At 35.8% G+C, this 70435-nt stretch overlaps 9 protein-coding genes and 4 pseudogenes across 11 annotated transcripts; 10 read left to right on the forward strand and 3 right to left on the reverse strand.

The window, feature by feature from the left end:
- Window positions 1–1357: 1357 nt before the first annotated feature.
- Window positions 1358–2269, forward strand: LOC141842688 (uncharacterized). The gene is made up of 2 exons (XM_074730723.1): window positions 1358–1996; window positions 2086–2269. Exons 1-2 carry the CDS (start codon window positions 1358–1360, stop codon window positions 2155–2157), a joined length of 711 nt encoding a protein of 236 aa, XP_074586824.1. The 3' UTR covers window positions 2158–2269.
- A 7604-nt stretch (window positions 2270–9873) lies between these two features.
- LOC141843456 (putative CCR4-associated factor 1 homolog 11) lies at window positions 9874–10881 on the forward strand. The gene has a single exon (XM_074731514.1). It carries the CDS (start codon window positions 9874–9876, stop codon window positions 10879–10881), a length of 1008 nt encoding a protein of 335 aa, XP_074587615.1.
- A 6450-nt stretch (window positions 10882–17331) lies between these two features.
- Window positions 17332–18932, reverse strand: LOC141843458 (EID1-like F-box protein 3; annotated as a pseudogene).
- LOC141842753 (glutamine synthetase leaf isozyme, chloroplastic-like) lies at window positions 18917–23463 on the forward strand. Its single transcript, XM_074730767.1, has 14 exons — window positions 18917–18981; window positions 19785–20067; window positions 20408–20447; window positions 20557–20660; window positions 20762–20810; window positions 20926–21032; window positions 21163–21250; window positions 21461–21589; window positions 21891–21965; window positions 22490–22543; window positions 22623–22660; window positions 22793–22952; window positions 23029–23089; window positions 23192–23463. Exons 2-14 carry the CDS (start codon window positions 19811–19813, stop codon window positions 23329–23331), a joined length of 1302 nt encoding a protein of 433 aa, XP_074586868.1. The 5' UTR covers window positions 18917–18981; window positions 19785–19810; the 3' UTR covers window positions 23332–23463.
- Window positions 23464–24880: 1417 nt separating this feature from the next.
- Window positions 24881–25885, forward strand: LOC141843459 (putative CCR4-associated factor 1 homolog 8). The gene has a single exon (XM_074731515.1). The coding sequence runs from the start codon at window positions 24881–24883 to the stop codon at window positions 25883–25885; it is 1005 nt and encodes a 334-aa protein (XP_074587616.1).
- A 2208-nt stretch (window positions 25886–28093) lies between these two features.
- Window positions 28094–33999, reverse strand: LOC141843529 (E3 ubiquitin protein ligase RIE1-like). The gene is made up of 4 exons (XM_074731584.1): window positions 33488–33999; window positions 31563–31682; window positions 29993–30284; window positions 28094–28255 (listed from the first exon to the last, which is right to left on the reverse strand). Exons 1-4 carry the CDS (start codon window positions 33997–33999, stop codon window positions 28103–28105), a joined length of 1077 nt encoding a protein of 358 aa, XP_074587685.1. The 3' UTR covers window positions 28094–28102.
- Window positions 34000–35203: 1204 nt separating this feature from the next.
- On the reverse strand, window positions 35204–38489 carry LOC141843667 (octanoyltransferase LIP2, mitochondrial-like; annotated as a pseudogene).
- Window positions 38490–38667: 178 nt separating this feature from the next.
- LOC141843262 (mediator of RNA polymerase II transcription subunit 4) lies at window positions 38668–41852 on the forward strand. The gene is made up of 2 exons (XM_074731320.1): window positions 38668–39968; window positions 41315–41852. Exon 1 carries the CDS (start codon window positions 38731–38733, stop codon window positions 39958–39960), a length of 1230 nt encoding a protein of 409 aa, XP_074587421.1. The 5' UTR covers window positions 38668–38730; the 3' UTR covers window positions 39961–39968; window positions 41315–41852.
- A 1613-nt stretch (window positions 41853–43465) lies between these two features.
- LOC141843132 (phosphatidylinositol 3,4,5-trisphosphate 3-phosphatase and protein-tyrosine-phosphatase PTEN2A-like) lies at window positions 43466–50661 on the forward strand. Its single transcript, XM_074731167.1, has 13 exons — window positions 43466–43639; window positions 44663–45114; window positions 45964–46065; window positions 46136–46192; window positions 46536–46601; window positions 47002–47178; window positions 47301–47387; window positions 47471–47535; window positions 47625–47701; window positions 48142–48188; window positions 49032–49162; window positions 49803–49872; window positions 50012–50661. The coding sequence occupies exons 2-13, from the start codon at window positions 44695–44697 to the stop codon at window positions 50528–50530; spliced, it is 1818 nt and encodes a 605-aa protein (XP_074587268.1). The 5' UTR covers window positions 43466–43639; window positions 44663–44694; the 3' UTR covers window positions 50531–50661.
- Window positions 50662–51683: 1022 nt separating this feature from the next.
- LOC141843340 (putative glutathione S-transferase) lies at window positions 51684–52659 on the forward strand. The gene is made up of 2 exons (XM_074731417.1): window positions 51684–52039; window positions 52124–52659. Exons 1-2 carry the CDS (start codon window positions 51722–51724, stop codon window positions 52487–52489), a joined length of 684 nt encoding a protein of 227 aa, XP_074587518.1. The 5' UTR covers window positions 51684–51721; the 3' UTR covers window positions 52490–52659.
- A 7204-nt stretch (window positions 52660–59863) lies between these two features.
- On the forward strand, window positions 59864–62962 carry LOC141843029 (myb-related protein 2-like). 3 transcript variants are annotated; one of them, XM_074731040.1, is made up of 7 exons: window positions 59864–60000; window positions 60078–60298; window positions 60377–60453; window positions 60541–60598; window positions 60666–60756; window positions 60827–60896; window positions 61947–62962. In XM_074731040.1, exons 2-7 carry the CDS (start codon window positions 60097–60099, stop codon window positions 62703–62705), a joined length of 1257 nt encoding a protein of 418 aa, XP_074587141.1. In that variant the 5' UTR covers window positions 59864–60000; window positions 60078–60096; the 3' UTR covers window positions 62706–62962. The 3 variants fall into 3 exon arrangements, with proteins under 3 accessions (XP_074587141.1, XP_074587140.1, XP_074587142.1); XM_074731039.1 differs by having other exon boundaries at window positions 60094–60298; XM_074731041.1 differs by having other exon boundaries at window positions 60094–60298; window positions 61953–62962.
- A 4097-nt stretch (window positions 62963–67059) lies between these two features.
- On the forward strand, window positions 67060–67394 carry LOC141842769 (transcription repressor OFP17-like; annotated as a pseudogene).
- A 917-nt stretch (window positions 67395–68311) lies between these two features.
- LOC141842737 (uncharacterized) lies at window positions 68312–69017 on the forward strand (annotated as a pseudogene).
- Window positions 69018–70435: the final 1418 nt, after the last annotated feature.

Genomic DNA, 70435 nt, shown 5'->3' on the forward strand with positions numbered 1-70435 from the left:
TTAGAGCAACTCCAATCCATCCCCAAAAACCTAAATTTAGTGTAATTTTTACGCTAACTTCCCCTCCATACCAAATCACATCCCAAAGCACAGTACATCATCAAATTTGGTGATGCTACAGTACATCACCAAATTTGGTGATGCACTGTAGCATCACCAAATTTGGTGATGTCATTTTTTTATTTATTTTTTGTTATATAATTAAATAAAAATATAAAATAATATATATTATTGTATTTAAAAATAAATATAATATATATTATTAAATATCATAAATAAAAATAAATTTATAATTATTATTTTAATTATTAATTATTTATTATAAATATATTATTAATTATTTATTATAAATATAAATTAAATGTATATAACACCATATAAATTAAATATAAATAAAATATTAATTTTAAATATAATAATTATCATAAATTAATTATTAAATTAAAATATATATCGATAATTAAATTATGAATAAATGAATAAAAATAAATAGAATATTTTAAAGAATATTCTTTTTTGGTGTAAAATGGATATGAGTGGGTTGGAATTGAAATAGTGTTTGGTGTTAAAATTGCATCATTTTAGTGTAAAAATGACACCAAATTTGGAGATATGGGTTGGAGATGGTCTTAGCCTTCTTTCCCTGCCGGTGGGCCCGCTGTTGTCAAGCTCAATCAGGTCCATCGGCAAGTTATACAAAAAGCATCGAGGATGTCAGCGAAATGGCTTATAGATCTCTACCATGACAAGTCAAGTCAGTTCTCTAGACATATCACATTAACTGATTAAGCAATGCCACACTGCGGCCCACTGCTCTACTGATACTGAATCAGATTTGCTTTTTAATTAGAGAGAGATTGCCCCGCCAAACCATCAAATATCCCTGCCCCGGTGTCCAAATGCACACGCCACGTACCCCTAGAGTTTGACTTGATGACTCATTCTCGCGAATAAACGAATTCCGTTTTGTAGAATGCTTTCATCATGATAATGGCCAGCACCAATGCTAAACAGTGGCGAGCAAGCTCAGCCTAAAGCTCCTCATCGACACGACCGCAATGGCAACTATATTCAGCCTCCTCTCGTTGCCTCTTGGCTTCGTCGCTAAGCGAACTCCATTGTTCTAAGCACGAGGGATATTAATGGCCAGCACCAATGCTAAACAGTAGCGATCAAGCTCAACGTAAAGCTCCTCATCGACACGACAGCGCAAAAAGTCCTCTTTATGGAGCTGGCAAGGAGTTAGTGGACTTCCTATTCAGCCTCTTGTCGTTCCTCTTGGCTTCGTCCTTAAGCGAAGACTCCACGACTCCACTATAAAATGCTCTCATCTCCGTCGTTCTAAGCACGAGTGATAATGGCCAGCACCAATGCGAAAACACTAGCGAAAGAGCTCAGCCTAAAGCTCCTCATCGACACGACCGCACAAAAAGTCCTGTTTGCGGAAGCTGGCAAGGAGGTAGTGGACTTCCTATTCAGCCTCCTCTCGTTGCCTCTTGGTTCCGTCGTGAAGCTCCTCTCCAAGGACCGCATGGAAGGCTCCATTCACAATCTGTACAAAAGCATCCAGGAACTCGACGACTCATACCTTCAAACCAGCGAAGGAAAATCCACCCTCCTCAATCCAATTCGCTCCATCTCTCCCTTCCTGCTCCTTCCGGGACCCTCCTCCTCCTCCTCCTCCTCTAAGAACGTTTACTTCCAGTGCATTTACGCTAGCTGCCATGCGTACGTTTCCAAAGTGAATGGAGTGCTCTGCCCCAGCTGCAAGACTTATAGGATGACTAAACAAATGACATATGTGGAAGGTGATGAGAGGGAGAACTCTGTGGAGCCAAATGCAGGATTTGTGAAGGGCGTTGTGACGTATACCATCATGGACGATCTGACTGTGACGCCCATGTCCAGTATCTCTAGCATTACCCTTCTAAGTAAGTTTAACGTCAAGAATTTGAACGCACTTGTCGAGAGGAATGTGACATTAGGCTTCGACGAGGTAATGTTGTTTATGCTTGTAAATCAATCTTTATTTCTTGGGGAAGAAAATAATCACACATGCTATATATACGTGATTTGGAGTGGCAGGCTCTGGAAGTGTTGGAGATCTCCTTACGATCGAAGAATGTCCTCACCAGCGTGTTTCTTGGCAAGAAGTAATCCCATCTCCATGCAATATTGCAGTTTGCTGTTTGAGGAAGACAGTTATGGAATCTGCATTTTGGGGGCTTTTTTTGGCAATGCAGCACATGACAATGTTAGGGATGTACAAATACTAGACTATGATCTAATGCTATTAATTAAAGTAGATGATCAGGGATAAAGATTTTGCATCCTACTCTTTTATCAACTTGAAGAAGCAAATCAATATTTTGGTTCTACGCTTGAGCTTCCTTTTTCTTTAGGTGAACTATTCGGAATTGACACTTGTTGGAAATTAATGAGATGGTTTGAAATTCCTAGAAGTAAGAAATGGCAGCAAATGAACCACTATAAAACATTTGCAATAACCAATGGTTCTGTTTGTAGATTACAGATTGTCCAGATCGTAATCTATCCGGTCCGAAATTGTAATTGGGTCAACGGGTTAATTACCCGTTGACTCATTTTAATGTTCCAGACTCGTATTTGGATAAGTAAACAACTTAATAAGTTTATGTTTTTTTTTAAATTTTTTTCATATTTTGAATATGAAGAACAACTTAATAAGTTTACGTTTTTTTTTAAATTTTTTCCCCATATTTAGAATATGAAGAAGTAAAATATTAATTATTTCAGTTAAATCGATTCGTTTTTTATTTTAAAATTTAAAAAACGATTAAATTAATTATTTATTATTAAATACTTTAAAAAAGTAAAAAAATAAGATTTTTTAAATTTTTATTAAATTGAATAAGTGTTTATTTGTTCCATTGGTTTAAGAAAAAAATTTGATTTGTTTAATTTTTTTTTATTTGGTTCTTTTGGTTCTTATCGAATGTTTAGTCCTAATAGTAAAAAATAAAATTTGTCATTTTAACGGTTTCATGACTATCTTTGAGGAGGTATATTGGGATGTTACAGTTGATCATTACAAAGAGGATATTATTACAATTGTGTCAAAATTCGATCTTTGTCCACTTTAATAAACCTGTTCCATAATAATCTGTTCCGTGATAATCAATTCAACTTCACATGGACATGTTTAGTCTAATTACAAAGCCATATAACATGGAACTCGAAATACACAATTTGCAATAGAAGCCTTATATTCTGTTCTGCGAGCACTTACTACCCGAATTAAACCATGCCTATAAGTATATTTCTTTCCATATTATTATGACTTTGCAATTTTATATGTATACTATGCATTGGTGCTTCATTAAATCATCAATTGCAATGAATCTTAGGATGAGTTCCAAATATCATATATTGAATATGGAGAAGTTATCATCAAATTAAAGAATGATGACATGATGGGTCAGTAATTGACATGATTTGTAAGATCTATTATTTTATAACCTTTTTATTTTAACTTAATTCTCTCATATTAATTAATTAGTAAATTGTACTGTATGGTTAAAGATTTACGGAGGATTATCTATTTAACTAGTAGTTGGATTCTGAAATAATATGTCAAGATTGGGCGTGCCCGTCGTGGCCCGAACCAAGATATGGATACATTGGTTATATACTTAAATTCGTAATCGTGAAAGTCAACTTATTTAAGATAGTTGTAATAGACGCCAAACGTGCTGAGCTGAAGCACCGTCGGGGGCATGTTAGCTTCTAAGGGACGGGATGCTGCGCTAAAAAATATCATCGCACGGTTGTGCCATCGAGCATGGTTGTACCATTGAACACGACTTGGTTGTGCCATCGGAGATGACGTGGCCATGTCTGGGTATGAGGGCATGAGCACGCCCGTGCATGGCACGAGGCGTTCAAGCTCAAGGGCACGGGCGTGCCCCGTGCTAGAGGCTCCGGGTAATTCAGGATTTTTGGCTAGACTTATTTTTGGTCCAAAATACTATATATGAGTTGAGCTATATAAATATAATCATTGTAACTCTAAACCTAATTCTAATGAAAGAATTCTTGATCGTTTTGTGGCGTAGGCATATCATTGAACCATGTTAAATCCTTGTGCTCCCTCTTCTCTTATTTTTCTCATTTTCTCTTTTGCGATTTCTTCATGATGTTGCGGCGCGATCTCAACAATTGATATCATAGCTCTAGTTATCATGTCTGGGTATATTCAATGAAATTTGATACGGTAAAGTTCGATGGAATTGAAAATTTCGTATTATGGCAGAGGAAGGTTAAAGATTTGCTGGTGCAACAACTATAGGGAAGGTTGTAGGTGAAAAAAATATCAAATGGTATGGAGAAGATAGATTGGGAGGAATTACAAGTGAAGGTGGTGTTGGTAATGATCAACTTTGTCTAATGGATGACGTGATATATCACGTTATGGATGAGGAATCACTAGTGGCAGTTTGGGAGAAATTGAAAAGTCGATACATATCCAAGTCAATGACAAACTGTAGGATCGAGTGCACGTGAGAGGGGGTGAATCACGTGCTTTTTAAAAATTTATTCGTTTAAAACCAGAGTTCGACAATTTAAGCTTTGAAAAGCGTGCAGCAGAAAATAAGAAATACGAAACGATAAAAGAAAATGCGTACGAAAGACACAAGTAGTTTTTTACTTCGTTCGGAGCCGTCGACGACTCCTACTCGAAGGCCCAGGTCCCTTAGACCTTTCCTGTGGGCAATCCACTAAATCTCTCTACAACAACAACCAAGCCTTATCCCACTAAGTGGGGTCGGCTAATCCCGCCTGTGATAAGTTTACCTTATCATTGCCGGTCCCAAGCCCGGATAAAGGAGGAGGGTTGTGTTAGGTTGCCAGCCAGCGTTAAACAAAGGCAAACACTCATGAATGGATCCATTAAACTAATCCACTAAATCTCTCTACCAGACAAAAACTCTGGTAGAGTAGACGAATACAATAATCAAGAGTGTGACAACCCCACACTTTTGATTTTTAAATAAATGCTGAAAATAAATTTAAAAAAAAACTCTGTTACCCCAAAATTGAAAATTCTGGACACGCTCGGATGTTGGGGGTGATCTTCCGGCAGAAGTTGGACGTGGTCGTGTCGAAGCTCGGGTCGCCGCAAAAGAATGACGTTGGTCGAAGTTGTCTGATTCATGCACTGACCAAGGCTTTATATAGAAACTATTGAGTTTATCCAGATCTGCAAATGTTTTAAAATAAACGCAAAACTTGATCTACGCATTGCAGTTTATCTTATCCAGGATTAAAAGATAATTTAAATAATATATATATATATATTATTTTTATATGAATACTTTTTATCATTTAATAAAATGGATAATAATAAATAAAATAAATATTTGTGCTCTTTAATTTTATCCTTCTTAATTTCAGATTTACAAAATGAGTAATAATTAAGATTATATTAATTTTATTGAGTTTATTTGTAAAATTAATTTAGTCCATATATCAAATAAACTCTATAAAATAACATATATTAAAATATAAAATATTATAATTTAATTAGATCCTGTCAATCCAAACCAGGATCTAACCAGGACACAACTTAGATCACCCCAGTGGGTCTAAGTTGGACCGCGCCTAAAGTCCAAAATTGGACTCGTCCTCACTGGTTCGCTCCTCTAGTGACTTACCTCACTTACCTCGTGCAGCTCTACTTGACTTCTTAACCCACCAGGACTTCCTGCCAAGGCTCAACCACCCTGGTCTTTCTGCCAAGTCTCAACCAACTTGGTCTTCGGCCAGTTGTCAGGCTCCGCGGACCCAACTGGACTTCCTGCCAGGGCTCAACCACCCTGGACTTCAGCCTGGTGTCTGGTTCTAAGTCTTTCGACCCTGCACACTTAGTAAAGAGGTTAAAACTACAACAAACCTAACTTTAACTTATTTGTCATTCATCAAAACTTAAGTTTGACCGTTAGTGCAAACTGCACCAACACAAACAATCTCTATTTTACTCAAAAATTGTTTGGGCTTAAGATGTCAGAGGGCATAGATCTAAGTCATCATTTCAACATTTTCAATCAGATTTTAAGCGATCTGAAACGGATTGATGTGAAGATTGAAGATGAAGACAAGACGTTGATGTTATTGAATTCTCTATTGTCATCTCCTACATACGAGAATTTGATTATGACTTTGATGTGGGAAAAGGAAACTCTCAAGTTGGAGGAGGTCACAAGTGTTTTGTTGGGATTTCATCAGCAAAAGAAAGCTAGTGATGAGACATCTCCAAATTAAGGACTCATGGTGAGAGATAACTAGGAACGTGGCAGAGCAAGACTCAATATGGGTCGAGAAACAATAATACGGTCTGATCTAAATCAAAGAAGAAGAAGAAGTTCACGTGCTACAAGTGCGAAGTAGAGAGTCATATCAAGCGAGATTGTCCAGAGAATACAGATGGGTCATCAAAGTTTGCAGATATAGTGGAAGAAGAAAATTCAAATAACGGCGTTGGAGATATGCTCTCTGTTTCATCTATTTCAGTGTGATTGATAGATTCTTGGATTCTGGATCCAGCATGTTCTTATCACATGAGCCTAACAAGGATTAGTTTGACACCTACATTCAATTTTGTTATGATGAGTAATGATGCATCCTATAAGGTCATTGGAATAGGGAATGCCAAAATCAAGATGTTTGATAGTATGGTCAGAACATTGTGTGATGTCAGATATGTACCAAATCTGAGGAAGAATATGGTTTCATTAGGCACACTGAATTTTAGCGGTTGTTGTAACAAATTAGCAAGCGGATTAATGAAAGTCAATAAAAGTGCTGTGATGGTGATGAAAGGACAGAAACTAACAGAGAATATTTATAAATTGCTAAAAAGCATAGCTGTAGATGGAGTTGCGTTGTAGAATCTGAATCAGACAAGACAGTCTTGTGGCATATGTGGTTGGGTCATATGGGCGAGTGTGGAATGTTGGAACTTTATAAAAGAAATTTATGGAAGGGCGTCAAGACGTGCAAACTCGATTTATGCAAGTATTGTATAACAGAGTGCAGTTCAAGACAACCACACACATGACAGAGGAAATTCTAGATTATGTTCATATAGATTTTTAGGGATTGACCATTGTAGCATCACGTGGAGGACATATATATGTATTTTGTGAGTTTCATAGATGATTACTCATGAAAGGTGTAGGTGCACTTCATGCGTCACAAATCAGAAACTTCTTCAAAGTTCAAGATGTAGAAAACTGGAATAGAGAATTAGACCGGAAGAAAAATCAAAGGTCTTAGATCAAATAATGGTACTAAGTACAAAAATTCAAAGTTCTAAGAATTTTATGAGCAATATGAGATCAAAAGGCACTTCACAATTCGCATGACATCATAGTAAATGGTATACCAGAAAGGATGAACGGAGTAATAATTGAGAAGGCTCGATGTCTCAGATTGAACGTAAGATTTGCAAAGAACTTCTATACAGAGGTAGTAAACATGACGTGTTTCTTGATTATGTTGGTCCAATCGATCTCTGGTCAAGGTTGAACAAGCCCGAGTTGATTCAAGTTGGGATTTTGATGTTTGGTCAATATGTTAAGTTGGTTGAACGAAGAGTCAAGTAGGTCAAGGTTGAACCAATACTTGATAAGATATGAAAAGTCCAAGTGGGTCATGGGTGATCGGATGCTTGACGGTTGGAAATCCAATAGAGAGTTGGTATGAGAAGGAAAGTCTAAATGAGTTATGGAGGATCGGACACTTGACACGAGAAGTGAAGTTCAAGTGGGGCATGGACGATCGGACACTTGGTGATGACGGAAGTCCTAGCAGGTTAAGGTTGATTGGATGCCAGGCAATAAGGATGTCTCGACAAGTTAAGGTTGATCGGATGTCAGACAACAAGAAAATAGATTAAGGTTGACCGAATGTCAAACAATAATGAAATCCCGACAAGTCAAGGTTGAGGATGCTAGGCAACAGAAAATTTTGACAAGTTAAGGTTGATCAGATGTCAGACAAAGGAAATCTCAATAAGTTGAGGTCAACTGGATATCAGACAAGATGAGAATTTGACTTTGGTAAAACTGAAATAAGAGCATTATTTAATTGATAGGGTGTATCAATCGACTAATGGATGCAAAAAACTCTCAAAATCTCAAAAAAAAAAAAATATGATTGCTATTGTACTGCTATAGTATTGCTACAGTACTATAGTAGTTGTGCTATAGTGATTTGCTACAATAATCATAAGTAGTAATTGTTGATGCAAGGAGCACAGATAATCGAATCAATATTTTGATTATGACAAAGAGTTCAAGTTAAGGTTATGTTATGAACTAACAAACTGAGTTGAGTGTGCAAGTAGCACAGGGAATGTTCTAGTTGAGGTTGGGCAAGGAAGTCCTAGTCTATAGGACCAAGTAAGGAAATCCTAGTCAGGTGGATTGGACAGGAAAACTTAACAGATCAAAGCATCATGTAAGAAGTCTAGGCGAGTTAGTGGACCGAACGCCTAACGGATCGATGGGTCATCTGAGATTTAGAGGTTCAACCTTTCTCTAAGAGGGGTTTCTTTGTGACAAGGAACTCTTGGAGAGTCATTTTCAAGGAGCCATTAGAGTTTCCATCCATTATCAAGTTTAGAGTTCTTTCGAAGACGACGATCAACACACAACTAAACTTTCTCTTCTCTCTTACTCTTTGATTTTGAGTTATAGAATGTCTTCTTTCTCGTCTTTTGAGTTATAGGACTCTTTGATTTTTTTTTCCTCAGAAATGTGAGAGGGTGTGTGTATATATATATATAATAAGAATAATTAGTAAATAATTAAATGATGAATATATAAAAAATATATAAGGAAAATGAATGTAAATTTATTAAAATAAATAAAAACCAATGAGTTTACTTTTTTATTTTGGAGCCCTCTAGGTTAAAATTCAAAATATATAGGTTGAGCATCAAAGATGAATGAGCGAATGAGAGAAGAAAAAAAATGAGCTAAGAGAAAAAACACATAAAAAGCATAAATAACAAGAATGTTTTTTCTCTTTTTGTACCGTTAATTATAATTTAATTAATTATAGAAATAAAATATAAAAATCAATAAGTATTATTTTTCAAATATAAAAATAATCAAAGATAATTATTGTAATAAATGACCAATTAAAAATAGTTTAAGATTTAATAAAAATCAACTTTTTATATTTTTAAAATAAATTAATAATTATATTTTATTTAATAAATATAATGTATATATAATATATAGAAAAAACTATTTTGTTTTGAGGTCCTATAACTTAAGTCGGCCGGGCTACAATTTAATAGTTTATTTTTGATATACTATATATGACCTTAAAAATTCTACTTCCATTTTAACAATTTTTGATATACTATATAAATCAATCATATATATATATATAATCAATTTAATTTGACGGTAGTCTATCAGTTTAAAATTACAGAGGCAACCCTAATTCTGAAACTGAATTATATATATAGTTATTCTTTCCAAAAATGATGAAAATCTAAAGATGGAAAGAAATTTTGAATTATAATCAATCAAATCTTAATCTTGTTAATCAATCAAATATGAATAATATAATTAATCTATCAAATATTAATCATATAACTCATCAATCAAATCTAAAATAAAATCTTATTCTACGCTAAATCAGTAAAATCGTAATTTAACAGAAAAGGAATAACGAAGAAATCGGATTTGTCGTTAGGAAAAAGTCTCCGCTTATAAATAAAGTCCTAACCCCCAATTCATTCCTCATTCTTCATTCTTCATTCTTCGCTTTCGCCTTCCGCCTTCGCCTCTTTCCAAATTAACAGAGACGGCTGTTGCAATGGGAAGCATAGACGTATGGGAGCATAACCTCGAAGAGCAACTGGAGTTGATCGCCGTCATTCGCCCCTCCTTCCCAATCGTCGCCCTCGATATTGAGTTTTCTGGTTTCATCCACTGCACCCCTCGCTACTTCACCGAACAGGAAAGATACCGTGACGTCAAGTACAACGTTGATAATCTCTATGTCATCCAGCTTGGCTTTGCTCTTTTTGATGACCACGGCAGCCAGCCTATGCCCCATGTATCATGGCAAATTAACTTCTCCGACTATGACCCAGAGGATGATCCTTCTTTGCGGACACCCCTTCGTAAAAGCGGCATCGATCTCCAAAGAAACCGACAGGAAGGCGTTTCTATAGAGCGCTGCGCCACTCTGCTCCGGGAGAAAGTATTCGGCCAGGGCGGTGAGTATGTCACATTCCATGGCCTGTATGATGTCGCGTACCTGTTGAAGATTTTATCCGGCGGAAAGCCGCTGCCGGATACGCTGGGAGAGTTTATAACGGAGGCACGGAACATTTTCGGCGGAAGACTCTTTGATCTCAAGTACATGGCGCGGTTCTGCCATGGACTCCTCGGCGGCGAGCTCGGGCTGATGAAGCTTGCAAATCTATTGAACGTGGAGGCAGACGGCGTCGCTCACCAAGCAGGATTCGATAGTTTGGTAACTGGACTAATTTTCCATGAGCTGCATAGGAGGTGGGAGATCGACTACGATCAAGTCTCTATGATTCTTTACGGCTTGGAGAGTGCTTGCCAGGAGATTAAGTCTCCATCTAATTCTTTCGATCCTCTCCGGCTCCCACTGGCTTCACCCAGGAGTAGTATTACGGTGCCACTGCCGATAATGCACTCACCTTGTCCTTTCCCGTCTCAGCCCTTCGGCTACGGCGATGGTGGTGGTGTTCTTGTTCAGCTGCCGACGACACCTAATTACGCCAGATGGTTTCCGGCTCCAATCGGTTACCCTTTTCATGTTGTTGCTGTGCCGTCGATCATCTTTTAATTAGTAATCTTAGTTTGAAGTTTACTATTACCATTGAGAAACACTGATTAAAACTACTGGCATTGGTTTTGCCATTGGGTTGTTGTTAGAATTCTGTTGTCTGGTTTGCTTTTAGAACTCTGTGGAAAAGTATATAATCAGCATTTGTTATATAAAATTGAATTCTTATAATTACTTGTCGATCAACTCATTGCATTCGATCTAACTTAGGCCAAACTAAACTACGATGAACTCGACTGACTGTTGGCTGATTAAAGCCTCCAAACAAATTGACAATATAATTTATTAATTATGTTATAATAAATAAAAAATTTGGGCATGTTGCACGATAGATATATAATTTTTAAATTAGAAAAGTTGTGTGAAGTTAGATTGATCCAATTTTTTATAATATATATAATAGCTACGATTTTATAACTACTATAATACATCCTTAAATTTAGATGAAAATAATAATTAAAATAAAAATCGTAACTATTACAATATATATTAGACATGCTTATTGTAGTAATTATGAAATTGTAACTTATACATATAATATAATAAGTTAATTATGATTACAATTTAGATGAGAAATATAAATATGAAGAATATACTAAAGTACAATTAAATAATTGTACATGCTAATGGAGTGAAATATCATTTTTGATAAAAAAAAATTAAAATTAAACATCCTTTAATAATTTTTTAAAAAAATGAGAGGCCATTTTGATTTTTTTCTTAAAATATAGGAATTTCTCTCGGAATCTACAGCAAAATCAGTTGATTTATTTAGACTTTACCGGGTTAGTGGCACATCTGATCCGGTTACAATCGTACTGGACCAAAGCTTTCAATTTTTCCAGGTCCGAGTTTTATAACCAGTGTATGTGATGCAAGCTTAATGAATCAGTGTAATTATTGAATCAGAAACAACAAATCAAGCCGAGAATTAAAAACCAAATTTCAATGGGATTACAATATTTAAAAACATTTGATACAATTTAGACAGATTCAATTGAAAAATTAAAAAAAAACACAAACACACACACAAACCGTTATACAATTTAGACAGATTCAATTGATCAGAAATCCGTTATATGGTGGGACAGGACAAGCCGATCCACTAACTTAGTGGGTTGGAAAATTTTCAACCTAACTCAACTTAAGGCGGATTGCGGGTTAGACAGGTCAATCCACGAGTCTGTCAAAAAATAAAAAATTTTAAAAATTTTAAATTTGAATTGTAGTTTAAACATGTCAAATTGAAAATTTTAAGTTTAGATTGTGGTTTAGACGGATCAAGCCTACTAATTCATTGAATTTTTCTTCTTTAATTTTAAATTTTAAAGAAAAAAATAAATGTTCTCAACTCGCTGACCAACCCATCTGGATCGCGGACGGACCCACACGAATCATGGGCCGATCCATACGGATCGTGGACTTAGACAGATCAATTTATCTAAATCTATCTAAAATAAATTGATAAAATTTTAACTTAATTTATTTAAATTATTTAATAGAACGAATTAATCTGTCAGAATTAATCTAAATTAATGGATCTACCATTAATTGCATGCTAGATCTTATCTTCCTAGCTTGCTAGCTCCATGCTGCATGTGTTGACTTTGGAAGAATAAGGTCAAATTCTATCAGGGGATAACTAGTAGCTAGCACTTTCTTAAGCACACAGGAAAAATAAATAAATAAATTGAATAAAAAATGAATGAAGTGGATAAATTCTGTCAGCTGTCAAACAGATATCTATGGTAGAATGGATCACTTCATTAAAAATTTATGATATAGTAGAGTGAGATAATTCGACTCATTAATTTGACAGATTGAAAAATCTCTAATTCAACCCAACTCAAAATAGATTACGGGTTAGGCGGATCAATTCAACCCAACTCAAGATCTATCAAAAATAAAAAAAAATTAAAAATATTAAAAATTTTAAGTTTGGATTACCGTTTAAATTGTTGAAGTTGAAATTATTAAACTTGAATTGTAATTTAGACGGATCAAACCCACTAATTTATTAAATTTTCTATTTTAATTTTAAAATTTAAAATAAATAAATAAACTTTCTCAATTCACGGACCAATTCAAGTCCGTCGCAAGTCAACCCACACGAGTCAGAGGCCTACACGGTTTAATCTATTTGAATTCAACTTAAAATAGGTTAATAAAATATCAATCCTACGTCAATTTTATCTTTACATGCTAGCCAAACTCGATTCCGCACCCAGTCAACTCACAATCAAAATTAAATCTTCATTACACATTTACACTAGATGAATATTAATGGATTACTAATAAATTTTAATATTTAGCAATTTATTTATGGATTAAATAATATGAATATGCAAGTAAATTAATACTAATATAAATTAATAATGATATTTTGAAAAAAGTTCAAAAATTAAGTGGCTGGTAATTTTTAATTAGTTTTTAAAATTTTAATGGTTTTTTAAATGGTCAATAAAATAAAAAAATATCAGTATTCTTTGTCCAAATTAATATTACTTTTTTCAAATATATTTTAAAGGAATTTTAATTAAATTACCCACCATAATATATTTGGATAAAAAAAAGAGCTCACGCCTTTTGTTTTTTTTTAACATCAAAACAACACTCTGCATATTTTTTATTTCAAAAATATACTATTTTAATGTCATTATAGTAGCTATTAGTTGCTGTAAAATGCAACAATTACAATCATAGCTGCTACGAGATGTTAAAATAAATCGACCTAAATTAATTAAAATTATTATATTTATATATTCTCTATTAAGTTGATTAAAATTATTTAAATTTAATTAACATCATTGTCAAAATTACTTTACAAAGACAATATTATCACATAAAGTAATTTTGATGTAGTTGAACAAATTTGATAAATTAATAAAGATTATTTTAATATAACAATGTTTCAAGTAGAATTATTGTTCTGTCATGTTATTTATATGTGTTGATGCAATCATGTTCATGAGTTATAATTTTAATGATTGACATCAGTAAAGCTTAGAGCACACTATAAAATTAAAAATCTCACTTATACATTAAGTATATAAGAAAGCTCTATTAGTCGATTGATATTAGTATTAGTCGACTGATACTAAATTTTTTAACCAGATTCGAAATTTCAATCGACTGATAATCATGTCAGTCGAATGAATTTTAGAATCGACTTGATTGATTAATCCCATCAGTCGATTGATTCTATTTTAGAAACAAACAGAATAGAATTGACTCGACAAATTCTTCACATTAGTCGACTAATATTGTTTCGGAAGCAAACAGAATGGAATCGACTCGACTAATTCTTCACACCAATCGACTGATTATGAATCGACTCGACTGATTCTTTACATCAGTCGACTGATTCTATTTCGGAAACAACAGAATAGAATCGATTCGACTGATTATTCACATCAGTCGACTGATTATGAATCGACTCGACTGATTCTATTTCGGAAGCAATAGAATAGAATCGACTCGACTGATTATTCACATCAGTCGACTGATTATGAATCGACTCGATTGATTCTTTACATCAGTCAACTGATTTTGTTTCGGAAGCAAACAAAATAGAATCGATTCGACTGGTGACTCGATTCATCCATAACAGTCAACTGACATTTGAAATTTGACAAAATCAGACATGATTTCAGAAGGTTTAGAGATTGTTATCTGTCGTTACCAAAGCAGTCGATTGATATGAGAAAATCAATCGACTGATCTCAAGAGAAGCTGAACCTGTTTAAATGATGAGAGTTAGTCGTTGATGAACATTGTTCATGCCATTTTGCTCCAAGTTCTCTTGCTATAGTGCTGAAGAAACCATCTGGTGTTCAACTACACAACTTGGAGCAATTCCTAGAAGAAAAAGAAGCAAAGCCATCAAGATTATTGTAAAACCTCTCTTCTTCTTCTTTGTGAATTTTGTTTGTTCTTGAATAACTGTAATTCTGCTGTAGGAGGGTTTCTCCACATTCAGGTTTTGTTCGAGAAGGAGAAGATATAGTGGAAGTGTGAACTGAGTGTGAATCTTTGGATTAGTCGTCTTAAGGAGGCAGATACCAAGTAAATCGTTCGAGTAAGCATTGTGCTCTTTTGAGTGGCTGGGTGGCAAGAAACTTTCATCGACATAGATCCAATCTAAGCGAGTTGAGCTATTCAACCTTCCCTTTTAGCTCACAAGGGTCTAACAATATCGATGGACTTAAGCATCTGTCGTTAATCTTAGCGATGACATTAAACTTCCGTCATTGATATCGTAAATGAAATATACTGTTCTGTTTCAAATCTAGAGACAGAAGTTTAATTCCGTCTCTAATATTAGCGATGATATTTTAATTCCATTACTAATATTAGCGATTTGAAAATTTTGATAGAACCTCTCCATTTTCACATTTTTCTTGTTTACATTAATTTACATAATCAAATAACATACTATCACAAATGATGATTTTTACAGTACGTACATTCATATTCACAATACAACATATTCAATCAATATATTCACATCACAATCCAATTAACACAAACACAAACGATACAATTGTATCAAATCCACAACTCACACATCAACAACCATACATCCATAACTCATTCACAAATCCATATATACACAAATAAAATAACATACGCTAAAACTGATACACTCAAAACCAATCCAATAGGTTTTCAATTTTAATCCCAACATATCAAATCCAATACAACAAAGATCCAACTAAGATGAATATCTCAAATTCAACTACCAATATATGAATTTAATAAATCCAAATACATTACCAATGATAATAAAACCTTCTAACTAACACATCAACTTCTATTCAAAAACTAACTAGTAGTATCGAATCTTAAAATATATTAAGATAGGTTATTAATAAAATAAAAATTACATCATTATAATTAAAACTAACAATTTGAATTTAAAATAAATTGAACACTATAATAAAAAAATATTAACTAGCTAGATAATTATTTGACATACTTAAATGTTAGTTTAGATATATATCCATGATGATATATAGGATATATCATTATCTACAATATTCTTAAAAAGATGGAATTAGAGATACATCTATTATAAAAATTAATAAATCTAATTTGCATATTCATGAGTGATAAATAAAAAAAATTAAATATCAACATACCTCTCAATCAACTACTGATCCTTAAAATGATTTTGATATCTTAAGCAATCAAATCATTGGTATTCCAACTAAATACCATGGATGGTCATCAAGCCACCAATCAACAAACAATCCGACATGTGCAACCTCTTGGATGAGCTAAGACGCGAGAGACGATGAGGACTTGAAATACACTTTAAAGAGAAGAATGGTGCCGAAGAGTTTCGGTAGATTACTCCGATACTCAAGTTAGGGTTCTACGAAAAATGATGAAATATGGATACGAAAGAAAATAATACTAGTAGAGTTTTCGTAGAAGGCTTAATTAAATTGAGTGGTTGAATAAAAGTTAGGGAGGAGCTCGATGGACTCCAAAATAAGAGGCTTGAATCGAGTGGATGACTTGGAACTGGATGAACTAATGATGTAGAGTACCATAGATTGAGGAGAAGTTAAAGATGAGAAGATGTGAGAACCTTGAGTAATTATGGATGTAATCTTGAATAATTAATTTGTTTTATTTGACATGTAATTCTAATGATCCGATTGATTGCTTAGGTAAACCTTTGGCTATCTAGACCTTATGTGAGATGAAGTCTCACAACTTTAGTGTGCCCCCGAATTGTGTTTGATGACCAGGTCAAGTCCTAGATCTTGGAACAACTTTGTGGCCGGGGATTATAAGAAGATTACTATACAAATTAATTATCTAAATTTGTTAGGACTTTAAAAAAGCTTATAATAAATTTATTAGAACAATTATCAACCCACCCTGCAATCTCATGGTATCAGAAAGCGTCCCCGGGGCCATAGTGTCACGGTAAATTTATTAGAACAATTCCCCAACTACGGCGTATTTGTAAAAATTTTCCTCCAAATGGGGATAAAAGAACGCATCTGGGTTGAAAATGCGCTTCCCGATTTATCCTAGTGGCCAATGGGAAATTTCCGTGGGATCGAACTGATCACCCCTAGGGATTAAGTCAATGCGACTGACTGGGATTTATCTTTTTTTTCATAATATTAAAAAGTACTTTTCGATTTACTCTGATAATTAATAGAAAATTTTTGTAGGACTAGATCAGTCACTTAAGATAGTCAACGAAACTCATTGAAATTTATAATTTTTCATAATACCAGAAAGCACTGTTCAATGTCTTAGTCACTGCATCAGCGAAGTCATGTCCTAAAAGCTCGATCTCTGAGATAGTAAGAATCCGCCATTACTCTGCACTAAGTTTCTCATTTACACAGGAATGTTGTACGACAAACAGAGCTGCTGAATTAAAGAGAGCAGCTAGCAGTCCAGCACAGGGAAGACGTACGAGTCTCAAAACGCTACATTCCCATCGTCATCGTCGTTGTCGTCCACCTGCTCCTTATCGCGCTCTTCGTTATAGTAAGCTGCATGCTCCGTCACCGTCGTTGTGCCCTTCCTCATCCGTCGACGAAAGCGCCAACAGAAAACACCATGAAGTGGCCGTTGATGCACACAAAATATATAGTCCAATCTGACCTCGTGAGAGCCGAGCCGCCTCGACGCGCTCTTCGGCACCAGTCCGGCGGCCGTTATGCTCCAAACCCGAGCGCTGCACGCGGCACTCCAGTTCTGCCTTCTTCTCTATCAGCCACACCCGCGTCTTCGACTTCATGAATCCCCGGAAGTATCCCGGTAAGAGGTCCTCTTCTCCTCCGCGGCCGGCCGCCAGGTGCTCGCAGCGGTCACTGACGAAAAGCTGGTCTCCCCAGCAGCGGCGCACCTGGAAGGACCGCCCCGAGGCCTTGGAGAAGCGCAAGACAGCGACGAAATGGCCGGGGGAGGGGCGGGTCTAGCGGGAGGAAGCGGGTGGGCGCCGCGCACCCGTAGCAGAAAAAGAAGAGCTTGGCGAGGGAGTGCCAGCCCCTGCCCAGGCGGCCGCCGGGAGCGGCGCCTTCCTCGGTTGGCCACAGCCCGGAGACGCCGGCACACGCAGGCCGCCGCCCAAATGACGTGTGGGTCCCAATTGATGCTGCGGAACAACAGCACCATCGCCGTCTCGTACAGGATCCCCGTGTTCGCATCGACGGCGAAGGCATAGTCGCCAATGCTCGAGGAGGCGCCGCCCGCGGTCGGCGTCGACGGTTGGGAGTTCGAGGGAAAAAAATGCAGTTTTGATTCTTTCTCCTCTCCATCGATCTCTTGCCTCCGACAAATCCTAAATTCCTAACTGCCAAGTTTTCTTATTTGCAATGTATCGAAATGAATTGGATGTCCATTCGTAAAAGAAAACTAGAACAAAATGACTGCGGAGAAACAGAGTGGAGCAAACAGATTTGGATTGGATTGGATCGGTTGCAAAAAAAAATTATACAGTTATAAACGGAGGTTATATCTATTCATCAAACATACTACTTTAGAACAAACTCTTTAATTGTAAGAATCTATTCTCTTCTCGTGGGGCGACCATGTGGAATCGATGGATGACAGATTTTACTTTTTACAAAAGAAAATAATCTATTCTCATCCGTGCAAATATCATTCAACGTGCCATAGTAAGAATCAACTCTTTCATTGCGGATATAAAAGGCCTTCATGGAAACGACGATAAAATTAATTCAATTTCTCGTTTTATTATATTTCCAATCCATTTTACATGGTAAGTTAAAAGTTGTTTTTGCCAAAAAATAAATAATTACAAACCGCAATTATTAAACTCGAACATGATCAAGAACAGAGAGAAGGAAAGATGTGGTTTACGTTATCTAGATATCCAATGGCTTCATGTTGTCCCCAGAACGCAGAGGCCAACTCTCCACCACCCAAGAATCTAACCCTATCTGCTCTGCAAAAGCCAAACCATGATCCTCTACAGTGTTAACCAATCAATTGTTTTCCAATATAAACAACTTTGCCTCATTTTCTGCACAAGGATTGCCTTCTCCTCCCTCCATCGTCGTTCTCACTTGGACTGCTCACTGCTCAGCCCTGCTTCTCTCTCTGGTGAGCATGCCTCCTCTCACTACTGCTACCATTTCATTAGCTATGCAGTTTATCTTAACGATTTCCTGTTTCTTTTAGCAATTTTATGGCATTCTAATATTGACTCCTTGTGTTACTGGTTGTACTCATTGTGTGCATGTGAGTAGCATGCGTGGTCCAATGTTATCTTTTTTATTGTACTTTGTATCCTAAATTAATTTTTCTTTCTGAATTTATTGTGTTTGAAACACTAGGATTACAGAAGGTGTTAGGTAGGTCTTTGATCATTCTCCGTAGTTTGAACGTCATAAAACACATCTCGGCAGTTATTTCTTTTTGGTGTTTATAATCCCTTTTGGGAAAAAACAAAGATGTTATGAGTAACCGAAGTCTTATCTGCTCTTTTTTTTTTGACCAAGTGGGTATAGTGCAAGGAGAGAAAGAGGAAATTACCGATTTGACTTATTGAAGAAACTGGAATCATTTGATTTCTGGATTATGTTTTGTGAGAGGATCCAATTCCAGTGATAGTATTTGATGCTTTGACCATTTCATGCTTCTATTTGGTTATGTTAATACATCCAAAACATATCTGTTTCAAGATTTGACTTTTACTCTATGGAAAATCAAGCTATTTCATTTCAAAACGTGTGTTTTCATTTACATTTACTGGTTTATGTAATTATTAAGAGAAGATGAAGAACAAGGGCTTCTTTTTGCTAATATGAACATAATACACCTATAGGAAACTACTTCAGGATATATTCTGATCAAATATGGCTTTTGAATTTTGATATTCTTCCCTTGTATTGATTGCTTGTAAGGTCTGGGAGGGTAGCAGAAAGACAATATGGCTAAAATGATGGTGTCTCCCATGCAATGCAAAATGGATTTTCCAGGCAAATCATTTCAGGCAGGGTCCATGCTAACATCAAAGATGTGGAATTCTACACTGTTAAATGCTCAAAGACCTAAAACTAGAAGATGCATTTCTGCATTCAAAGTGCTCGCTGTAAAGTCTGAAAATGGTGTTGTGCCTAGGTTGGAGAACTTACTTAATCTGGACACAAAACCTTACACTGATAAAATCATTGCTGAATACATCTGGTATGCCACACGTATCTCTGTTCATAATTTCTAAACCTTATAGAACATTTTGAAAGAATAATAAAGAATGCAAATGCTTAGCTCAGTTTCTTGTTTTTTCTATTACATGAAGTTTTATTTTAGCAAAAAAAAATAGTTAATGTAATTAATAACAGTATGAATTATACGTGCAGTTTAATCTTGCTTAAAGTTCAATGGAGGATAAGCTCCATATAGTTGTCACCAACTTGAAGCCTAATTTAATTTAAAGCACAACTTATTCTATATATGACAACTTATTTTGGACATCTGATATTATGTGGAAATTGGATGTAATAAAATCTTTCTCAACTTCAACTAGGATCGGAGGAACTGGTATTGACCTTCGAAGCAAATCGAGGGTATGTGTTTCTTCACATTTTTTGTTGACTGTTCCTACAAGAACAATCAAGCAGAAACCTGTAGAAAATATTCTTCTCATGTTTGTTAACAGTTTTTAAACATGGTCAGACTATATCAAGGCCTGTGGAACACCCATCTGAGTTACCAAAATGGAACTATGATGGATCAAGCACTGGTCAAGCTCCCGGAGAAGATAGTGAAGTTATTCTATAGTAAGATAAATTATGATTAGTCTTTATGTTTTGTCTCTTTCAAGATTGCAAAATGAAAGTTCTCAATTTCCTTTGTGCTAAGCTATTACTTTTACCAACAGTCCTCAAGCTATTTTTAAGGATCCATTTCGAGGAGGAAACAATATATTGGTTAGTATAGTCTGCTGGTACAAATTTTCTAATCTCAAACAAAGAAGCAAAAAGTTAAAAGGTTTTGAACTTACACTAATTACTTCTTGAGCATTGGCACACGTTTTTTATGAAGGTAATTTGTGATTCATATACCCCAAGTGGAGAGCCTATCCCTACCAACAAGAGACACAGAGCTGCGCAGATATTCAGTGACCAAAAGGTCATTGACGAAGTTCCTTGGTAAGATAAAGCATAGTTATCTTGAGACCACCACTTCCTTTTCTTGTGCAGTTGTATAATAGATCCATCTTGTTTTCAATTTGCCAAACTATGATGTTTTCTGTAATAATACTGTCTACAATGCTTTTAGGTTTGGTATTGAGCAAGAGTACACCTTACTTCAAACTAACGTGAAGTGGCCTCTTGGCTGGCCTGTGGGAGGCTATCCTGGCCCTCAGGTAACTTATGTTTCATTTTCCTGGCAAACACTTGAATTATGTCATGCAGATGAGAATGAAAGGAGGAGCTACACTATCACAACTATTCTAGTTATTCCTTAATTTGCCAATCAAAAAGAGGATAAAAACATGATAAAAATTGATACATCCTCTATGTTATACTGCTTGGTTTCTAACTTGTTAATAATCATAGACAATATAATATTGCAGGGGCCTTACTACTGTGCAGTAGGTGCAGATAAGACGTTCGGTCGTGATATCTCAGATGCTCATTACAAGGCATGTCTGTATGCTGGAATCAACATAAGCGGAACTAATGGGGAGGTTATGCCTGGCCAGGTATTGTTTCCTTCTGTTTCTTGAGTACATTACTGATCTTTATTTCATTCATATGCTGATATCCAAAAATTTCGACATTACTAAAACACTAATTCTATGAAAAGAATATCTTGCTTTCCTAAGTATATACTTGGTAGATGGTTCCATATTAATGTATGATTTCTCAAATGGCAATTGATATTTTTCATATGTTTCACTGTTAGCATAGAAATTGTATCATGGTCTATGGTGTTCTTTCTTCAGATATATTTGAGGCTTTCTCAACTTCAATAGATAGATAACGGAAGATGTATTTATGCAGTGGGAGTACCAAGTTGGACCCAGCGTTGGAATTGAAGCAGGGGATCATATATGGGCTTCAAGATACCTTCTCGAGGTAATGTTTTTTTCTGTCTCCAATCTCAAAACAGAAGGAAAGATTGAGCAACATTTTATTGTTTTCCTTAATCTTTTATGAAATTTGTATTGTCCATTTATCTTAGAGATCTCTTTTCTATAAAATGCTTGATTATTACATATGTTGGTGATACAGAAACTTAAGAGATCCTTGTACTCCTTGTAAATTAGTATTTTATTCATGCAATTATTACCTGTTTGAAAATGGAAAGATTTCATAATTAACTGAATTAGAAATTGAAATTTGAGCAATGATCGCAGGAACAAATCAGTTACTCATAGCTGTGTAACTAATGACCAAAGTTTGTTACTGCTACATATTTAGAAAGGAAGTACTTGTTTGAAATGATGAGATCCTCATTACTTGAGTTATTCGAGATAATTTTTGTTTCAATTTTTTCTCAGTTTTTGAACATAAGATATGATGATTACTAGGATAAAAAATTCTTGATGTTTAAGTCCTTTTTTTCACTTAATGATTATATTTTTGTTTGCCTTATCTAGAGAATTACTGAGCAAGCAGGAGTTGTTCTTACTCTTGATCCAAAACCAATTGAGGTATTCTTTGTTGGAAATACATTGACTTATATGTGCTGATATATCAGAAATAATACCGATTTGTTCGTAATGTGGTTAGGGTGACTGGAATGGTGCCGGATGCCACACAAATTACAGGTAAGAGGTCCATGTGGAGTTAAGACTTTTGAAAAAATTGTATCATAGTTCTTCTTTCCGACAAACATGGTTTTCGTTAATATTGTCAATATGTTCATCCGCTTGACTTGATTTAGATGCTTGGTAATGCAGCACCAAGAGCATGAGAGAAGAAGGTGGGTTTGAAGTAATAAAGAAGGCAATCCTCAATTTGTCACTCAGGCACAAGGAGCACATCAGTGCATATGGAGAAGGTAATGAAAGGAGGTTGACTGGAAAACATGAGACGGCAAACATAAACACCTTTTCCTGGGTACATACTGAAAACTAATTACTTTCCATTTTTCTTTAATTTTAATGCTGAAAGTTCAGTAAGAATTTTGTAACAGGGAGTCGCGAATCGTGGTTGCTCCATTCGGGTGGGACGTGAAACTGAAAAACAAGGAAAAGGTTTGTTCTCATTTTTCCTTGCCCAGTTTTTCTTTGTCGAGATCTTGTCAGATAAGTTTGGAAGAAGAGTTCCATCTTCGACTTGGTTTTGAATAATTTCAGGATACTTGGAGGATCGTCGGCCAGCTTCAAACATGGATCCCTATGTGGTGACCTCTCTTTTGGCTGAAAGTACGATTCTTTGGCAGCCCACACTCGAAGCAGAGGCTCGTGCTGCTAAGGAGTTGCAGTTGCAAGTGTGAGGATTCTTAATGGTGAAGAACTCGATCTCAATATCGCGATATTCATGTATTCAATCAGTCTATTTGATACTTGTTATTGTCATTGTACAATTTCCACATGAATTGGCTTTCTAGCATTGCGTAGTTCTTGAATCTCTCTTTTTAAGTTGTCAAGACTTGAGAGAATATCCATGAATGAAACAAATGCAACTGAAGGGCATCCATTGGGTTTGTTTATTCAATACCATAATATTCAGATTCAACAAAGAATAAGACCGTGCAATATTTCTCAAAGAATTCTTGTGCAAGAGTTCATCAAGGCTACACAAATCTATTATAGAAAACATGATGATCATGAGGAAGTCATCAGTAACATTGCTCCCAGGTCCTTTTGCTCACAGGTCATCAGCTATTTAATTTTATTTCTATGATGAGCCAAAATAAAGTAAAACCTGACAATATAAATAGGTTGTAATCCCCAATCTAAGAATGCTAAGTATTTATTCTACATCCCATCATTGAATCATTTGAAGTCTCTTAAAAGAATATTTTAGACATGCATGGAAGATCATCAAATTAAACTCTAAAATTTCAAGTACATTTTTGATTTAGTATCTTGATGATTTATGTAATGATAATTTTATCATCTCAATCTTGATGAAAGTGTGGATTTCAAACATGTTTATTGGTTTATGTAATGATTTAGTATTGATTTTGTTTATTTTTTATTTCTGCTACGATTAATCATGTTTGATTGACTTACTAATATATTTATAAAATATAAAAAAGATATTTGAAAATCAAGTGTTATTCATCATTCTCTCCCTCTTCACCATTTCTATTGATCCTACCAAATATCACATTTAAATATTTATAATTTATCATCTATTGATCAACTATTAAAATACTCATCTCATGTTCAAAATCTCAACTATCTTTTAGGTCAAAAATGTACTTTTTTTGAGAATTTAAAATTCATAAATAAAATATATTAGTCTTCATCAAATTCATTCCTATTCAATGAAATTTTATTATTTATGTGAGTGAAAAGGCATTTATCATTAACTACTCCTAAAAAAATGTAGAATGTCTTCAATTAATGAATTAATTATAATTCTTTTCTTCTGCTTCTGCAATTAATTATAATTCTTGAACAATGTATATAAGACATTGATGAACATTTTATTATATCATTTGTTATATGAAAAGAAAATTCATAAGAAATGAAAAGACACTAAAAATTTTATAACAGTTGTCAATAACTAATAAACACTAACCGAATTTATTAATTATGAAACGATTTGATTGATCACTATTTTTTCTTAATCAATAAAACGTTAGATTAGATTTAGCTGGAAGATTTAGTAAATCTCATCATTTTTTTATCAATCAATCAAATATATTAGATTTGATAGAAAATATTTTGTAGAACTGTAATTTCCTATTATTCCGCAACTAATTACCGGTAAGAACTATAATTTCCTATTATTCCGCAACTAATTTGTAGAAGCAATCTTTATAAATAACTGCTTCCACTATAGACCGAGACTACAGATTCGAGCAGGCAGCAATGGCCGTCATCGAGGTGTGGAAACAGAACTTGATGGAGCAAATTGAGTTGATCGCCCTTCTCCGCCGCTTCTTCCCAATCGTCGCCTTCGACACGGAGTTCTCCGGATTCCTGCGCTTCACCGCTCGCCATGCCTCCGAGGAGGAGAGATATTCAGACCTCAAGTACAACGTCGACAATCTACGCATCATCCAACTCGGCATCTCCCTTTTCGATGCTTCTGGCAGGCAGCCAATGCCCCGGGTGGCATGGCAGATTAATTTTTCTGATTTTGACCCTGGAGTGGATTCTTGCTCGTCGGAGTCCATGCGCCTATTGAAGAACAGCGGCATCAACCTGCAGAGAAACCGACGCGAGGGCGTTTCTTCTGTTCGCTGTGCCGCTCTGCTCCGAGAGAAGTTGTTCGACCACCACAGCGGTTCATTTGTGACATTCCACGGCTCCTACGACGTCGGCTACCTGATGAAAATGTTGACCGGTGGAAAGCCGCTGCCAGAGACGCTGAGTGAGTTCGTAACGGCGGCGAGCACTATTTTCTGCGGAAGACTTTACGACCTCAAGTACATGGCGAGGTTCTGCCATGGTCTTCATGGCGGAGAGCTTGGCCTGATGAAGCTTGCGAGTTTACTGAACGTGGAGGCCGATGGAGTGGCTCACCAGGCGGGATTCGACAGTTTGGTCATCGGACTGAGTTTCCACAAGATGCGTCAGAGGTGGGTGGTAGAGGAGGATCGAGATTCCATGATCCTCTATGGTCTGCAAAGTACTTGCCAAAAAATCAAGAACACTTCCTCTAATAATCCTCTTCGCCGCCCGACGATGATTTTACCGCCGCCGGCGATGAGTCCACCTTGTGCATTCCCGCCTCGGCACTTCAGCAGCGGTGACCATGATGGTGGTATTCGTCATCTGCTGCCGGCGACACCGCATGGTACTTGGTTTCAGTGGACTCCACCTCGTTACTCCTTCCCTGGCACTGGTGTTGCCATGCCCTACATTATTTGAATTTTGTCATGTTTGTAACTTGGACAGAGTATAGAAACTTGGGTTTTGCAAACTGTTTGTCAAATTTTGATATTGTGATTTTTATCTGGAGTGATGATCTTGGGTTTCTTTGCTTTCTCAAAGTTGGCATGAATTGGATTAGACTATGTGTATTCGTTTACTCCCTAAATAATTTAAGTAATGACGCGCGGTACCTAGCTATTCATATTTTGTATCCCACATATTCTGTACTTTAAAATATAATTATAAAGGTTTTCTTAATTTTTTTATTAAATATAATAATTTTTTAATCTTAAATTATTTTTAATATGTTAAAAATAAAAAATAATTTGTATTATTATGTAAATATTTTACTAAATTATAAGAATAATTAATAATTGTTAATTGCAAATGTCTCATAAAATTTTTAATAATATACACTTAAACAACTCCAATAGAAGTAGTTGTCTATTATAATTAGAGTTTGTATTTAATATCATTTTTATAAAAGAATTAAGAAAGATATTTTATATAGAATATAAGTGAGAGGATTGAAATGAAAATGTACGTCAGACATTCTTTATGATCGTAAAGTACTTCTAAAATTAAAAAAATTTATAAAATTATGATTAGATCTGCTATATTATATGGAGTTGAATATTAATTTATGACTCAAGCGCAAAAGTAAAAAATAAAAGTTGTAAAAATGATGATGTTTAAATTGATGTGCACACATAAAATAATAGACAAGATAAAAAAATAAAAATATTTAAAAAAAATCAAGATTACATATATTGAAGGAAAATTTCAAAAAATATGTTTTAAATAATATGGATTTGTAGTTAGACGATCAATAAATATTCAAGTAGACTATGTAAAACTATGATAAATATGTACATCAAATGAGAAAAATAAAAAAGAACTTGATTAACAATAATAAAATAAAATTTATTTTAATATAAATAAAAATATAATGGAGTGAAAATCAATTTCCTATTTAGGGTCATAAGACTGGTCATAAACTTTGATAGTAGTAGTGAATTGAAAGAGTGTAAAATCATCCAAAGCTAAATTGATTTAAAGTGTCATATTGTGTCAAATTATTAGTTTTAGAACTACTAGCATATTTTGTTATGTCATTAATATTAGCATATAATATACATAGCATGAAAAAGTTCACCTGTGTTTAGAAATTACAATTTACTTATTTATCAATGTAATAAAAAAGGCTTGTAAGCTTACTTAAACATTGTTCTACTTAATACTAATCTGTTACCAAAAGTGAAAGTTCAAATTTAACCAAAAACAACAACTTTAATGATAATAAAATGGCATAAAAAGATAAATTCTTAAATGATACTTTACTGTATTGGTAAAAAAATAAATAAATAAAACATTGTCTACTACTTGTCCAGTTCTAGAACTTAGCATGCTACCTGGTTATACCATATGATACGACCATACAGCTTGTATTTGATAACTTTCCATTTTTATATTAACCATCCATGATCTACGGCCCATTGTTTCAATAATCAAAGAACTTTACGGTTCACATTGGCTTCTTCAAGAATCCAGATAACCCTGCTAGGACAGTTGAACACCATGTGTTTTTATATAATAGAGGAGACAAAAGGTGAGATGCCATCTTGTTGTTCATCATCTTCTATATCAATTCTTCGACTATAACCAAATTCCCTTTTCTTTAAAAGGGAATACATCAAAATGATACTGCAAAGTTTTTCCCCAGATATATTTGCCATCTGGGAAAAGAGGGGAATATATGGTTCAAATATTTATTATAGACATTTTGACATTTTCACCTCTAATAAATTTAAAAAGGTAAAAAAAAATCTATTTCCGAACAACAGAAAAAAAAAGGTCACCAACCAAATAAGGCAAGCTAAAGCAATACTTAATCTTAATCATCCCCATGAATATAACAATACGACAAAATTTAACAGACTTTCCTGAACGCTTAAGCATCGTTGACTATATTAACAATCGTTTAAAGCATCTGCAACGGACAAGAAACATTGGAGGAATGCAAAGGGAAATTTGAACTGATGACGACTAAGAAAAAGTTAATTACTGTTAAATATGAAACTAATTATTCCACTATCATATGGTTAAATAAGATTATAGACCCCAAATAGCTGGGTAAAAATACAGGTTGACCATGATGATAATGAAAGTTCTTTTCTCATTTACCACCAGTAACTGACCCTTAATAGATGTTCATCATGATCCTCTGAGTATATTGAACTTGCAGAGGGGGCATGTGGCACTAATCCTGAGCCATTTAACAATGCAATCTGAATGGAAGTAATGGTTGCAGGGAAGTGAGTGTAGCTCCACGCCATCTTCGTAATTAGAGAGGCAAATGCAGCACTCCTATGAAAAAAGTAAATTCATAAGCCAATAAGTAAACAGAGGCCAAAAAAATTCACCATGCACTTCAGCAAAAAAGGTCACCAAAAATTTTCAGCAATTTAGCTGCCAAAGCATGAATCTCGCACTAACAAAAACTAACTAGCATACATAATTTTCTCCCAAGTGAACAAGTGTCGAGATAATTTTTTGTCCCGATCTCTACAATTGACTTCCAAGCACCAACTTATCCTATTTGTTCTCAAAATCATGGCAAAGAACCTTGCAGGTGAGGGTGTAAGCTCGATTTGGTTCTTCTAAATCTTCTGCAGCGACTCTAAGGCAATTCTTATTGAAACATAGCTCTTGTCACCGGATGAATTTGAACAGAAGTGGAGTGAGAAGACATAGGCCACAAACTCAATAAAGAACACCTAGCCATATTCTGTAATGCTACTTAAAGCCGTCATGGCCAAGTAGCTACACATCCAACATTTAGTTAGCGAGCTACAATGGTGGAGGAAGACTTGTCAAATGGAAAACCAACACAATCTTAAGCTAAGCATCCTCCTGAGATGCCCAAAATGGGATTGATGATCCACCAGAAGGGTGTTTGGATGGCGAGCAGTAACTACACAAATGCCCTACACTCTAAAATGGACAGAAGACAGAAGTGCAAAGAAGAAGGTGCATTTGAAATACCAACTCTTTTGCAAAATAAAGGTGGTGAAATGCAAACAATCACCGTTATATTAGGGAATCCTTTTTTTATTTTTTACAAACATGTTTCTACAAACTGCAGAAATTTGTAGATCAAAATAAGTGTCTCTAGGCACACTCAAAAACACTGCCATTGGTTACAGTTTATGCCTCACCTTCTTTCTTGGGAATGCATTGGAAAACGTAAGCATTGCATCATTTCAGCGCAGAAATTGCTGTATTCTTGGCCCACGTAAACAGCTTTTCATTGACCTTACCGGATTAGCTGTCATATGCTATGGCAAAAGAATTCAACTTGACCAATTTTAAGGCTCTCAAATGGTTCATCCCAATTCCCGACACACCCCAAAGTTATCTTTGTTCCCTTATAATGCAAACATTGCTCTACTCAACCACAATCAAGGCAACAGAAATCTCTTCAAGATTGGTTCCTTCTATGATATATCACGTACACCTTATGGTGAACCTTCAGGGGATTATTGTGAAATGGTTAAACACTTTCTAGTTGGCTAATCATGACCAACCTCAACTCTTTGTTCACTCGAAGAGGCTCTTAAAAAAAAATGCCAAATCTCTTGCAGGGGTAACTCGAAGTTGATTGATTGGTTAGACCAGGACCGATATGGAACATAAGAATATGAAACTTCGCACAAGACACTTCACCTTTGGACCCTCAATGAGCACACAAACCACAGAATCATGCAGGCTACTGAACTACTATCTTATAGTTTCCTTATCCTTTTTCTCTTATGTACACTCCTGCAACATTTTACTCCAAATAAAGACAGTTGAGTAGTGGTCTTCTATCCTCGAAAGAAATTGAAATTTTAAAATTTTCTGGTCAAAAAATCAAGCCATCAAATATATTCACATCAAAACCAGTTGCACACCTACAGATCTAAATCTTTGATTCTATCAACCATGGAACCAAGGTCATGGAAACTAAGCATAAACAGTAAACAGGAAAAAATAAACAAGCAGAGGCACAAAGCAAAGGGAGTAATAGAAGATAGATGATAAGATCTGAGTGATCAGATATACCGAATCTTCTGGAGGGAGGCAAAGATCCATGAGGGAATCCTCCTCTGCTATTGTGATGGAAATTTCATTTTCATTTTCATGGCCAAGTTTATGTAGTTGATTGGTCCGACAGTAACGGAACCTGGGAAGGTTGCCAAGGTTGGTATCTGAAGCACCTTCTTGGCCCACAATAGCATGAAGGAAAGCTATAAGGCACGGCAGGCAACAGCAGAGGGCTATCCCAACTGCACAAGCCAACATGACACAAAATACTGCAAAGAACATGTCAAATGCTAGAAACACCACTGTCAACCTGAATGCCATTTAAAGTCAAATATTAGTAGTTCGTAATCCAACAATTAAATATCAAGTACCCATTTCAGATTAAATGTTTAGCAGGAACTAGCAATGGTGCAACCTAATTTGCATCTTCAGAAAAGAGGCTATGGCTTAAAATCTGACCAGGAAGATAATAAACAGGGTAAACTTTATGCATATCCATGAATCAACCAAACATTCATATCCGCATATGCTTTGAAGAACATCCATTGATATAAAGCCATCAATTTCCTTTTGTCATTTATGCATAATGAATACACATATACCAAAAAAGATGTTTACACACATTTATCCATCTGTTTGTCCTCTTCCAGTTCACATTGAATTTGCAATGGAAATATTAAAATTACATTTTAAGAAGCATGTGCACCTCTAGTATGACTCCAAGAAATTGACCTAAAGAAATGTAACAGTACAATGGCAGTAATATGTTAAATTATGCACTGCTTATGGGGCTAGGATTTTTATGGTACATGTGTGACAACAATCCATCTCTAGTTCAGGTTCCTTTCTAGTGGCATAGCCAGATAACTTTGAATTTGCAAAATAACAAACATGGTTCCAGATAAAAAAAATGCAATGGTATGCAGGCAAAGTGTTACACAATAGGCATTGTGGCAACAACATGGTAAAACATAGCTTCTTGGCCCTACATCGCTTGTGTGGGTCTCTATCCAATTTGTGCAAGATATGAATCCACAAGAATACTGAGAATTTAAGTGGAGTTATTGTATTACTTCAAGAGTTTATATGATTTTGGTTGGTATCACAACCTGAACTTGAACCTCAAGGATTATGCTTTGGAACAACATTGGAGTAAGGCTAAATTATCATCTTGATGTGTTTTATGGAATCATTTCCCAAGATAAGAAAGAGCAACTCCCTTCTACCTTTCCTACCAAACATCAAATTAACTTGTGTTTCATAACCAAATTCCATCTAAATAATCTCATTGGCCCCATATTTATAGCATCTCTGAGATTCTTTATCTGGTAGCAACAAAGAGAATATCTTCAAGGTGTATCTGTGGATGTAACATTACCTAAAATTAATAACCTACTTTCTAAATTGTTTTTACTGAAATATTAGATAAGAGCAAGTAGGAACTCAATAAAATTTGTGGTTAAAATGATCGGGCATAAAATGGAAAACACAATCTCAAGAAAGTGGCTCTAATAACCATTCAAAAAAAAAAAAAAAAGTGGCAAGTCAGCAACATAAAAAGTAAATGATTCTAGAAAGATATTTTTACCAATAGAGACGAGGTGCATCTTGTAGAAGAGCCTGGCCACCAACAACTATCCAATAGAAACCAAGCATCCACCACAACAATGACATTATTGCATTAAGGGACTCCAATTTCTTAACTGCCCTGTTAAGACAATGTTTAACTAACAGAGAGACAACTGAACATCCATTTGAATGTGTGTTATATTGAAGTTCATGTCATCTGGAAGAAAATATTTAAGCATACACAATATGGATGAAAACAAAAAGGACATCAAAAAATAGATAGCATTTAGCAACATGAATCAACAAAACCATCTTCCATCTGTTAATGCACATTCTTTATGATATTTAGTTTATGGAACCATCATTTAAGTTATCATAATCCCCTCACTATACAGAAAATGCAAATGGGCAGATAGTTTAAGACAACTTCTATATCACAAATGGTCTAAAAGATACTACAGGTTTATTGAGACAAGGTTATAGATGTTGTTGTTAAAAAATGTAATACACATGGAAAAACACTGAGTCAGAAGTTCACAGAAATAGAGGATAGAAACGTAAAATGAGATATTTGTAGTAGGTAATAAATTCAAATCATTTGAAATTTACATGATCAAATGATTTCAATGGTCAAACATAGATGACAATATATAGCGCTTGATAATGAAATTTCTCTACTAATGGAGATGTGGGGTTTGGTGTTTGATAATCAATTTATGATCTTCATTCTTCTTCAACATAAAGTAACAAAAGGAGGGCAAACTGAAGACCCAACCAGAGTGCAGTTTTTATGTCAGGACATAGATTCACCATAAGCAAATTATAGTTCAAATGGTACCTATCAGGAAAACTACAAATGCTGAACAATTGAGCATCAGGTACTTAGGTAAGAACTTTTTGGGAGAGTTTTTCTGGTTTTTCATGAGGGTAATAAGGTGGGCGAACTACCTACATACTCCAGCAAGGCTGCGAAAGTAATTTTTGAACCATCACAGTTTGCCAAAGAATTACACTCAACAGTGAGAGCTGATTCACATTATGATTTTGATACAGGCCTAGATGGGAGTTTCTTATATCATAGTGTTAGTTTCAGTGTCTGTTTAAGGTTTTTTGTTTTATCTTGTTTGGTTTCATGATTTATTTGCTACTTTTTTTGCAATAAATTAGTCATTGGGAAAAATATATTAATAAGTTTTTCCAACTAGTTCTGAATTTTTATCTTCAACAACAGCATAGGTTTTCAGTGAAACAAATAGTTTCAGTTGGATCTAATAATAACCTTCTGGTTTATTTGCTGACCTATAGTTACATTTTGCAGAACACTATTTGATTTTTTTTTTCACTTGATGCATATAATAAAACAGCTAATACATAGCAGGAACAGGAGGTTTGGCATAGACAAAGGCCCAACGAAAAGCAAAATATTGACCCCGCAAGATTAATGAGCATTATTACAGCAAGATCCTCCAACATGTGTAAAACTGAAAAATACAAGTGACTAGCTTTCGATTTAACGCAGCAAGACCATGGATGCAGAGGAGCATCCAAGCTCGTACGACCTCAAGAATACTATTTGATTTGGTTCCACTACTTTGTCAGCTCTGGATTAGTTTAATCTTTTTTCTTTTGCATCTTCTTTCCATGACATATTTGACTATATAGAAACCCCAATTAAGAAATTCAATGGAAACAAAAGAGTAAGGAAGCCGAAGCTATTCTATGATATCAAAAGAAGATTTTAAGTACGACCAAGTATGCATATGTATAAGTAGAGGTCCATGTGCAGCAGTATATACAGCTTCATACAACTCGTACGATCTAAACCGAAAATTAATCGAAATTCAAAAAACAATTTTGAGGTTACAGGAATAAAAAACAAAACAAAAATATAAGAATGACTCAAAGCGTCAAGAAAAATGGATAAACTTGGTAATGCAAACAAACCTGCTCTCCTCCTGATCCGCTTCGAACTCCACATCCTCCTCCTCCATCAACGCGACCCATCGTCTCCTTCTCTCCCTCATCCGCAGTCTCCTACTATACTCGCAACAAACAAATCCCACATGAAGCAAGCATTGCACTGCGTAACCTATCACCCAAGCTCTAATCCGCGTCTCAGGCTTCTCCCTCGATGCCCAGAGCAGAACCGCCGCGGAGACCAACATGAACAAGGAGTTCCATGCCACATCGAGAACGACGACCGGCTTGGAGTAACCCCAGTTGTAGGGCGGATCCGCTACCTGTCGGGCGGCTGTATCCGGCGTTGCATCTGCCAGCATTGGCGGGGCCACAAACCGCCCAGCGGTCGCGCGCACGAGGAAGATAGGAAAATTCCAGCTGACCCTGCCGCCACCGCGAGGTCGGCGCTGGAGGTGTAAGGAGGAGGTTGACCTGAAGATGACTCCTCCATTAGCGCTGCCGCCTCCGCCCCGGCCGAGCCAGACGAAATCTTCCATCGGGGATCGGGGAGGGAAGGAGGGGCGCTTCCGGCGGATTTCGACGCGATGGGATTTAAATTTAGTAAGCAGTAAGAAAGGAGTCAAAAACGGTGGTTGGGAGGGCGTTTCGTTTCACTCCCATAATGTAGCATATTTTAAGGGTTATTTTTTAAAAAATCCTCAATATTTTTTAGATTTTTCAAACTACTAATACCTTCAAAAAATTTTATTTTGTCATCCTTCCTTACGTATAAGATCAAAATATTTTTTAAATTTATTTATTTGTTGATATAAATACATATTTAAAAATCATTTAGATATTATTCCAATTTTAGAGATAATTTTTAAAAGTTAGTAAGCATTGGGGAAATTTGAAAATTATTGTAATAGGAGGAGGCATATAAGGGGCATTTTAATATTAATCAAACTTTAGGGATATTTTTAAAAAAAAGTTAATCAGGGTTGGAGAATTTTGAAAATCATCTTATTTTTTTAAAACGTCCGTTATTCTATCTTTTCAAATGTAAAAATCTTTAAATATTTTAAAATTCTATCATTTTATAAACTATTGATATTATTAATTTACTTGATAAAAAAGTGACATTATGTTTTTTTTATAATCAGGATAAATTGAGACGCATAACCTGAGACAAAGTGATATTTCATATGTAGTGAGAACAAATTCTATGTCCTGGTGTATAACTGAAATTGATTATGATGAATCAAACTTGTAGAAGAGGACAAAAGATTCGAATCTCGACGAAATCGAACAATATCCTCTTCCGTCGTGATCAATTGTAATTTCTCGATTACCTCTTCACAGATGATTATAAAATCGATCGTGTAACATCGTTGGATGATGAATTCTACCAACCGGTGTGGTCCTCTGCTGGCTTGGGACATCAGAGTTTGACTTCGCCGCCGGTGTCAAGGCAACTGCAGGTCGCAGCAAAATGGTGAACCGTCGCCGCCAAATGCTCCATTCACAATAACAGAACAGAGGTGCGGGTGAGTTGGCCATGTGGCCAACTCAATGCTTCCGAGATGGAGAGATGCCCACGCGAGGCAGCAACGATAATGTTAATCCAACAGATCAAATTAAAAAAGGGTCAGTCAACTGTTGTCGGTGAGTTCTTCCTTCTTTTCATCTACTTCAAACTATGATCATAGTTTTACTCAATGACTGCATTAGTATAATTGTGTTATTAGATTACTAGAGAGCTTAGACTACTTCAAACTATCTCCTTGTTATTTGATTTCAACAGTTGGCAAAATTGATCCACCTTGATTCCATTGTACATTTGTGAAATGAAATATCTTTTAGAAGGACTGAATAAGCTGATGATGGACCACTTCATTTGCTGGTTATTCCATTTGTGCCTCCTTCCTTAATGATGTGACTCCTTTATCTGATATTCCAAGGAACAATAACCTTGAAATAGTTCAAAACAGGATCAATAGTGAACGCTAGGCCATGTGAAGTGATGCATGAAGATATCTGAACACCAATGGCACCAATTTTTCTATCACCAACCCACACCCCAGTCTCACCTGCTTTCCCAGGATGTGCAACAACACCATAAAGGGATGCTACTTCTATCATTACTGACTCAAGTCCTGCAACATAGTTCCTTGCCCCAAATCCAATTGCTCTCAGAGAAATAATAGGATGAAGGGCAGCTTGCCTTCGTCCGTGGAATGTGATATCACCCCCTCTTTCTGTGTATGAAGTTCAGCTCCAATGGCTTTGAGTTCAGATTCAGGCACTAATAAATTGTGATCCGTTCACCTCTTTCCGAGTGTGTAGGTTGGCAGGTGTCGAAGGGATAAGATGGTTTCCTGAATATTTCCAGCTTTTCTTTCACAACAAAGCTCTTCTTGGAGCTTAAGTGCACTCAAATAGTTCACAATTCCAAATTTGTAAACCTTGAAGGTCCGATGTAGGTTCATTTGATGCAACCTTCGTCAAACGCAGAAGAACTACTGCAGCTTTAGTTTCATAGTGGAAGAAAACAAACTGAAACAACAGTTGAAAGCATTAGTAGGGAAATTGAGTCACACAGCAAGGAACAAAGATTTTTGGTTCAGTCACAAATTTAGTTCTCAGCAGTCTTAGTTAAGAAAGAACAAACAGATAAAGAAATAAATATCAATTATCACTGATGACATCTCTGAAGAGGCTGTACAATTGCTTGCGAACAAGGAAAGGAATATGTGATGTTTTGTCAGTAGAATTAAGATAATGTAGTCTAGTGTGTTTTTGTGTAATGGCTAACACTAAAACACTGGCTTGGCCATCACTCAGTATTCACATAGCATCTACAACTTTATCAAGCCCCGTTTAATCAATGTCTGTGATTTCCTTTTGTAGTGAAGATGAGATTGGTTGCCTATGCAACATCACTTAGGAACATTGGAGGCACTATTCAGAGAAGAGGCTGGTATTGAAGTCAAGTTTACTCTAAAAACTAAATCTTTCAAATTTCACCATCTACTATATGAGAACGAACTGGCCATGATCTGGCGAGAGTAATTCTTAATGACGGGGGGAGGGGGAGGGTAAAGTACGTGGCATAGTGACGTGGAGGAGGAGTAAGACCCGGAGTAAATATGGGGCAATGACGTTGAACAAGAGTAAAAAAGTCTCGATCTCTCAAGACCATGAGGAAGGTAAGAAAAACCGACCTCACTAAGAGGAGGGCCCACCCCTCCGTACCCAAAGATCTCCTAACCTTCATCCAAAATGCCCCTACCTTTTCTTTTATCAGTCTCAATACTCTTATCCTAAGCAAACTAACGACCCAGCAAATCGCCGACCTCATCAAGAGGTCGGCATGTATCTTGGTATTAAAAATGAGCTCTTCGTTTATAGATTGCAACCCCTCACAATAATAGAGTACACACTCTATCGTCCGACCTCAGTATCAGATCGAAGCCCTCCCTCATCTCCTTTTACCAAACTTGATCTTTTACAATGATCCCTCACCAACCTCACTAAGAGGTCGGCGCAAGGGGACAAGACACGAACCGAGCTCCTCTGGACCTCAGTGCACAGAACCCTATTTCCTATGACCCCCGTGGCATCAAGCCAACATCACATGCCGACCTCATGACTTGGTCCCGGTATCCCATACCGACCTCATGACTTGGTCCCGGTATCACATACCGACCTCATGACTTGGTCTCGACATCATATGCCGATCTCATGACTTGGTCCCGGTATCCCATACCGACCTCATGACTTGGTCCCGATATCACATACCGACCTCATGACTTGGTCCCAGCATCGTATGCCGACCTCATGACTTCGTCCCGGTATTCCATACCGACCTCATGACTTAGTCCCGGTATCCCATACCGACCTCATGATCTGGCCCCAACATCACATGCCGACCTCATGACTTGTCCTGGCCTCACTTCCTTTAGCTATATCGTACATAAAGAGCTCGGGGCACACCTAGCTCAAATCCTCAATCCGCCCGGACTCGCGGCCTACCTGCACATCCCTGCCGCTCATACAGATCGTCCATTTCCGATCTCAGATTGCGGAGCAAATGTCAACGGATCAGCACAATGACCTTTTCATCAAGTTTAGTAACTTATCTGCAAGGATTAGGATATAAAGCGAGTCCTACTTGGTCTTACACGATCCTATCCATCCAAAAAAGATAACCTACGTTGCTAAACCATCAGATGCGCGGGATCTGTCACAAGGACGATCCGACAATCTAGCTTACACCACCAATCGCAAACACATGGATCCGAAAATGTCGCTCCAGCCACCCCTATATAAACCTCGCAGGTATGACAATTAACCATCTGGAATTCTCTTTACACACTTCATTTTTCCCTTTCTGACTTGAGCGTCGGAGTGGTCACGCCGGAATTCCCCGGCGCCCTGCTAATCCGTGCATTCAATGTCCACTTCCTCAGGTCCTTATCATCGGCGGAGAACTACGGGTTGACGCGATACTACATTGTCTGGTGGTGTGGCTATCGTCGGCAAAGAGCCGGAACAGGCCACAAAGATTTCAGTAGACAAAAGGATAGTGCAAATAGTCGGCCCTGAGATTGTGTTCAAGTTTTTCTTTTTGTACCATTCTGTGTAAAATCGCTAGGTATAAATATGTCAACTGCAGTGACTCGATTGGTAAAACAAACTCTCTCCGCCAAAATAGGTTCTCTTATTTGGACAGTGCATTCTTCACCAGCAAATACAATTGAAACTAAGGATGTTATAGTTCAGATCAAAAGGAACACAACCATCTTTAAGCAAGAATTCTAACCATACTAGTTTAGGTAGGATAACCTAGTTCTACAACCAGACACGCCAATGCCAACAGAAGCCATTGAAATTAGGGCAAGTTAGCATACCTAAACTATGCATTGAAAGATCAGCTGTTTCAGAGGGCAGCGAGCATTCGAGGACGAGGAGAGAGCTAACCGTGATTGGATGCTTGAGTTTAGCCTTTTCCGGCGGCGAGGAAACACGGTGATGGCGGCTAGCGGGCGGCGAGGGTGGGGAGAGAGTTCGGAGGCTGGGAGGTATCAAACGAAAAGGATAACGATCGTTCGGGTCGGATCTGGTATGTCGGGTCCGACTAAAATTTATCTGATCCAAATTCTTTATATCCGGAAAAATAGACACGAAATTTTCGATTTTAGAAAAAAAAAAAATCTCCTTGATCAGATGATCCATAGAAATTTTGTTCGCTTCTCGGCGATTCTCCAACGATCAAGAGACGCGAGATGATGCAAAGCCACGCGACGCCGATCCCGCCCTCTCCGGCGAGGCTCGGCCTCACCGCCACAGCTCACTCGCCCTCTCTTCCCCCCAATCCGAATCCGAGTGCTAACCCTAACCCTAAACCCACTCTGCCATCTTCTTCCTCCTCTACCACCGGCCAGAACTCCGCCCCTGCTGTCTCCTCTGCCCTCCTCTCCCTCCTCCCCCCTCTTCCCCGCGCCCAGTCCATCCTCCCCCAGTTGGCTGCCCTCGCCTCCAAGCTCTTCGATCTATCCCCCAATCGCTCCGTCTGGCTCGCCGCCTACCGCGGTAACCTCCCGAATTTTTCTAACGAGCTCAAGTCGTCTGCCACCGTTCCCTTACCAGCCTCTACCAAGGACCTGCTCGCCCACTTCGCATCCCTCCAGGACCAACTCTCCGACGCCGTCGCCGAGCTTCAGAAGATACTCGATCTGCAGGACACCCGCGCTAAGATCGCCCGCGAGGTAGTCTCCAAAGATTCGGCCCTTCTCTCCTTCACCAAGAAAATACGAGAGGCTGAACAAGTCCTGGACCAGCTCGTCGACGACTACGCTGACTATCGCAGCGATCCCAAGCGCCCAAGATACGACGGCGATTCCTGTTATTCATCATCCTCGTTGGACTTGGAAGATATTTTGTCTTACGCCCATCGTATTAGCTACACTACCTTCGCCCCACCAGAACACGGGGCAGGGCTTGCCCCGCTCCGTGGTGCCCTGCCACCTGCGCCTCAGGAGAACGAGATGCGAGCGTCGCAGTTGTATCACTTTGCTGACCTCGATGTCGGACTGCCGAAGAAGGCTGCGCCAGAGGCGAAGGAAAGGGCTGCGGATGCTGTGCCAGAGATTTCATTGCAGCCTACTCCGCCCAGGGAGGATGTGCCAGTGGCGATTCTGCCGCCCTTGCTTCCTATTGCAGTGCCTCCAGGTTGGAGGAAGGGAATGCCTGTGGAGTTACCAACGGAGCTCCCACCTGTTCCACCTGGATGGAAACCAGGGGATCCAGTTACGTTGCCGTTAGATGGGGTTGTGGTAGGTAATAAAGGAGATGAGCCGCAATTGGCTGGTGTTCCTGGTGTACTAGTCGGGCAACCAAAGGCACCAGAGGCTATACAGGTCAAGTATGTGCAGCTTGATATCAATCCAGATCAGGATGATTATAGTAGTGATTATAGCAGTGAGGTAGGGAGCTCAGAGGAGGATGAAGACTGAAGTTTGTGGTAAATTTCCTCTTCTTTTTTTCTTTTCCTGTTTATATCATTGGAATTTCAGCTCTTTCTGGGTCTGTTTTAAACAACAAATTAATCATGAGTTGCATCATGGAACTTTTCTCAATTTCTTTTAGGCAATGTCAGGTGCCATGATAATCTGTTTCAAACAAAAATAAAACAAAATAAACATGAATGACGTTTGCAAAAGTTATTTAGTATAGTGAGAACCTCTCGCTGGTTCTTAGGAATTTTAGTTTCCATCTATAATCTTTTTAAAACTACAAAATTTATCAATAATGACATTAGAAAAACTTTTTTAGCATTTTGTGCAAATGGCTTTGCTACTTCTTCAATGTGCATAATCAACAAGTTCACTTGTGGAACTTAATCTATATCCTTATGGAGTAAATCCTCATTATATATCTTATCAAGTTGCTATATTAGAAGCCAGAGCTAGCATGAGGCTCTTAATTTACTTTTTTTACCATCTAGTGACACTGAGTTCAGAATTAGCCAATGTGAAAACTAAAATACCCCGCCAGAAGATAATTGCTCCATGATGAACCAAGCTTGATTTGATTTGAAGTTTCTTTCCTGAATGTGATCTTCTTATGAACACTGCTACTTTCAAAGTCATAATACTGAATTATCAGAATATAAAAAAAAAGGAAGAGAAGAAATCTGAACATTTTAATATGAAGCTTTATATTTGAGAATTATTGTTCCTTTATTTCTTTAATTTCCAAGTTAAGATACCTGTCTAGCATTGATTTGTATAAATAATTCGTTATGGATCCATTAAAGTTGTCTGGTTAGAAACACAACTTTGGAAAAGAGTGACAATGTTGCAGAACAGACTGGCAAATGTTTATCATATGATTCTACTGCGAGCCAGACTATAACTAAATTGTTCTAATGCTTTAAATGTTTGGATGTGAAGACTTGCGTGATCATTGAACTTGGAACTATTTGCAGTGCATATATTTTGGCCATCTTCTCTTCCTTGGTCTTTGTTTCACAATACAAACTTAATCAGATATATCATTAGTGCTATCCATTTGATATGTTAAAGAATGATACTCTGGAAGTCTATGGAATAGTGAAACAAAATTGCCTTTGTCTTAGTGTCTTGAAGTCCAAAGAATCCTATACATATCAGAATTAGGACGTAATATCCAGTAGAGGTTTCAGTAGATGACATTTGTGTAGACATTGGGAGTAGGTTATTGCTTAATAACTTCCATCCCGTTCTTAATGTTATTTTGTTCCTAGAATTGATCTTCTTAGCATCTTTATTAATTGATAGTTTGTCATTGTTTTGAGGTTTGTTAATTCAGTGCTTTTCTAATGTACAGGAGTCTGTTTTGCTCTCTTAGTCCTCTTCAGTACGATTGCATATTTGTCCTGTGCTGTTCGACATCATCACATTGAGCATCACAGCAAAAAAATAGATTTTTTTTCAAGTTTATTTTAGACTCGGAAAGAATAGCTACTGTTCTTTTCTGATAAATGTTGGATACTTAATATGTGACATTTAATGCACAATTGCCTTAGGGAGTTTCAATTCTTTGAGTTCTACTGATGATCTTGAAGTACTCGGGAGAAGGCTGGACATTAGGAGCTATTTCGGTGATGCCATTAACAAGTGGTTTATAAACGTAATATTATTTATCCAGTAGAATGATCAAACTCATGTTAGCTATCACTATAATTAAGGTACCCAGTTAGAAAATTTCAGCATTCTTGAATTAGACAATTGTCTCTTTTTGTTTGATTTTGCTAATCATGTTTTTGACTAGTGTATGAATTCATATCTAGAGCATTTTCAAATTACCCTCGGATGTAAATTGGATTGGTGTAGTTGTGCAAGGATATATCTTTCATATGCTACAAATTGTTGCTTTATTTGACATTTGCGTTATGTGCTTGTGATCATCTTGTTTATTATCTTCTTCTGTAATAAAATTATCTTTATCTTTTTTTCTCTTCTTATATTTTGTTAGTAATAGTTATCAAAATCCTTGTTATCTTACTTATGATTGAAATCTATCCCTTTATTAGATTCATCATCATAGAAAGACAATAATACTATTCATAGATTTCAACCAAAGCAAGACGCTAAGGATTTTTGTAACTATGATAGATAGGATGTAGTCCCCGGGGCAATGGTGCAAGATGTCAACCAAAGCAATTGGACGCTAATGATTTTTGTAACAGGGATTGAATTTATGAAACTAATTGAGATTTATCATAGGATGTACGAAGAAAGAGAAAAGACAGAAGATGAAAGGGTAAAGAAAATAAATTAGAATAGAAGGAAAAAATTGGATAAACGTATGATTAGGGACATAAAAGAAACTAGAATAGAGAGAGAGAAAATAATTGATAAGGATAAAAGAAAGGAGTTAACTTTGTTTGTGTTTTTCCTTACTTCTACTATTGTCAATAAAGATGTTTGGTGGCGGACAGAATGAAACATCTCAAACACTCTCTCAGGGGCACCTCTCAAGCGGAGCACTGCACTCCACCCCTACACCTGATCCCTACAATCCGGCTATTCTTTCACTAAAATATATGTTTTTATTTTTAGTTTACTAACGTAAAATATTTCGTTGACAGTGATTTCCTATCACGCAAAAAGCAGTTTGGGATGTCTGTATACCTTTTCATATCTATAATGTTTATTATGGACACAGAATAAATATTAGAAATTCAAGTGTTGTAGCAGATTCTGCTTTTATTGATAACTTAAAGAAAAACATATAATAAATTTCAGTTTATTAAAGATAGAATCATTGCAATAACTTATCCTCACTTGATTTGCTATTGTAGTTACATGTTTTGTTTTCATATTTCATTGGCTGAAAAGTGAAAATCAATAAATGGTGAAGGACAAAATTAGAACTGTTAAATCGGTCAATATAATGAGGCGGGTTAACTTATCATATGGTGAAGTAAGACGAGTTGACTCATCAATTTAGTGAATTGAAAATTTTTCAATTCAATCCAAGATAAATTATGGATTAGATAGGTTAACCCGTGGATCTCTAAAAAATAAAAAAAAATAAAAATTTTAAATTTAGACGGATCAAGATTATTAATTCATGAGTTTTCTATTTTAATTTTAAATTTTAAAAAGAAAAATAAATTTTTTCAATCCAAATCAATCCACATAGGCTACAGGTCTAGATAAGGTCTAGATAGATTGATCTATCTTAATTCATTTTAAAATAAATTGATAAAAATTTAACTTAATATTATGACAGCTAAAACGATCAAAAATAACTGTCTCCCTAATGAAATAAATAAAAAAAAATTGTAAGAAGAAAAAAAGGTATTTAATATTTGCTGTCATAATTTTTAAATAAAACAATTAAACGTAATTAAAATAATATAAGAAGAAGAAAAAAATTGTAGGGATCAAATAAAAATATTGAAGTAAATAATAAATAAATATGTAAGGAAATGGGCGCCCAAGCGATAGTCCTCCATCGTTTCTCCCACAGTCTCTGCGATCAGATTTGGTATCGGTCTCTCTTCCCGTTCTAATACAAATCTGGTGGAGATCTGTCTGAGAGAGTATCTTTCCGGCCAACCTTCGGCGTTAATCCTTCCTGACAGATAGCTCCGTCTCTCCCATTAGATCTAAGAGAGAATTAGATCTTCGAGCAATTAAAGAGGTAAGTTGTTGCTGCCTGGGATTTTCTCTTCCGTAGCTCCTCTTTCCTTTGAGGTTTTATAATTTGGCTGAATTTTGAAATGTTTGTGGATTTTGAAGAGTCCATGATGATCGATGCGTGTTGGATCTATGATCATCTGATCGAATCTCTGTCACAATAAATGTAGCTAGGATCCGGGGTGCACTTTGATTTGTTCTCCGATATACATCGGCGAGTGCTCATAGATTCACTGGTAGGAGTGGGTTGAGCGAGAGCTGTTCTGACTTCTGAGTTCGTTAATCTGTTCCGCTGGAGGATTGCCATGAACCGTGAAAATGTCTCAGCGATCCTTTGTATGCTTATTCTGTGAGATTAGACTAAAGAATTCTAATTCTATTTTTCACATTGTCCGGTAACATTTTGACTAACCTCAATAGATTCCTAAATTCCTAGTTCGATATTCTTTTTTGAACCGTAGATGTTTTCCTCATATGATCAGATTAAAGAATACTTTGACTTGGATATGTTCATTTATTCAAATCTGCTTCATCGTATCCCTGGAATGAACAGATTTTTCTCATACCATTTACACTGTCATTTCATATACGACTTGAGCAGTTTCCCATCGCTATGTTGTTACTCTACCATGTTTTTTCATCTTCCCAATCCTAAACACCATTCACTTGTACTAGGACGACTTATTTGCTTGTTGTGACTATCATCAAAATTGTAATACCTACTTGGATTGGATAAAATATCTGAACCAATTCACCTTCTTGCTTACACACTGCCATGACAATGCTTGCTGTTTATTCTACTAAGTCAAACTTCAATTATATTCAGTAGTCAGGTTAATAGTCATTTGAGAATTTTAATTAGTGCTTAGTTTGTTTATAAGTTCCTAACGGGTGTTTGGTTCCTTTGCATCTGATTTCTGACCTTGTATCATCCTATTTTTCATGTGTAGCTTCTGGGACATACATAAGTTTTTTTCCAAGTGCAGTGAATAATAGGATGATTTGTTAATTATTTGTGTTGCTGCAGCTAGCTTTGGCTGCTCAAAACCAGAATAGAACATGGAATTGCAAGATTCCAAAGAACATGATTCTTCTTCACAAACTGATAACGTGTCCAATACAAGTAACCTTGATTCTACTAAACCGAATGCAACTCTGAGAGAGATACCATCAATACTGTCAACTGGAATATCTTCATGGGCCCAGGCTCTCAGAGGTTTACAAGTATCTCATCAAGGAGATTCACAATCAGGAAATGAAGGAAAGTCAACTTTGCAACGAATCACTAGTGGATTTGGATCACTTCTGCCTTCAAACTTATCTTCAAAAGAGGAAAGTGTTGAGAACAACACAACAGCTATGCAATCTGGTGTTTTTGAAGTTTTGACAAAAGGTTTAGTAGACTCTTCTAGAACTGCCATGAAGACTGTCCAAGGCAAGGCTCGCCAAATTGCTTCACAAAACAAAAAGCGATATCAGGTTCTTGTGAGAATGAATATTGTTAATTGTATAGTTTCTCATTTTTTTTCAGAAGTCGATCCCATGGATATTATTACTAGTTTAGCATAAACACTATAGCCTTTGACTTTGGGTTACAATTAAAATTTGAAACTTTGCTTTAAAAGGGTTCATATTATTTGATCAAAGAAAAATGTGCTTGTCAATATCTTATTTGATGAACTTGAATATTCTCAGTTTTATCTGAAATACATTTTATTAAACCCCCCAAGAGAAACTTTTAGTTTTTTCCTTTCAAACTCTACTTTTTTTCATTCAAAATAGATTCTGTATCAATCATCTCCTGTTGTAATTTCTTGGACCCGCTGTGAAGCTGGCTTAAAAAATATTTCTACTTCATTTTCCCCTCATTCTTGTATTTTTGTTAGTAGAACTCATCCTGTTCCAGATCATTCATATCTACCTATTAGTATTATGGCATAAAGCCTTTTTTAATATTTAAAAAGTTCAGTATGCATTGCTTTCCTCACACTAGCTGAAGTTTAGTACAACTGTAGGACCATGATAATGTGTAAACATATTGCAATTTGAAGGACATATGATCATCTCAGTTGTCATGCCTATTTTCTTCCATGTTTCCACAAATTCTCATTCACTAGATTGGGATTAACTAAAGCCAATTGCATCCTCAAGGACTTCAAATATTAGCAAAGAGAGTCAAACAATTTCACCTACTGTTTGGACGTGAAAATTGTCTAATCTTATTAATCTTGATACTTCTTAAGAATTCTTTATGGTTTTATTCCTAAAGATTTGCAAATTCTTCTTTGGTTTGCATGTTTGATTAATTAGAAGTGTTTTGGTTTTCAGGAAGGTGAATTTGATCTAGATCTTACATATATTACAGAGAAAATCATAGCTATGGGCTTCCCTTCTGGCTACATAAGCTCTGGAATTCTTGGCCTTTTTGAGGTTATTATAGTTTTACCCTACTTGGTGCTTTGATCACAAGCTTTCATCTTAACGTATTCTACTTTGGCAGGGATTCTACAGAAATCATATGGAAGAAGTGATTAAGTTCCTTGAAACACACCACAAGGTCTTGCCATACTAGATCACTGGTTTATCTAAACCATCTTGTTTAAATATACTTTGTTCAAGAATGCCATATATCGAAAGTGTTGGAGAGGACAAATATTGAAGAAACATTCTTCGATGATTTCAATTTGGGTGTTGCAATGGTGGACCTTAAATCACCTTCTTCAATTTTTTTCTGTGAATTAGCATATCATCTTGCTGACTAGTGGAGTCGTAAACACTTGTTCTCAACACATTTTTCATCCATAGATGTGAACTCATACAGAAACTAGATTTGTGTACAGAAGATATGTGCCTTTTCTTTCATAATTATGGTCCTGAAATTGCTTGTTTATTATCTGCAGGGGAAGTACAAAGTTTATAATCTCTGTTCTGAGAGGTTGTATGATGCATCCTTATTTGAGGGGAAGGTAAGCTTTCCGGTGTCATGATTTAATACATTTTGATATTGTTCATCAAAATTTTGACTTAATTTCTTATATATTTATGATGATATCATAGATTTTTAGTGTGCAATTATCTCAACTGTTATTCCATGATATATATGTATGATTCATTGTTTTTATGTCAAAGTTTGTAACTTTTATTGACTCCCAAGTTCTCTGAAACAGAAATATGTGTAGATAACATTACTTGTGGATACTTTTGATCCAAAGAATTCTTAGCCAAACAAAACTACTTAAATTTGTACTGATAAAGTTAGATTGCGACTTTTACTAATGCTATGACCTCAGTATATGCACATTTATATTAGCCTATGGTATTTATTATTCATAGTTATGTGTTGATTTTTGCTTTCTGCTTGGTCAGGTTGCTTGTTTCCCCATTGATGAACACAATTGCCCATCAATTCAGCTAATAGCATCATTTTGTGAAAGTGCCAAGTCATGGTTAGAGCAGGATGTGGATAATGTGGTTATCATTCACTCCAAAGCTGGTGTAGCAAGGACCGGACTGATGATTTCTGGCCTTCTACTGTACTTAAAAGTGAGATGTTATTGCGTCTCATGTTTTTTATTATGTTTTTGGAATATAAGCAAAAAATTATATTTGCTAAGTGACCAAATGGTGGTTAAAGTGACTTTTAACATGGATATTCTATTACACAGATCTTTCCAGCTGCTGATGAGTCCATTGATTACTTCAACAAAGAAAGATGTCTGGACTCAAAGGGGCTTATCATTCCAAGTCAAATTGTCAGCCATTTGTTAATAACTTTTTTTTTTCTGTAGGATGTTTTTAAAAAAAATATTGAATCTTTTTATGTAAATATTGTTAGAGGTACGTCAGATACTTTGGATACATTCTAACATATTCTAATGGTGACATCCCACCAGGGCGTAGGTATCACATTTTTTCTATCATTTTCATTAGCATTCAAGAGTAGCTGCAGTGGAGCACAAACAAATGTAAATTGTTATCATTTTCTTCAGGTGCATGCTTAAGGGCTTTCGCCTTCATAATTGCCCATATTGGATCAGGCCTTCGATTACTGTTAGCCAACAAAATGGTACTTGATGATTTCTTAGCTTCTCATGATTATTATGCATTCTTATTTCATGCCGTTCATGTCAAGAAACTTGACGATGAGAAAATCTTTAACACTTATGAGTTTTGGATGTTATCAACATACTACTAATTGAAATTAGGCAAATGGCTGTCAAAATTGATTCTCTAAGCTAATCTGCTTTTCTTTACATAAGATATTAGCCTGTCCAGAAATAATTTGGGACAGATTTGCTTGCGCAAACTTGATAGGTAACCAGCACTGTAGGTCTGGTATCAATATAAACTGGAGCTTTTTTTAACTGTATTTCACAAGAATATGATTATTAATGGAAATGACCATCACTAATAAGTTCACTATTAGTGAGAAATAGTTCATAACTTAGCCTTTCATGTTTTGAAATATGTTGATCTCTCTTGTGCTAATAATATGTCATCAACCAGGAGTTCTCTTCTCAACAAAAAAACACCCGAAGACTAAAGACTTGATGGTACTATTCCACATCAGATTTCGTCTTTTTGTTAAATTATTCTTTTTTTAGCTTTGTGATACAGTGGTTTTATATGCTTTTCATATGAGTCAATTAGTAACCTTCAACAAGTTGTCTCTGCTTCTTCCTTCTAGTAATTTGCAGTGTTCTTTTAACTGGACCAAACGAACTGGCAAGTTGAGTCCATACCTGTCTAGTTGAAATAGTGAAAATTTCTGGTTCACCAGGACAGTTTGCATCAGAGTTGCTGATCAATTTAACCATTCAGTCCAGATTTAACCAATTATTAGTTATTGGCATCATCTAAGTCATGTTTATTCCAACTATTTGTCAGATAGATAAATCGTATCCCTATAATGAGCTAGCTAAAATCTGTTGAAATTGCTCCTAACAATAACTCAAATAAACATGGCAATATTATTCCACTGGGACTTATGGTTGGGCAACAGGTACATGCAGAACAATCATCAAAGAAAAATAACTGTTATGCTGTTTATCTGTTTAGGAAATTATATAGTAATGTTTGTTTGGAGAGACTTGAAACATCTGATCATTGGAGAGACTTCCATTTGTTGACGATGTGAACATACCCTTTATTCATGTGTCTTCTGTAACATGTCTTCTAGAAATTATTTTAGTAACTTGTCTAGCAACATACCCTTTATTCATCTGGCTTCCATCCACAAAATGGATAAGCAGTGTTAAGCCAAATGTTAGGTCTTATTTCTCAATTACAACTACATGTGCTATGATGTAGCACCAAATCATTTGTTCCAATGCTTCTTCTATTGCTTATACTGATATAAGATCAGAAAAAAACAATTATGCTCCAAATCTTTGCAGCCAGAGCATTTTTGGTTCAAGTCAAAACAAAAGGGCATCATGATTTTTGCTTTACCACGAGAGCCTGGTCTTACAGAGTTAGCTGGTGATTTCAAAATACATTTCCAAGACCGCCAAGGGGATTTTTACTGGTGCAAACTTCTCTTAAACTCTGTTCATCGACTATATATAAGAAATGCATCTTAATTTATTTTCATGTTCCTCTATGAACATCTGATGATATTTTTGTAATCTTGCAATTAAACTACATCTGATGTTGTTAGGTAATTGTGCTAATGAAAATTGCATAATTCATTCAAGGAGAAGATGAGATTAAACCAGCTAAGTCTAAGCTTTTAACTAGTTGCCAAGTGAGACAGGAAAGTTATAATATGAACAACCATTTAGTTGCATTCCCTTGATCTCCCTAAGCACGAATGATAATATAATATGCAAAGGGATCTCTGAGATACTTTCCTGGCATTTTATAAGTTGTTAAATGAGAAGTAAAACATGAAAGCCCCTTTCTTATTAGCGAAACAAATTCATGGTTATCAGAGCCATAGATGTCCATGTTCTGATTTAGGATAATGAAAGTTCCTACCAGGTTCATTTAGAATACTCATTTTGCCACAATCACTTTCCCTGGGTAATAGCAATTGGTAACCATTTTCTCCTGCATCCTTCTTAATTATCTGGTAATTGATTCTGCATAAATCAATTATTCGATAAGGCACCAGGTCTTTACAGAAATTATGATGGACTAATACTGATGAGAAATTCTTCTTGTAGTTGGTTGAACACATCAATGACAGAGAACAGAGTTACCTTGAACACGACTGAGCTTGATGATTTTGAAAAGGTACTCATTGATTGATGTACTTAATTAACTAATAAATCCAGAAGGAATATATACATACTGTCAAAAACAATTATTTAAAACAATAAGAAAAATCAATCCAACCAAGGATGTGTACTTATAATGTTTGTTTGTGCGGCAGAGAAAAGTACCTTCGCCTGGATTTCAAGTTGAGATTGTGATGGTAGACTATGATTCATCCAAATCTCAAAATCAAGCAAACAAATATGATAACAGAAAATCTGATGTCAGTGTGGCCACTGAAAAAGCAAAACAAGACAGAAGCATGAAATCTCGTAGGAAAAAGGACAGCAATGACGATGTGTTCTCAGACAGCGATACAGAAGACAGTAGATCTCCTGATCAAGTCAGTCCTCAGCCTTTGAGCAATAATGGAGAACATGCCACTATTGATCGACCAACAACCAATGTTCCAAATGAAGGAACTGTAAGCATAGCTACTACTGCGGAGCAGATTTCTTGCAATGATGGAAAGGTAGAAACCCGAATTGTCGATGGAGAGACAAAGGAAGGAACAAGTAACCGCAAGTTGGAGGAAGCTGCCACTTCGAATTCAACATCTGTGAGTGAGTTCAAGGCAATCGCAGCTGATGCATCTGTCTTTTCCTTTGGTGATGAAGAAGACTACGAAAGTGAATAGCCTTGGACGTGTTGATAGGTAATATGACAATTTAAGGAACTTTTTACTTTGCTTTCTGAATGTATATCAATCCCTCATTGTCTACCTAAATTGTACCCTTGGAACTTACATTTTTAATCTCTTCTTGATTGTATTGTTGTAAGCTATGGTTCAATCAATCATTTAGCAAATTATATATTACCTTCTGAAATTTTGAAATCCATTTCATTTTACTCCCTCTCTAGGTTGAAAGGCTAGGTCAACAGTTTGTCGGACCCATACACAAGTGATTTTTACATGATTATGAGATCGAGAAAAAATATAGAATGGTAAAAATTATAGAAGAGAAAAGGTTAGAGTTTTATACTAGAAATCTTCTTTTATACCACCTGTAACTATACTATTTATAGAGAATTATATTTTCAAGCTCTAATGGATTATTGGATCTTGGGTTTGCGAACTATGTATCAATAGACTGATTAATTAGTTGTGTATGTGTGTATAAATAATTTACTTCAATTGTCAATTTCTTATTGTGAATGTATAGAGCAAGAAATTAAATTAATATATGGATGGATAATCCTTTTATTTAGGGCTGAGTTAGAGGTGGAGAATAATTGCACGGATCATGGCTTGGATGAAGACAGAAATATTAAAGGCTTTAGTTCACTTCACTGGGAAGATAGAAAGGAGAGGGAGAAATAAGGAATGTCATAAAATTGCAAATTCTCTCTCTCTTCTTTTCTGTTTCCTTCCTATCTTTCCATTCAAGTAAACCTACCCTGATTGCTCTGAGATCAGAAGAGAGAAAATAATCATAGAAGCACAACAAATCTGACAATAAAACTACTTGCTACTTCAAATTGAATGCTCATACGTTTTCTAGTTTCTCATAATTTTATAATTACATTAGCCAGATTATTCTTTTAAATTATATATAAAGGGAAGGTTTCTAAGCATTTGTATCTCTAAGCATTTAATTTATTTTCTTTTCTTGATATTAAAATATAATATAGATGTTTTTAGACTAATTTGATAATTGCGTTGACCAATTCTATCCCTTTCAAAACGTTTACCAAGAAACTCTGAAGCTTCTTGCAAAAGAAGTAATCAATGAACTTATATAAATCTGAAGTTTCTTGGAAAAGAAGTAATCAATGAACTTATAAATAGCATCTGGGAGAGTAGAAAGTCCGCAAGCAGTAAATTGGCATGGCTGAGGCTGAGCAAGTGAAGGTGTTAAGGTCATGGTTGAGCCCCTGGAGCTTCAAGGTGGAGCTTGCTCTGAAGCTGAAGGGGGTACCCCACGAGAAGGTGGAGGAAGACCTCGCCAACAAGAGCCCTTTGCTCCTCGCATCCAACCCGATCCACAAGAAGATCCCTGTCCTCCTCCACAATGGCAAAGCCATCCCTGAGTCAGGGATCATCCTCGAGTACATTGATGAAACTTGGACAAACAACCCGATCCTGCCCAAGGCTCCCTATGAGAGGAGCATGGCCAGGTTCTGGTCAAGGTTCATAGACGATAAGGTGGCTTGTTATGATCTAATTCGTCAGACTTACAATGATTGATAATGGTTCGCTTATCTAATAGTCCATAACTTTTGTATGCAGTGCGTAGGTGCTTGTTGGATGTCATGCTGGACTGAAGGGGAAACGCAGCAGATGTTTATGGAGCAAGCAAGAGCAAGCCTGAGGATCCTAGACGATGAGCTTGGGGAGAGGAAGTTTTTTGGAGGCGAATCGATTGGGCTGGTTGACATTTCCGCCTGTTTCTTATCGCTGTGGTTTGGTGTGCTTCAGGAAGTGGCTGGCATAAGCTTGATCAATGGCGAGGAGTTTCCCAACTTATGCAGATGGATTGAAGGATTCGTAGCAACTGATGCAGTGACGGAATGCTTGCCTCCGAGAGACGAACTCCTTGCTACGTTCCAATCCAAGAAGCAAGCAATTTTAGCTACTAAGTCTATGGTTTATTGATGGGCACAAAATTTAGTTGTTTGTGATCTCCATTAATAAAGTGTTGGGAGAAATAAATGGTTGTTCTACTCAGTTCTGTTTGAAGTTTGTATGTCCGTTCGATCGACTGTGAGGTTGTTGCAACTACTTAGGAAGTAAATTCTAATAATATGAAACATTTTTTGTTTCGAGTTTACATTTTCAAAAAAGGAGAAAGAACCTTCCTCTAATTATTGAAGTTCTTAATGTAGAAGGAATCGTGAATTTACCATCAAACTACACCCTCTATGCTAGAAGACAAAAGGAGTGAAGAACATGGAACCACATGTGTACTTCTGGTTGAAATCGTATTAAAAATGAGAGCATATAAATTTTTTAAATCAATATGAAAGAATTATTATCCTACGTTCATTCTTTTTTTTTTTTTTGTCTTTGGTTAGTGATAGGAGAAACAATTCAGATAATTTATGCAACTTCTACCTCTCATGATCAATAAAATTTAAACCGGAGAATAGAAAGAACAATAGCCAATAAGATGCGTGCAAAAAAATGTTGAAGATTAGTTTTGTTTTTAGTGAAGGCTGAAAATGAAGATTTTCAAGAAGGGAGAACCGAGAGAAATTCTATTGTTGCTACTTGTTGCTTCTTCAACAAAAGATGAAAGACCATCAAAGAAAAATGCTCAAATTGTAAAACTCAATTGACCAACAAGGAGGACATTGCCTCAGTTTCGTCGAAATTTTTTTGATCCCTTTAAATCATTGATTCTAACCCCTACTATATCATTATTCGGGGGCTTTGTATATTTAAATAAATTTTATTTTATTTTATTATAATTAATTTTTTTTTTTGATTTTCCCCTATTTTCGTTTAATATTTAAATAAATTTGTATATATAGTTTCACATTGTCTAACTGAAGCATCTATTCATATCGTCTAAATATATATTCGTACCATCTTAAACGTGTCTCCCTAAGTTTTTCCTCAATTGATGTACAACCTCGACTTTTTCTAATAATATTTTTATTTCTTATCTTGTCCATCATTGTATGTCCGCATATTCACTTTAACATCCTCATCTCTACAACTTTCATCTTTTATTCATGTGCTCAAATTATAGTCCAACATTCAGCTTCATATAACATAACAGGTCTAACCGTCGTTTTATTTTTTTTAAATTTTAAAAGTAGTTTAAGATCATAAAAAATATCTAACACTCTCATCCATTTTATCCTATAATCCCTATGTAAGACATCTCTCTTCAATCCCTCTATCTTTTTTAGAAATAATCCTAAATACTTAAAACTCTTATTTATAGATAATTCAACATATATACTATTTTAACAATTAACTCATTATGTCTAATATTACTAAATTTAAATTTAGAATATGTCTTTGCTTTACTAAACCTAAAACTTTTCACTTCTAGCATTTTCCTTCAACATTCAAGTTTAGTATTTATTCTTCACGTGTCTCATTCACAAAAATAATATCATCTACAAATAACATGCGCGCATTGTCGTACCATATCTTGAATGTGTCCGTAAGTTTGTCCATGATTAGTATAAAAAAATAGGGCCTTAGAGTTGATCTTTGATGTAACTTTATCTTTATGGAGAACACTTCGATTAATTCGCCTAAAGTCTTCACTCTTGTCATTACATTCTCATACATATTTTTAATTAATTCAATATATATTATGCTAACACCTCTGTTTTTTAAAATTCTTCATATAATTTCTTTTACGACTCTATCATAAGTTGTTTCTAGGTTGATGAAAATCATATGTAAGTCTTACTTCTATTTTCGATACTTTTAATTAGTTATTTGAAAAGATATATAACTTTTATTGTTGACCTTTTAAGTATAAATACAAATTGATTTTTGATCATTATAGTTTCCTTTCTTAGTTTTTTCTATTACTCTTTTTCAAAATTTCATGTATGACTCATTAGTTTAATACTCACTATAGTTTACAAAATTTTATATATCTCTTTTATTCTTATATAAGAAAATTAAAGTACTTATCCTCCACTGGTTGGGCATTTTTTAAATTTTTAATATCAGATCGAATAACTTTATAAATCATTCAATACCTTATTTCCCTAGGCATTTCCATACCTCTATTGAAACATCATCTGATCTATTATTTTTTTATTTTGCATCATCATTTAAAACTTGTTCTACTTCTGAAGTTTGAATTCTACGATAAAATTTTAAATTTGTATACTCATTTGACCAACTTAAATTACCTAAGCTAAATTGGTCACCTAAACTTTTATTAAAAAATTGATAAAAATATCTTTTTCATCGCTCTTTTATTTTCTTATCATTTACTAGTACCCTATTGCATTCATCTTTAATATATCTTATTTGAATAAGATCCTTGTCTTACTCTCTCTTGCTTTAACTATTTTATAAATATTTCTTTCCTCTTCTTTTGTATCTAATTTTTGATATAAATGTTCAAAAATTTCATTTTTAACTGCATTCACTATTTTCTTGACTATTATATATTTTTTTAAATTTTTTCATTTTTACAAATATATAATACCTTATAGGTTCTTCGTTTTTCTTTCACTTTCTCTTATAATTTCTCATTTCATTATCAAAAATCTTTACTTGACAATGCATGTCTATTTGACTTATCAAGTACACTCTTGACTACTATTTTCAATTTTGATATCATCTTATTTTATATCGTATTCGAATCATCATATATTTCTCCTAATACTTGTCCTCTTATCTTCTTCTTAAATATATTTTATTTTTCATTTTTTAACTTCCACTACTTAATTTAAAAGTCGTGCATATTTTCTTCAAATTGTATAATCTTTCCATAGCACAAAATTTTCCCTTGGCTAGAAACCTCAAAGAATGAGAAGGCCAAACTTAAACAAAGGCAAACAATTGTTTATCAAGGAAAGGAGGAGTTGCTATCAATACTATAGGAGAAGACAAGAAAGTCAGAATTGCATGAAGTACCTTAGAGAAGTTGTCTTGGACCAACAATGTCAAATTCCCTATTTCTGTGGGAACACCACATAAACCCAACTCTGATCTCAAAATGTTTAACACTATTAACTTTTTAATTCCATCTTGCAAAATTTAAGAAACAGGTCGCCATCAATGGGAGAACATGCGTGAGGGAGGGGTGTTCTTCAGTGTGGGTTCCTCACAGAGAAAAAGGCTAACAGTGAACTATAAGCCATCAAATCCCTAATCAAGCAAGAACAAAAGGGTCCTAATTTGATGTGATCACAGACCCCCAATCTAAACAAGCCGATTGAACCTGAATTCAACAGTATAAAGAAGCCCTATTGCTGTTCAAGTAGCAAAGAATATAATTGTCATTCTGCTCCAGTGTAAAAAAAAAAACGTACATCAGTCATCTCCTAAGAAACTCTCTTACTATCTAATGCTACAATCTTTGAGCAAGGGGCCACCCAAAGGTTCCAAAGTCCCCAAATCCCAAGCCCAGTAGTGGCCCGAGCACATCAAATTCTGTTGCTCCTTGAGCTTTCAAACTTTGCGCATTCATTCTTCACTTTTCAGCCTTCTTTATCCCTCTTGATCACAAGCCATGTGAGCTTTCAAGCTTTTTCCAAGACAACAAGAGGATCTACTATACCTAGTACTGGAAGGAATAATTGAGATCAGATATCCAATTTGCTCTAACTTGTAGAGAGAATTCGACTTGGCACTTGTTTGAAGTTGGTCGAGTTTGGGGGTCTTTACTCTGATTCCAACTTGGTTGCAAAAGGGTACTGTTCAGAGTCAGAATTGCAAGCCAAGCAGAAAAAAATATCCAACCTTGTTTGCTGCCCAATGCTTGCCTAAGTTAATATGTTTACCAATCATGCAACTTATATGCACCAGCAAACGCAAGATAGAGCAGTGGTTCTGCACAAGTCGCAAATTCCTGAAATAGAGGAGTCACCTTCCTGCTTTCTGCACCCTAAGCAATAGGCAGGCTGTTGCTTCAACATAGTTTGCAATCAACCTTCTTTCTGGGCCTACCTTGACAAAAAAGAAAAGAGAAGAGCATCAGATTCCACTTCCACAGACAATTATCCTCCAGCTTAGAAAAACATACAGCATGAAGGAATAAAGTTCTCTAGCTCAAATCTTGCATGCATTCCTTCACCTTTGATTCTTCTAAAAGCAAAAAAAAAAAAAAAAAAAGGAGAAGATAGGATGAACCATATAAAAAGTGTTCTTCCATGTATGGATTTCTATCCAAGTTTCTTTTTTCAAAAAGAAAAAAAAAGGGTTTCTATCCATGACCAACTTCAAGTTTACATACTAAACTTTGTAGGATCCTATCTTGAGGATGAATGTGTTGATTGCCAATATATACTGCCAAATTAATAATGATTCCAATGAAAGTTAGCAAGGCCATCCATTGTTCCAGCCATTCTCAGTCAAATTGCTAAGAATGGTGAAACCTTTTTAAGTTCTTACCAAACATTACCCAAGAAAAAAAAACTCATGTTTACAAAGACAAAACTTTTGTATTCAACTAGTATGATCATGTGAATATGGTTATTTGCCTAATATTGTCATGTGCATGGTAGTCATTCCATAGTTATGCAATTTTTGTTGATTGATTAATGAATTCAAATTATGATTCAGTATTCAAGTAATCAGTCTTTTTAAGGCCATCTTAGTGCATGCGTACTCTGGCACGATTGTTGACATGATAATATTAATTATTTATGAAGCTTAGGCTATTACTGTAAAAAAAAACAAGAAAAGTTAGCAATAATTGATGACTCTAATTACTATAACTTAGTAAGTTATCAACCTAAAACTGAAAGTTCAGGTTATATTTATCATTTATCTTAAAATTTTCTGAATGACATCTCTCACAAGTAAAATTGATGGGAATCACATCAAGTTCCCATTTGTTGACAGTGCCTTGTTGATCTCTATTCAATAATTATACACACAGAATAAATGCAACTGGGAAGTTCATGAGTCAAGTTTTTAGTCTAAATATAGGGCAATGATTAGTAAGATGCTGCTAGATGAGGAAAGAGGTTCTTTGATGGACCTGCTACATGTTGTGATATGCACAAAAACCACAAGAAAACCAATGGCCATTGCTTAACACAACGGGGCACAGCATATTCCATTGTCAAGTCCATTTCATCAACAAGAGTAAGGGATATATTATTCTTGTTTATTCTTTTCATGCAAAAGAAGGATTCTATCAATTTTGTCAATTTTCAATATACTTTTCTCTTGGAAACAAGGGATTGAGCATATTCTTTACTGACTGTTTTAGAGAACAATGAGGAAATGTTCAACCCCCATAGATGCAACATCATGATAGAATGATTGTGCTGTAAGCAATACACTTATTGACCATACAGTGGTAATCTTATGATGATAGGCTGTTTCCAATCGCAAACTCGTACTTGTGCCAAGAGAATCATATCCTTCCTATCTATTTAGTAATGCTAGATATGAATGAGAACCAGTTGGTCTCACTTGAAATGGTGGATTAGGGTATCAATGCACTTACCTGCCTCATTAGCAATTGCAAACATATTATAATGGCATGATTTGATATATTTATAGAAGCTAAATTACATAAACAATCTATGGAATTAGCAATAGACTTCTCCAAACATCTTAAAATAGATTGCAAGTGCATGATCACACAGTAAAAGACGAAAATTTTCTGTCTGATTAACATAAAGGACATCCAAATATTTTCAGTGATATAGTTATTCAGCATGGGGATAAATAATGTAAATTATGAGGATGGCTCTCCTGTCCTTTTGGAAGAAAGATCGAGTGATTATGTAAAATCTTAATTTTTTTTGGAGAAAAGAAATACACATTATGGTAATGAAAAAACTAACAAATATTTGGCTGCAGAATGCTGGTCACTGAAAGATACTATTGCTGCATGGAGTTGATAAATTCTTCATCCCATTTGAATAAAGAAAATGGGCCTGCAAGAATTACTGAAATAAGTATTGGGAGATGCTTTACTCAAAAAAGGATATCAGAATGCTCACTTCTATAAGTATCTTGTAAATTGAGGACCACATGAAGAGAATGAGCAAACAAAACAGTATATGGATATATATCTATGTTTCATATTCACTGCCCTTTGTTTATTCTCAAAGAAGAAAAACCACCTTTGCTTTAATTATATTTAGATATTTTCTGATTACTTTCTACCTTCCATTCCTCAAAAAGAACACCTCCTCAGTCCATGGTGCAACTTGCCCATTTGCCCGTGTTCACCTGAATCACAAAGATCAACAATAGAAAATTGAGTGCTCAGGCAGCTAGGTGTGGATCAATTGGTTAACACTGGTTCAGGAAAGAGAAGCAGCATAACTCACAAGCACACAAAAAAACCCAGTGCCTGAGTTGTTCAGCAAGAAATAACCTATGATTACCACAAATTATTTCCTTATTATTCAGTCACAACAAAAGTGCACCACATGGTTAACCGCCTATAGATGTGACAAGATCTAGGATAGATGGAAATCCATTTCATAAGCTTTTGAGAATGAGATCAAATATATCAGGCATCTGTACACTGTTTACTTTCAGGAAAAGAAGTGCTCTATTTTGTAATTTTTTGAATTATCTTCTTGTCTTTGATGCAAAAGGATGCCCCTCTCCCATTCCCTAGCTTCTTTACTTTGTCAATAATGAACAAATGCAAAATATATGCAGCATAGAGACAAAAGGGAACTCATGCCGGTTACATATTCCTTTATTATATACATAAAGGTGTATCATATTTTGCTGTTGGATTTAACCACTCAAACAGAACTTTCAAATTTCTCTAATCAACTAGCTTGAGATTACCAATTTGAATTAATCACAGATCAGACTGCAGGTAACTACAAATTGCATTATTGATAATTGAAGACGCCTATGATTTATTTTCATCAAACTTACTTTCCTATCCTATTAAAGAAGCTCTACCCAAGTGGACCCCCAATATTTAGATTCTTACAGTTAAGGAATCTGGAAACTTTGCTGAAACTGCAGAAAGATTATAAACATAGCATCAAGTTTAAAAATTCTCTTGGCAAGTATATGCTTCTTCTTTTTCTTTAGTAGTTCTTTCATGAAAGAGAATGGATATTTAAGGATTTATTCTCCTTCACATGCAACAAGTTAAAGTTGTTCCATGAAAAAGTTTCTTCTGCAGAATATGAATGCCATTAGGCTTATGAATTGAAAACTAAAGTTCCAGGACATGGTCCATATTGAAGGAAGAAGGACAAGATCTCTTTTTGGGTTGCTCTGAAGATTGGATTAACTTAACTGCTTTATTCAAATGATTCCAATTCTCTTTTGCAGTTGGCTTATAAAGAGAGCCTTGTGCCATCCTTCACCTACAAGAGAAGCAGATAAGCCTTTGGAGAAGGATGGATGGTGCATGCCCTGGCATTCCAGAAATATAAAGCAGATGAATCTGAAGTGATAAGTTTCAGCTACTCAGAGATCTGATATGCATAGTGCTACCTAGATCAAAGAAGACAGTAGATAAGGTAAGAAAAAGGAAATAACAAAGAGAAATCTTTGCTTCTATTTGATGGTGATGACTACATAATTGATGACCTTACAGTTTCTTTACCGAGCAGGAGATGTATCATCAAGGCCACAACAACATCCTCTCTTCTAGGACAACATTTCCTCCAGAGAGGCATTTGTCATTGCAACAAGGGGGAAGCATTTCCATCGAGTCGGGGCTAGTTCTATCAACTGATGCAAAGCCAAGGCTGAAGTGGACACCTGAACTCCATGATAGATTCATAGATGCAGTTAATCAACTAGGCGGAGCAGACAGTGAGTAGACGAGAAAAACAAAGCACTAAGGGAACATCTTTGCTTCAGAGTAAACTAACTAACATCATTGTTTTGCAGAGGCGACACCAAAAACAGTCATGAGACTCATGGGCATTCCTGGACTAACACTGTATCACCTGAAAAGCCATCTTCAGGTCCTGACTGACTAATTATCTATTCTTCTTCCTTTTCTTTATTCATTTTTCATATTTGAAGATTAAGCTTCTCTTGTTGGATTGCAGAAGTACAGACTCAGCAAAAATCTCCAAGCTCAAGCAAACATGGGAAGTATTAAGAGTGGTAAGAGCACATCCACATTTATCAATCCAAACATATTGAGTTTGCAAACTAATAGATATTGATGCAGTTGTAGTTTGTAAGCTAGCAGCAGAGAGAACAAATGAAGGTAACAATATATCAGCCATGACCAAGACAAATACTGATCCCCAGCCAAATAAGTAAGAGAACATCAACACTCATTTAATCAAACAATCAAAAAAGAAAATTTATAACTGAGTGCAATTTCAGGCCTATTCAGATAAATGAAGCACTTCAAATACAAATTGAAGTACAAAGACGGCTACAAGAACAACTAGAGGTAATGTTTAGTCAACATGTAATGTTTATCAATTTTTATTTCCTTCCCTTATTCATTAGATTAATTCTAAGATATTTGAATTAATAAGAATTTAACAGTTTTAATTGTGTATTATATTCTAAAACTTTTGCATATAGTTACTTAAAAGTACCTACTGACTAGCTGGTTTAGTAGAATGAAAATTGGATCAAGCCCAACCTACAACTACAATTTGTCACAAGTATTTCCATTAAGTTTAGTTATATGATATAACTATAGGAAAGTTCAAGGAAATGATTAAAGAGGGAAGACATGACTTGCAAAACAAAAGCCATAAATCACAAAAGAGCAAATTATGTCCATCATCCATGGAAAGATTAAACCGGTAGCAAGATAGAAGACATCGAGTAGTTTAGATGTAGCCTAGCAGACACCTTGAGCTTTGTGTAAAGCCATTAAATATAGTTTTAGAATTTGTACCAAATGACAGCACCAGCCTTTCTTTTTATCTGATGATTTCATTTCATGTTCCTTGAGGTCAAGATCACGAGTAAAACTAATTATTCTTGATAGACTTTTCTTTTTTGTGCATTCTATCATTGTTTTAACTGAAAGGAAACAAGAGAAAATATCTAAATGAGAAACAATGGACTTAGGATTTCTGGAAAAACATTGGAAAAAAGTCCATGCAGCAAACCACCAACTAGACGGGACTGAAGGTTATTATCTAACACAGTGAAGATTTCCAAAGAAAAGAATGACATGACTTTATTAAATAATCGTACACCTTCAAGATAACTGTAGCCAAGCCAATTGGTTTAAACTTCAGGTTTTCTTCATATTGACAAAAACAGCAACTACAAATTAGATAACTTTGCTCAAAAATGAACTAAGAGATAACTGAAACACCACTATTAATTAAGGTTAAAAGGTAACTAAAAATAAGATAAGTAATCATCCTGAACTCAAAAAAAGGAATGAAGCCTTTATGCCTTTTCTTTTACTTTCATCTCTTCTAATTTGCTTATGATATTAGATACTGACAAATCATGCAAAATGCATCTGTAAAAGGTTCAGAAGCATTTACAACTTCGCATAGAGGCACAGGGGAAATATTTGCAGTCTGTGCTGGAGAAAGCTCAAGAGACACTTGGGAAGCAGAATTTGGGTACTCCAGGATTGGAAGCTGCTAAAGTTCAACTCTCTGAACTAGTATCCAAAGTCTCAAATGAATGCTTCAGCAATGCATTTCCAGGTTTCGAAGATATTACCCACCTGAATAACAATCTACCAGAGTATCAAGCCCAACTTGCTGACTGTTCAGTAGATAGCTGTCTTACATCTTCTCAAGAATCACAAAAGGATCAAAACATAAATCATCTCCAGCGGGGTTTAAGAAATTATAATGGCAGCTTACTGTTTTGTAGAGAAAAAGTGCATGACGGTACTAGGCTTGAGAACACTCAACCTGCATGGTTTTATTCAAATGAACACAAGCCTTTTTCCTCATCCATTTTAGGAGATTCTGAAAGGACACCTCTCTCAGTCTGTAACTTCAAGGCACATCCTTTAAGTTCTAAAGCTCAAATAGGAGGAGCTATTTCAGAGGCTTGGCATAAGGAAAGAAGTGATGGAGTCATGTTTCTTGAGAACACACACAACAGGAAGCATGCAGAACAACAGAGCAGAGAAAAAGAATCAAGTAGTTTCAGTAAGGCAATTAGTTTTGGAATATCCAGTCATGCAGCGCAACTAGACCTCAATGCTGACGAAGATAACGAAGGTGCAACAGATAGCAAATTTGATTTGAATGGTTTCGGTTGGACCTAGTTTGTGACTTTGAAACTACTTACAAAAGAGAATATTCTATAGTGGTTGGAGTCAAATATTATAAGGCACGTTTACCTGTATATAAATGAATTATACATTTTGCCTAGAGTGTACTTGGGAGGAAATTGAGAATTCGTGTATCACATCGGAGCAGCGTCAAGAAGGTCAAAAACACTGTGTTCTTAAATCATTGCAATCTAGTACGATATATTAATAGTGACACCAGTGCTAAAACCTTCAAAGTTGCATCTGAATTATCTTCCCATATACCTTATACCAATTAAATATATTTTCATAATGCATCAAACAAAAAGAAAATTCATTTTGCTTTAATGCAGCATAAATATTTCACTGGAAATTTAGCACCATTCCTTTCATGAGTATCAGCTTAACAGTTGTTTTAATACAAAGTCTATCATCGTTGGCACTCCTTTTTATTTATTTTATTTTCCTTATTCCTTTTGGAAAATGGAGGGTGGAGACCCAAAGATGTATAGTAAATCAACCACATCATCACTGTTTTTTCAGTTTGCACAGAAATTTCTCCCCCTTCTAAACCACATTAAAAATCAATGCCTCTATTGGAAAAAAAAAAAAGATACATCAATTTAGGGGCAACATATTGCGATCATGATTAGAATTGGAGGATCGCAGGAGAAAAATTAGATAGCTTTAACAAAATTTCAAGCATAATATGCAGCTGTTTAGAAGTATTATGCTCGGAGTGTATTTTCAGACAAAATTATAAATGGCACCAAGAAAAAATAGTTTTTAGACTCTATAAATTCCTAACTTTTTCATTGGCATCTATCTCCTTGAGACCCTGACCGAATTAGTCAGCAAAAAATGATATAATTGCTACAAATGATACTATAACGGAAACCCTAAACTAAAATGTCCACCACGAAACATACTATCTCTACGGCAATCAAGCTCGTACCTTGCTCTGGAATAATGATGCCTCTGCCGAAGAGGAAATCCGTACACTTTTTCACTTCAATCTACAAGTAGTTTGCGAAAGATGACGCTTTTCCAATAATACCTTTGTGGCTTCTTTCTCGATACGTCACGGGTGGCACCTCAACCACCATTGTCGAGGACGACAAGAAACGAATTAGAGAAGCCAAATGATCGCCGGCCGATCGAGGTAGGTTTTTAGTGCTGCTGGTTGAAGTGTTGCAGGCCTCGCGCCTTTTGCTCACCCGCCAAAAATGTATGATGAACATTAAACTAGCAAAATTGAACAATTAATATTATTTATTTTGGTTATTTTTAGATTTTTAAATGTAAATTGTGATATTCCTTATTTAATGAAGGAATAACAATCTCCTGTTATAGATCTACTACATGGGGATTACCACAATAAAATTTAAAAGTCGATTCTGACAGATGAGAAATGTGCCGTTAGTTGCCTTACCCCTCAACATAGAGGGCTATGGGTTAGAATGAAGTCTCGCATAATTTACCTTTCTTCTAGATTACTTAGGGCAAATATTGGGCAAATATTGGAGGGGCAACATGGTGAGTGTTGAAATATGCTATTTCAGAAACATAATCGAAAATTGAAAATATATTAGAATATACTATTCGAAAAAGATTATCAATTTATGATTTTCTTTATTTATCTTGTTGTAATAAATATCAAATATTTATTGTTTTTTTCCTTTTAGCTAACTTGTATTTATATGTAAAAGGTTTTATATGAGATTGAATATATAAGAATATTTTTTTAAATTTTTATTATTTCCTCATTCTTCTATATATTTTTTTACATGGTATCAAAGCAATTTATTCTGGGAAGCTTTTTCATCTAATATGATGGATTCAGCTTCTTCTTCATTAAACAAAGTCTGAAGAAATAATAAAGATCTAGAAAATTATTATTATTTATTCAATCTAATATACAAACTTTTTCATATATATACAAATTGACTAAAAAAAATACAATAAATATATGACATTTATTACAACAAGATAAATAAGGACAATAATAAATTGATAATTTTCTCCGAATAGCATATTCCAACATATTTCAATATATTTTTGATTTTCGAATATGTTTTTGAAATAGCATATTTCAACACTCCCCTTCACGAGCTCGAAGATGCATTTTTGTTGTGTATTCTATTGGTCAAAAGGCATATAAAATCTATGATATAGAGACTAACAAATTTTTATAAGTCGAGATGCTATTTTTCATGAACACATATTTCCTTTTTACTCTAGAAAAAATAATGAAGATAGTACTTTGGCACTACCTTTATCAATTGATAATCATGATACTTCATTTGAAAAAGTCACATGTCATTTTTTGGAACACTTAGAAATTTTAAACAGTGACTACATTGTTGATGAACCTTCTAATATATTACCTCCCGTAATTCAATCCAATGAACCTACATTGCGAAAATTAGAATGTATTCGTCAACTATCAATTTGGTTATGTGATTTCCATTGTGCCCAAACCAAGGTTCTTTCCCCAAAATCATCATCAATGGCTAAGTCAGGTAAAGGTATTCATTATCCTTTAGCAAATTTCATATGTTATAAAAATTTATCTTCTTCTCATCATGCCTTTGCTACTCGTATCTCTACTCTTGTGGAATTTAACACATTTTCCCAAATTGAGAAAGATCCTAAATGAAAAGAAGCCATGAGTTTAGAAATTCAAGCATTGGAAGAAAATGGTACATGGACCCTTACTTCCTTATCTAAAGAAAAAAAACCAATCGACTACAAGTGGGTGTACCAAATCAAGTACAAATCAGATGAATCCATTTAGCGTTACAAGACGAGACTTGTCGTTAAAGGTTATACACAATTTGAATGATTAGATTATAATGAGACTTTTGCACTAGTTGTCAAGTTAGTCATCGTCCGTTGTCTACTAGCTATAGCTGCTGTAAATGGTTGATCTCTTTATCAACTTGATGTTCAAAATGCTTTTCTCCATGGTGATCTAGATGAAGAAGTTTACATGCTTCCACCACTTGGTTATAGTCGACAGGGGAAAAACATCGTTTATCGACTAAATAAGTCACTCTATGGATTAAAATATATAAGCTTCTCGCAATTGGTATTTAAAATTCTCTATAGTCATTCAAAAGGCAGATTTTAAACAGTCTATGGCAGATTACTCATTGTTCACACAAGCATATGGAGATTCATTCACGATTGTTTTCATTTATGTTGATGACATGATAATCACGGAAATGATCCTAACGCCATAAGGACTCTTAAAAGCTTTCTACACAAGTACTTTCGAATAAAAGACCTTGGAAAGTTAAAATATTTTTTGGGAATAGAAGTGGCTACATCAAAATAAAAAATTTCCATATCACAACGAAAGTACACATTAGATCTACATGATGAGATGGATTTTCTTGGAGTAGCTCCAATCAATTATCCTATGGAATAAAATTTTAAACTCACACCAACAGATGGAGAAATACTTAAAATCCTTCAAGATATAGAAGATTTGTTAGAAAACTTATTTACTTAACAATTACTCGTCTAGATATCACTTATTCAGTGCATCTTTTTTAGTCAGTTCATGCATAATCCATGCAAACCACATTTTGATGCAGCTATTCGAGTTCTAAGATATTTAAAGGGAACACTCAAACAAGATTTTTTTCTTTCAAGCAAAAATGACCTTAAGTTAATTGGCTATTGTGATGTTGATTGGGAAAGTTGTCCTACTACAAGATGATCGGTAATATTATATTTTCCTTAGTTCCTCTCTTATCTCTTGGAAGACAAAGAAATAAACAACTGTTTCTCATTCTTCTACAGAGGCAGAGTATAGAGTGATGACAACAATTACATGTGAGTTAATTTGGTTGAGATACCTTTTACAAGACTTATAAATTAATAATATGGTTTTACTGTATTGCATTGTGATAACAAAGCAGCACTACATATTATGGCAAATCCTATTTTTCATGAGTGAAAAAATATATTAAAATTGATTGGGTCAAATTTCTACTACCTTTACGCTGTCAAATACTCAAATTACATATATCTTTACTAAATCACTTGAAAAGTCATTTTTTTCAATTTCATTTGTGCACATACAAGTTGTGCATTTTAAATATTCATACTTCAACTTGAGAGGGAGTGTTGAAATATACTATTTCAGAAATATATTCAAAAATCAAAAATATATTAAAATATACTATTCAAAAAAGATTATCAATTTATTATTTTTTATTGATATCTTATTAAATATCAAATATTTATTATTATTATTTTTAAAGCCAACTTGTATATATATTTTTTAATGAGGGTATCATTTTTTACCACGATATACTCCTCACTGATCTCTGCAGGAGAGGAATTGATCCAACGTAGCATGAGGAAGAGGCAGGATCAGCGTTATCAGTCTCCGGCAGGGGCGAATGTTAATAAGAAAGGAGGTAAGTTCGAGGATGACGATGTGGAAGCGGCGTGCCGGAGCCTCGAGAAGTATCTAGTGGAGATGATGCTGGAAGAAGGGAAGGTGAGGGAGCTGGCGGACATGGAGGAGCTGCTCCTGTGTTGGGCAGCTTGACGTCTCCTGTGTTCTGGTGAGCAGGTTCTACAGGGACCTCTGCAACGACTTGTTCTCCGCCGCTGGCGCTGCCGCCGCCTCCGACGACGACGACGAAGAGTATGAGAGTGTGTCTGTCAGATGACTCCGACGTCTGAGAGTTAATTTTGATCATTGTGTCTTGAATTTGTAATTCGATTACTCTTGTTGAGTTGTAGATTTGACATTTGCTTTTTCTTCTTTAAAAAAAAGAGGAAAAAAGGGAATCATTGTATGCATGATCTGCGGCTCTGTTCTTGCTTCGTTTGTCTATAGCGTTGCTGTATCCGAACAGCCTCGTCCTCGTGGAGGCACTTCGCACTCTGAAAAGATAGCAACCATGGCAAAGCAACAAACCCCCTCCAGTCCCACACCAACTCTGTTCCCCTCGTCCAGAATCCGCACCCAAATACTCCGATCAATAGGCAATCATTAACAGCGGTCATTAAAAGTGAAAGGCTGGAGCAAAAGGGACTTCCACAGTTTGCATTCTTCGGTCAAAAGGCACCAACCATTATTTCATTTGGAGCTTTAAGATTGCCATCGGATGGAACATGCAATCTCATCTCGGAGTACTTGAAGAGTTAATTCAATGGCCTTTATGATTAAAGCTCAATTATTGGGGAAGAACTCATTGGACTCCTTGACGGTGTTTGGGACTGGCCAGCAGTAGGCGCGCATGTGGAGATCCGAATCTTATCAATTTCACCAAATAGCTCAGCGCCAGCAGCCGCAGCAGCTGTCTCCTCCTCCTCCTGCATTTCCTCTGTTTCTGTCAAAGTAGGAGGCAGAAACTGGAAAGAAAAAAAGTAAATAAAGCAGGAATGGGATATAAATCTTGTTAATGCTTGGAGGTTGAGGTGGACGAATTGATGCAAGATCCAGTTATAAGCTAATTGACTTAACTTTACTGCTTGTCTTCGATCCCGTGAGATCGATCTGCAGCAGAGTCGATCTGCTCCATCCCCTGAGAACGTGTTTAAGATTAGCTTATCATCTTTCGTATGTTTGCAGAGGGTCAGATAAGCTCGAATTGATGGAATGGGAAGGGAGCGCTAAAGGAGTCATGGCGTTAAAGGTGGTTCTTTTATGCTTCCTTTCGTTTTGTGCCCTATTGGTTTGCAATCTCGCAGCAGCAAACTGCGGCGGCGTTTCTGCTTGTTCAGGTGGGTAAACTCCATGATCCGATCACTGTTTTAGAGTTCTGACGATGAATAGAATCTGAGAAGGATTTCTCTGATCATTTTGAGACCGTTCCTGTTTCCTCATTGCAGTGGCCACGATCTGGAGTGGGAATTCCAACTACAAGGTGAGATCTTGATCTTGTGTTTGCCATCATAGTCAAGATTAAGCACTCACAAAATGTTCTTTGATTGATGTGTTTATCGGCGGCGAATATTAAGGAATAACGTGCCCTCTCACTTTTTCCCTGTCTGAAGCAAGTTAACCTGAGCGCCTCTTCGTTGTCATGCGCAGGCGTGGCGACGGCACGAAGCGGAGACGGAGTCGGCGGGCGGAGGTGGGAGGAGGGGTAGTCCGTTCGTAGGACCTGGATCGCGGCCTCCGCGGTAGGACCTGGTTCGCGGCCTCCGCGGTGCACGTCCAGGTGTGGCAGGTGCACGCCCTGCTCACCGGTGCACGTCTCGGTGCCGCCGAGGCACCAGCAGCAGAAGGCGGACGCCGCAGAGTACTACCCGGAGGCTTGGCGGTGCCGGTGCGGCGGCCGCCTTTACGTGCCATAACTGCCACTGCATCCTCCTACTCTTCGTCGCGTGGATCGGGAGCGTCCGAGACTGAGACCGAAGGCGTCAACGTAGGGGATGAAGTTTGTCAAGCAGAGAGATTCTTCTGAAAAAAATCAAAGAACTTTTGCTTTTATCTTTCACAATAAAAAATCATGGAATAGCAACAGAATTAGCGACATAATTTATTTCCGTCGCTAAGATAATCAAAATATTATTTCGTCGTTATATTACTACCTAGATTTTTCCGTCGTTACTTAGGACGGAATATTGATTTGTATTTTCATATATTTGATTATTGTTCATTTAAAAGTTTACCCTTTTCTTTCAAAACAACATCTTAACTCAACTACATAGTTGCTAAGTGGAACTAAAATCCCTCCGGCACTCTCTCACGCACTCTCCATGCTTACCATTTGACACTCGACTTTCAACACTTTCATTCTTTGCTCTATTGAAGAATCCATGGAGGCACACTCCCGAGGTTTACATATTTGAGTTTGTGAAAAAATACATCAATGAAATTGGCTCTCAATATATTATTCAAGTAGTGATGGATAATGCGACAAACAATATGGCAGTGGCGAAGTTGTTAAAGGATATACAATCTCAAATTTTTTGGACCTCTTGTGGGACTCATACAATCAACTTCATACTTGAAGCAATTGGAAAACTATCCAAATTTAACGGAATACTTGAGAAAATAAAATCCCTAACAATATTCATCTATGCACATCATAAAACTTTGGTTATTATGAGAAAAAACACCAAGAAGACAGATATTGTGAGGCCCGAGATGATTAGATTTGCTACTTTATTTTTGACTTTGAAAAGTCTCAAAGGAAAGAAAGATCAATTGAGACTTATGTTTACATCCAAAAAGTGAAGCAACACAAAATTGAGTAGTGCAACGGTAACAAGTATTTCTTTTTGGAATGATGTTTCTTTAGCTTTGAATGTTTTCACCCATTTAGTGTAAGTTTTATGCCTCGTTGATAGTGACAAAAAGCCCTCAATGACCTTTTTATTAGATGCACTTAAACAAGCTAAGGAAAAGATTAGAAAGGTTTTCAAACAAGAAGAAAATATCATCCCTATTTTGAAGATTATTGATGAAAAGTCTAAGGGTAGACTTGATAGTCCTTTGCATTATGTCACTTACTTGTTAAATCTGATTTTTTACTTCAAAAATCCAAGCATACAAAATGACATAAATGTTATGAATGAGTTCTTGAATTGTGTTGAGAGAATTTTTTTTCACCAACGAGGACATGCAATCCACCATTACTAATGATGAATTATTGAATTATAAGAGTAAATCTGGAAACTTTAAAAAAATGACGGTTGCAACATATGAGAAGGTGGATGTATACGATCCAGGTACATCTCTTTCCTTTATTCCTATTCACTAACATACA

Source organism: Curcuma longa, chromosome 12 (genome assembly GCF_044706935.1).
Source record: "Curcuma longa cultivar G26 ecotype Majalengka, Jawa Barat chromosome 12, ITB_CL_G26_1.1, whole genome shotgun sequence".
Classification (NCBI taxonomy): domain Eukaryota; kingdom Viridiplantae; phylum Streptophyta; class Magnoliopsida; order Zingiberales; family Zingiberaceae; genus Curcuma; species Curcuma longa.

Bases quoted from the DNA above. Each gene is read 5' to 3' on its own strand.
- LOC141842688 (XM_074730723.1), top strand. From the start codon at position 1,358: ATGGCCAGCACCAATGCGAAAACACTAGCGAAAGAGCTCAGCCTAAAG. The intron at 1,997-2,085 runs GTAATGTTGTTT...TTGGAGTGGCAG, and splicing joins TGACATTAGGCTTCGACGAG to GCTCTGGAAGTGTTGGAGAT.
- LOC141843456 (XM_074731514.1), top strand. From the start codon at position 9,874: ATGGGAAGCATAGACGTATGGGAGCATAACCTCGAAGAGCAACTGGAG.
- LOC141842753 (XM_074730767.1), top strand. From the start codon at position 19,811: ATGGCTAAAATGATGGTGTCTCCCATGCAATGCAAAATGGATTTTCCA. The intron at 21,033-21,162 runs GTAAGATAAAGC...CAATGCTTTTAG, and splicing joins GTCATTGACGAAGTTCCTTG to GTTTGGTATTGAGCAAGAGT. The intron at 21,966-22,489 runs GTAATGTTTTTT...TGCCTTATCTAG, and splicing joins CTTCAAGATACCTTCTCGAG to AGAATTACTGAGCAAGCAGG.
- LOC141843459 (XM_074731515.1), top strand. From the start codon at position 24,881: ATGGCCGTCATCGAGGTGTGGAAACAGAACTTGATGGAGCAAATTGAG.
- LOC141843529 (XM_074731584.1), bottom strand. From the start codon at position 33,999: ATGGAAGATTTCGTCTGGCTCGGCCGGGGCGGAGGCGGCAGCGCTAAT. The intron at 30,285-31,562 runs GTAAAAATATCT...AATGGCATTCAG, and splicing joins GATGCACCTCGTCTCTATTG to GTTGACAGTGGTGTTTCTAG. The intron at 28,256-29,992 runs GTATATCTGATC...CTTTTTTCATAG, and splicing joins GCCTCCCTCCAGAAGATTCG to GAGTGCTGCATTTGCCTCTC.
- LOC141843262 (XM_074731320.1), top strand. From the start codon at position 38,731: ATGATGCAAAGCCACGCGACGCCGATCCCGCCCTCTCCGGCGAGGCTC.
- LOC141843132 (XM_074731167.1), top strand. From the start codon at position 44,695: ATGGAATTGCAAGATTCCAAAGAACATGATTCTTCTTCACAAACTGAT. The intron at 46,193-46,535 runs GTCTTGCCATAC...TATTATCTGCAG, and splicing joins TCCTTGAAACACACCACAAG to GGGAAGTACAAAGTTTATAA. The intron at 47,536-47,624 runs GTATCACATTTT...CATTTTCTTCAG, and splicing joins GACATCCCACCAGGGCGTAG to GTGCATGCTTAAGGGCTTTC.
- LOC141843340 (XM_074731417.1), top strand. From the start codon at position 51,722: ATGGCTGAGGCTGAGCAAGTGAAGGTGTTAAGGTCATGGTTGAGCCCC. The intron at 52,040-52,123 runs GTGGCTTGTTAT...TTTTGTATGCAG, and splicing joins CAAGGTTCATAGACGATAAG to TGCGTAGGTGCTTGTTGGAT.
- LOC141843029 (XM_074731040.1), top strand. From the start codon at position 60,097: ATGTATCATCAAGGCCACAACAACATCCTCTCTTCTAGGACAACATTT. The intron at 60,299-60,376 runs GTGAGTAGACGA...ATTGTTTTGCAG, and splicing joins TCAACTAGGCGGAGCAGACA to AGGCGACACCAAAAACAGTC. The intron at 60,454-60,540 runs GTCCTGACTGAC...GTTGGATTGCAG, and splicing joins ACCTGAAAAGCCATCTTCAG to AAGTACAGACTCAGCAAAAA.